The 64,817-nt window shown below is 45.0% G+C and overlaps 1 protein-coding gene across 3 annotated transcripts; it reads right to left on the minus strand.

Moving 5' to 3' along the window:
* Positions 1–226: 226 nt before the first annotated feature.
* Positions 227–41,143, minus strand: cgasa (cyclic GMP-AMP synthase a). 3 transcript variants are annotated; one of them, XM_063071536.1, is made up of 5 exons: positions 40,139–41,143; positions 33,664–33,886; positions 25,060–25,329; positions 22,990–23,089; positions 227–1,033 (listed from the first exon to the last, which is right to left on the minus strand). In XM_063071536.1, exons 1-5 carry the CDS (start codon positions 41,027–41,029, stop codon positions 676–678), a joined length of 1,842 nt encoding a protein of 613 aa, XP_062927606.1. In that variant the 5' UTR covers positions 41,030–41,143; the 3' UTR covers positions 227–675. The 3 variants fall into 3 exon arrangements, with proteins under 3 accessions (XP_062927606.1, XP_062927615.1, XP_062927596.1); XM_063071545.1 differs by having other exon boundaries at positions 25,186–25,338; XM_063071526.1 differs by having other exon boundaries at positions 25,060–25,338.
* Positions 41,144–64,817: the final 23,674 nt, after the last annotated feature.

A 64,817-nucleotide genomic window follows, 5' to 3' on the forward strand; every position in this document is an offset into this window, starting at 1 on the left:
AAATCAGCACGTACACGCATGCGCATGTCATGTATATGTAGCTACGCATGCACAGACACCTGCCCGCACAAGGCTTCATGGTCATGGTAGTCTTTCTCAGGGTAAACACAAGTTTAAAGTGGGTGTCTTTTTTTGTAAAATCGAAATATTGTAAAGCGAACGTTCGGAAAGCAGGAGACACCTGTACCTCAAAAGAAGTCATTTGGTTACAAGTCCATCTTAAAGATCAGCTTTATTTTCCATATATACATCAAAGCATCATAAAGTGAAATGCACCTTTTGTGTCATTGTCCAATACAATCCGAAGACAGCTCTGGGGCCAGCCTGTAAGTGTCACCACAAATTCCAACGCTAACAAACCTAAATATACTGTACATCTTTAAAATGTGGGAGGAACCCCACATGGTTATGGAGAGAACGTACAAGCTCCTTACAGACAGTGGCGAGAATTGAACCCTGACTGGTGATTACTACCACTATGCTATTGTGCTGCCCTGGTGGTAAGTTTCCTTCTCCCCTGTCATTCAGGTAAACCTCAGCAGTCTCAGACAGGAGAGGCTTTTCTAAAGATTCATGTCACTTTTGTGCAATCCTAGTAAGGCTAATGACATTAGACACTGGTTTTTAAACAGCCTTCCCAACTTGTACTGCTGCTTATTAAAATCACAAGCCAAATCACTGTGACTGCAGATTTACCCCGAAGATAGGAAAGTTTTTTGCTCTCTCTTTCTCAATGAAATCTAGAAGGCGCTTTCTACTTCTGGAATCAAATTTCTGAGGGCCATAGAGATTGCAGGTGGGGATGAAGAAGTGAGGAAGGTTTGCACTTTTCAGATGTTCAGTGAAGTCGTCTAACAGCTGCAGGAAGCAGTCAGCAAGGTCTTCAAGACGCCACATGTCATCACTGGGTCTTTTGACGCATGCGTGGAGCAGAGTTGTCTTTGCGTGGTATGAGCAGACGTGTGCCAATATACGAGGATGCTGCTGCTTCAGTTTCTCAATGAGGTTTTTCAAAAGCTTCAAACAAGATTTCCTATAAAAATGAAAGCAGTTTCAGTATAATGTGCCAATTTTTGTCCATCTCTCATAAATCTCAAGCCTGATGAAACCACAAGCTCTCACACATTTTTAATATAATGGGGGTCAACAAAAGCAATGAATATCAGCACACAAAATTGTGGATGAACTTGGCAGGTCAGGCAGCATCTACGGAACTATATAAACAGTCAACATTTCACACTTTGACTCTTCATTAGATATGGAAAGAAAGTGAGAAGAAGCCAGAATAAGAAGGTAGGGCAGAAGAGAATGAGTATAAGCTGGCATATGATAGGTGACATCAGATGGGTGTGGGAGAGAAATAGGAGCAGGAGTAGGCCATCCAGTCCATCGAGCATACACCGCCATTTAATAAGATCATGGCTGATCTGACCCTAGACTCATCTCCATCTACTTGCCTTTTCCCCATAACCCTTAATTCCCCAACTATGCAAAAATCTATCCAACTTTGTCTTAAATATATTTACTGAGGTAGCCTCCACTGCTTCATTGGGCAGGGAATTCCACAGATTCATCAGTCTTTGGGAAAAGCGGTTCCTGTTCATCTCAGTCCTAAATTTACTTCCCTGATTCTTGAGGCTATGTCCCCTAGTTCTAGTCTCACCTATAAGTACAAATACCTTTCATAATTTTATATGTTTGTATAAAATTTCTTTCTTCTGAATTCCAGTGACTACAGTCCCAGGTGACTCGATCCCTGCTCATAGTCTAACCCCCTCAGTCTGGAATCAACCTGGTGAATCTCCTTTGCACCACCTCCAAAGCCAAGTATATCCTTCCTCTAGTAAGGAGACCAGAACTACACGTAGTACTCCAGATGCAGCCTCACCAGTACCCTATGCAGTTGCAGCGTAGCCTCCCTGCTCTTAAATTCAGTCCATCTAACAATGAAAGCCAACAGGCATACTGTGATTAGGAATAGTCAGCATAGCTTTGTGAAAGGCAGGTCATGCCTTATGAGCCTGATAGAATTTTTTGAGGATGTGACTAAACACATCGATGAAGGTAGAGCAGTAGATGTAGTGTATATGGATTTCAGCAAGGCATTTGACAAGGTACCCCATGCTAGGCTTATTGAGAAAGTAAGGAGGCATAGGATCCAAGGGGAAATTGCTTTGTAGATCCAGAACTGGCTTGCCCACACAAGGCAAAGATTGTAGACGGGTCATATTCTGCATGGAGGTCAGTCACCTGTGGTGTGTCTCAAGGATCTGTTCTGGCACCCTACTCTTCATGATTTTTATAAATGACCTGGATGAAGAAGTGGAGGGATGGGTTAGTAAATTTGCTGATGACACAAAGGTTGGGGGTGTTGTGGATAGTGTGGAGGGCTGTCAGAGGTTACAACGGGACATTGATAGGATGCAAAATGTGCTGAAAAGTGGCAGATGAAGTTCAACCCAGGTAAGTATGAGGTGGTTCATTCAGGTAGGTCAAATATGATGACAGAATATAGTATTAATTGTAAGACTCTTGGCAGCGTGGAGGATCAGAGGGATCCTGGGGTCGGAGTCCATAGGACACTCAAAGCAGGTTGACTCTGTGGTTAAGAAAGCGTATGGTGATATGGCCTTCATCAATTGTGGGATTGAGTTTAGGAGCTGAGAGGTAATATTACAGCTATATAGGACCCCGGTCAGACCCCACTTGGAGTATGTTTTTTACGCAGAGTGCTGAGTGCATGGAATGGGCTGCCAGCAATAGTGGTGGAAGGAGATACAATAAAGTCTTTTCAGAGACTCCTGGTACATGGAGCTTAGAAAAATAGAGGGCTATGGGTAACCCGAGGTAACTTCTAAAGTACGTACACATTTGGCACAGCATTGTGGGCCAAAGGGCCTGTATTCTGTGTTCTATGTTCTATCTATAAAAGGATCAAGGAAAGATCAGTTAAGAGTGCAGAAAATGACAAACTGTGCAAATGCAAATATAAATAAATAGCAATAAAAAAATGAGAACATGAATTAGCAAAATAAAGAGTCCTTAATGTGAGATCATTGGTTGTGGGACCATCTCAGTAGATGGACAAGTGAGTGTAGTTATTTCCTTTTGTTCAAGAACCTGATGGTTAAGGGTAGTAACTGTTCTTGAATCTGGTGGTGGGAGTCTTGAGGCTCCTGTATCTTCTATCTGATGGCAATAGAGCGAAAAGAGCATGGTTTGGGTGGTGGGGATCTCTGATGATGGATGCTGCTTTCCTCTGACAGCATTTCATGTAGATGTGCTCAATAGTTGGGAGGGCTTTACCTGTGATGTACCAGCTGAATCCACTACCTTTTTTTGGATTTTCCATTCAAAGGCATTGGTGTTCCCCATACCGGGCTGTGATGCAGCCAGTCAGTACGCTCCCCAACATGCATCTATAGAAGTTTGTCAGAATTTTGATGTCATGCCAAGTCTCTGCAGGCTGCTAAGGAAGTAGAGGTGCTGCCGTGCTTACTTCGCAACTGCATTTACTTGCCAGGTCCAGGACAGGGCCTCTGAAATAGTAACACCCAGGAATTTAAAGCTGTTAACCCTCTCCACCTGACCCTCCAATGAGGACTGGCTCATGGACCTCTGCTTTCTCTTTCCTGAAGTCTACAATCAGTTCCTTGGTCTTGCTGATATTGAGTGAGAGGTTGTTGTTATGACACCATTTTGCCAAATTTTCAATCTCCCTCTTGTATGCTGATTAATCACCACCTTTGATACGGCATGTCAAAAGGCAATCTTACGTTAGTCATGGGGGATTTCAGTATGCAGTTAGATTGGGAAGATCAGGTTGGGGCTGGATTCCAAGAGGAGGAGTTTGTAGAATGCCTTTGAGATAGCATTTTAAAACAGCTCATGGTTAAGCCTTCAGGGGATCAGCTATTCTGGATTGGGTGTTGTGAATGAAGTGTAATTGATTAGAGAGTATAAATTAAAGGAACCCTTAGGGGAAAGTGATTGTAATGTGATAGAATTCACCATGCAATTTGAGAAGGAGGCTAAAGTCAGATATTACATCAGTATTACATTGGAGTAAAGGGAATTACAGAGGCGTGAGAGAGGAGCTGGCCAAAATTGATTGGAAAGTAACACTCGCAGGGATGATGACAGAGCAGCAATAGCTGGAACTTCTGGGTGCAATTCAGAAGGATATATACATCCCAAAGAGGAAGATGACACATGTCTGACATGAAGTTAAGCCAACATAAAAGCCAAAGAGAGGACATATAATAGAGCAAAAATTGGTGGGTGGGGGGAGTGTTAGAAGATTGGGAAGCTTTTAAAAACCAACAGAAGACAACTAAAACAGCCATAAAGAAGGAAAACTTAGTACAAAGGTAAGCTAGCCAACAATATTGAAAAGGATACCAAATGTTTCTTCAGATATAACCATATAACAATTACAGCACAGAAACAGGCCATCTCGGCCCTTCTAGTCCGTGCCGAACTCTTACTCTCACCTAGTCCCACCAACCCGCACTCAGCCCATAACCCTCCATTCCTTTCCTGTCTATATAGCTGTCCAATTTAATTTTAAACGACAACATCTAACCTGCCTCAACCACTTCTGCTGGAAGTTCGTTCCACACAGCTACCACTCTCTGAGTAAAGAAGTTCCCCCTCATGTTATCCCTAAACTTTTGCCCTTTAACTCTCTTATGAAGTGTGAAAGAGAAGCAAGAATAGATATCGGACCGCTGGAAAATGATGTTGGAGAGGTTGTAATGGGGGACAAGGAAATAGAAGATGAACTGAATAAATATTTTACATCAGTCTTCACTGTGGAAGAGACTAACAGTATGTTGGAAATTTGAGAGTGTCAGGCGGCAGAAGTATGTAAAACTACCATTTCTAGGGAGAAGGTGCTTGGGAAACTGAAAGGTCTGAAGGTAGATAAGTCCCCTGGTCCCGATGGAATGCATCCCAGGGTACTGAAAGAAATGGCAGAGGTTATAGTTGAGGCTTTGGTGATAATTTACCAAAATTCACTCGACTCTGGGCAGGTCCTGGCTGATTGGAAGGCGGCGATTATGAAACCACTGTTCAAAAAAGGATGTAGGCAAAAGGCAGGTAATTATAGGCCAACTAGTTTAACATCTGTAGTTGGGAAATTGCTTGAAGCTATCATTAAAGAATAGTGAGGCATCTGGAAAGAAATGGATCCATCAGGCAGATGCAGCATGGATTCAGTAAAGGCAGGAATTGCTTGACAAATTTACTGGATATCCTTGAGGATTTTACAAATGTGTGGGACAGAGGGGAACAGACGGATGAAATTTAGTTGGATTTCCAGGTGTTCGATAAGGTGCTACAGAAAAGATGGTAATGCAAGGTCATCCACTTTGGAAGAAAAAAATAGAAGATCAGATTATTGTTTAAATGGTAAAAGATTGCAGCATGTTGCTGTGCAGGACTTGGGAATGCTTGTGCTTGAATCACAAAAGGTTGGTTTGCAGGTGCAGCAGGCTATCAAGAATGCAAATGGAGTATAGCAACATAGAAAACCTACAGCACAATACAGGTCCTTCGGTCCACAAAGCTGTGTCGAACATGTCCTTACCTGAGAAATTACCTAGAGTTACTCATAGCCCTCTATTTTTCTGAGTACAATATACCTGTCCAGGAGTCTCTTAAAAGACCCTACCGTAACCGACTCCATCACCGTCGCCGGTAAAAAAAACTTATCCCTGATATTTCTTCTGTTCCTACTTCCAAGCACCTTAAAACTGTGCCCTCTCGTGCTAGCCATTTCAGCCCTGGGAGAAAACCTCTGACTATCCACATGATCAATGCCTCTCATCATCTTACACACCTCTATCAGGTCACCACTCATCCTCCAATGCTTCAAGGAAAAATGGCCGAGTTCACTCAACCTATTCTCATAAGGCATGCTCCCCGATACAGGCAACATCTTTGTAAATCTCCTCTGCACCCTTTCTATACTTTCCACATCCTTCCTGTAGTGAGGTGACCAGAATTGAGCACAGTACCCCAATGTGTCTGACCAAGGTCCTATATAGCTGTAACATAACCTCTCAGCTCTTAAACTCAATCCCACAGCTGATGAAGGCCAATACACCATATCCCTTCTTAACCACACGGTCAACCTGTGCAGCAGCTTTGAGTGTCCTATGGACTCGGACCCCAAGATTCCTCTGATCCTCCACACTGCCAAGAGTCTTACCATTAATACTAATATCCTGCTATCATATTTGACTTACCAAAATGAACCACCTCACACTTAACTGGGTTGAAATTCATCTGCCACTTCTCAGCCCAGTTTTGCATCCTATCAATGCCGCACTGTAACCTCTGACAGCTCTCCACACTATCCACAACACCTCCAACCTTTGTGACATTAGCAAATTTACTAACCCATCACCCATCATCACTTCCTCATCCAGGTCATTTATAAAAATCATGAAGAGAAGCGGTCCCAGAACAGATCCCTGAGGCACACCACTGGTCACCAACCTCCATGCAGGATATGACCCGTCTACAACCACTCTTTGCCTTCTGTGTGCAAGCCATTTCTGGATCCACAAAGCAATATCCCCTTGGATGCCATGCCTCCTTACTTTCTCAATAAGCCTGGCATGGGGTACCTTATCAAATGCCTTGCTGAAATCCATATACACTACATGTGTGTGTGTGTATTTATATATAATCTGATAATAAAAATTACTTTGAACTTTGAATACTTTTGACCTCCAATTGTAATTTGTAAACAACATCTTTGCTACTGTTCGGAGGTCTGTATACAACTCCCATTAGAGTCTTTTTATCCTTGCAGTTTCTTACCTCTATCCACAACAATTCTACACCTTCTGATCCTATGTTACCTCTTTCTCATCATTTGATTTCAATTTTAATCAACAGACCTCTGCCTACGTACCTGTCTTTCAATACAATGTGAATCCTTGGATGTTAAGATTCTGGCTGTTTCAGCCACAGTTCAGTGATGCCCACATCATAAATGCCAATCTGTAACTGTGCTACAAGTTCATCTACCTTGATTCCATATATTGTATGCATTCAAAAACACCTTCAATCCTGCATTCATCACCCTTTTGATTTTGTCCCAATTTTACATTGCAACTCATCTTGTTGACTACAGCTTTTCCCTATCATTAGCCTCTCCTTGTTAGCAGTTTCACTACACAACAACCCCATCACTCCAGTTCCCATCCCCCTCCCAAACAGAAAGGGTAAGAGGGGAGCCAGAATAAGAAATTGAAAAACAGAGATGGGGAGGGGAGAAAAGAAATTACAAGAAGATAGAGAAATTTCTATTCATGCCATCAGGTTGAAGACTACCCAGTCCCAATGAAGGATCTCAGCCCAAAACGTTGACTATTTACACCTCTCCATTGATGCTAAACGGCATACTATGTTCCTCTAGCATTTTGTGTATGTTGCTCTGGATTTCCAGCATCTGCAGATTCTCTTGTGTTTATAACAGCACTTAACTGTAGAAAATGCCAAAGGCACACCCTGCGATGTCCACATAATGACATGACAACAGGAATGTGTAATTATAACCCAAGATGGCATTCCTAGCTCCTGGGCCATCTGGAAGACCATGTAAGGAATCTGGAGCAGCAGCTGGATGACCTTTGACTCATAAGGGAGAATGAGGCAGTCATAGATGAGAGCTACAGGGAGGTAGTCACACCTAGGCTGTCGAAAGCAGGTCGTTGGGTGACAGTCAGAGGGGGGAAAGCGAAGGTGAGCAGACAGGTAGTGCAGAGCATCCCTGTAGCCATTCCCCTGAATAATAAGTTTACCATCCTGGATACTGCTGGCGGGGATGACCGATCAGGTGTGAACCATGGTGGCAGGGCCTCCGGCACTGAGTCTGACCCGGTGGTGCAGAAGCGTGGGACGGAGAAGAGGAGAGCTGTTGTCATTGGAGACTCTATAGTCAGGGGAGCAGACAGGAGATTTTGTGGACATGAGAAGGACACCCACATGATTTGTTGCCTCCCGGGTGCCAGGGTTCGGGATGTCTCTGGCCGGGTGCACGACATCCTGGTACGAGAGGGAAAGCATCAGAAGTCGTGATATATGTTGATACCAACATGTATGTTGATACCAACCATAGGCAGGAAGAGGGATGAGGTCCTGAAGTGTGAGTTTCAGGAACTAGGCAGAAGGCTGAAGAACAGGACCTCAGGGGTGACGTTCTCAGGATTGCTGCCAGTGCTACGTGACAGTGATGGTAAGAATTGGAGGAGATGGCAGTTGAATGCATGGTTGAGGAGTTGGTGCAGGGAGCAAGGTTTTAGATTTTTGGATCATTGGGATCTCTTCTGGGGAAGGTGGGACCTGTACAGATTGGAGGGGTTGCACCTGAACTCGAGGGGGAGCAATATCCTTGCAGGTAGGTTTGCTAGCATGGTTCGGGAGGGTTTAAACTAATTTGCAAGGGGGATGGGACCCAGAGCGATAGAGCAGTGAAAGAAGTGCATGGAGTAAAGCCAGATCTAACATGCAGAGAGGCTTTGAGGAAAGAGAAGCAGAATAAATGGTGTAAAGACAGTAAGGTAGAAGGGCTGAAATGTGTGTACCTCAATGCAAGAAGCATCAGGAACAAAGGTGATGAACTGAGAGCTTGGATACATACATGGAATTATGATGTAGTGGCCATTACAGAGACTTGGCTGGCACCAGGGCAGGAATGGATTCTCAATATTCCTGGATTTCAGTGCTTTAAAAGGGATAGAGAGGGCAGAAAAAGGGGAGGAGGGGTGGCATTACTGGTCAGGGATACTATTACAGCTACAGAAAGGGTGGGTAATGTAGCAGGATCCTCTTTTGAGTCAGTATGGGTGGAAGTCAGGAACAGGAAGGGAGCAGTTACTATATTGGGGGTATTCTATAGGCCCCCTGGTAGCAACAGAGATACAGAGGAACAGATTGGGAGGCAGATTTTGGAAAGGTGCAAAAATAACAGGGTTGTTATCATGGGTGACTTTAACTTCCCTAATATTGATTGGCACCTGATTAGTTCCAAGGGTTTAGATGGGGCAGAGGTTTGTTAAGTGTGTCCAGGACAGATTCCTGTCACAGTATGTGGACAGGCCGACCAGGGGGAATGCACTAGATCTAGTACTAGATAATGAACCGGGTCAGGTCACAGATCTCTCAGTGGGTGAGCATCTGGGGGACAGTGACCACCGCTCTCTGGCCTTTAGCATAATCATGGAAAAGGCTAGAATCAGACAGGACAGGAAAATTTTTAATTGGGGAAGGGCAAATTATGAGGCTCTAAGCCTAGAACTTGCGGGTGTAAATTGGGATGATGTTTTTGCAGGGAAATGTACTATGGACATGTGGTTGATGTTTAGAGATCTCTTGCAGGATGTTAGGGAGTGAGGAAGATAAAGAATGGTAGGGTGAAGGAACCATGGGTGACAAGTGAGGTGGAAAATCTAGTCAGGTGGAAGAAGGCAGCATACATGAGGTTTAGGAAGCAAGGATCAGATGGGTCTATTGAGGAATATAGGGAAGCAAGAAAGGAGCTTAAGAAGGGGCTGAGAAGAGCAAGAAGGGGGCATGAGAAGGCCTTAGCGAGTAGGGTAAAGGAAAACCCCAAGGCATTCTTCAATTATGTGAAGGAAAAAAGGATGACAGGAGTGAAGGTAGGACCAATTAGAGATAAAGGTGGGAAGATGTGCCTGGAGGCTGTGGAAGTGAGCGAGGTCCTCAATGAATACTTCTCTTCGGTATTTACCAATGAGAGGGAACTTGATGATGGTGAAGACAATATGAGTGAGGTTGGTGTTCTGGAGCATGTTGATATTAAGGGAGAGGAGGTGTTGGAGTTGTTAAAATACATTAGGACAGATAAGTCCCCAGGGCCTGACGGAATATTCCCTAGGCTGCTCCATGAGGCGAGGGAAGAGATCGCTGAACCTCTGGCTAGGATCTTTATGTCCTCGTTGTCCACGGGAATGGTACCAGAGGATTGGAGGGAGGCGAATGTTGTCCCCTTGTTCAAAAAAGGCAGTAGGGATAGTCCGGGTAATTATAGACCAGTAAGCCTTACGTCTGTGGTGGGAAAGCTGTTGGAAAAGTTTCTTAGAGATAGGATCTGTGGGCATTTAAAGAATCATGGTCTGATCAGGGACAGTCAGCATGGCTTTGTGAAGGGCAGATCGTGTCTAACAAGCCTGATAGAGTTCTTTGAGGAGGTGACCAGGCATGTAGATGAGGGTAGTGCAATGGATGTGATCTATATGGATTTTAGTAAGGCATTTGACAAGGTTCCACACAGTAGGCTTATTCAGAAAGTCAGAAGGCATAGGATCCAGGGAAGTTTGGCCAGGTGGATTCAGAATTAGCTTGCCTGCAGAAGGCAGAGGGTCATGAGTACATTCAGATTGGAGGATTGTGACTAGTGGTGTCCCACAAGGATCTGTTCTGGGACCTCTACTTTTCGTGATTTTTATTAACGACCTGGATGTGGGGGTAGAAGGGTGTGTTGGCAAGTTTGCAGATGACACAAAGGTTGGTGGTGTTGTAGATAGTGTAGAGGATTGTCAAAGATTGCAGAGAGACATTGAAAGGATGCAGAAGTGGGCTGAGAAGTGGCAGATGGAGTTCAACCCAGAGAAGTGTGAGGTGGTACACTTTGGAAGGACAAACTCCAAGGCAGAGTGCAAAGTAAATGGCAGGATACTTGGTAGTGTGGAGGAGCAGAGGGATCTGGGGGTGCATGTCCACAGATCCCTGAAAGTTGCCTCACAGGTGGATAGGCTAGTAATAAAGCTTATGGAGTGTTAGCTTTCATAAGCTGAGGGGTAGAGTTTAAGAGTTGCGATGTAATGATGCAGCTCTATAAAATTCTGGTTAGGCCACACTTGGAGTACTGTGTTCAGTTCTGGTCACCTCACTATAGGAAGGATGTGGAAGCATTGGAAAGGGTACAGAGCAGATTTACCAGGATGCTGCCTGGTTTAGAGAGTATGCATTATGATCATTGACTAAGGGAGCTAGGGCTTTACTCTTTGGAGAGAAGGAGGATGAGAGGAGACATGATAGAGGTGTACAAGATAATAAGAGGAATAGATAGAGTGGATAACCAGCACCTCTTCCCCAGGGCACCACTGCTCAATACAAGAGGACATGGCTTTAAGGTAAGGGGTGGGAAGTTCAAGGGGGATATTAGAGGAAGGATTTTTACTCAGAGAGTGGTTGTGCGTGGAATGCACTGCCTGAGTCAGTGCTGGAGGCAGATACACTAGTGAAGTTTAAGAGACTACTAGACAGGTATATGGATAAATTTAAGGTGGGGGTTTATATGGGAGGCAGGGTTTGAGGGTCGGCACAACATTGTAGGCCGAAGGGCCTGTACTGTGCTGTACTATTCTATGTTCTATGTTCTGTGTTTACTCTACAACAACACAAGGTACAGGGCCTGCTTTGAGTAGCCTGGCAACCATCAACTAATTCTGACAAAGCAAAAATCCACAGTGCCACCTGTAATTCGTGCAACTTGTTATTTTAAGATTCAAGATTCAGGATTGTTTAATGTTACTTCCAGTACACAAGTTTAAAGGAGAACAAAGTAATTGTTACTCCAGATCTGATGCAGCTCCAAAAAAAACCACCAAAAATAACACAATAAGATAAAGAACACAATAAATATAAATGTGATAGATAGGTAGACTGACAACAGAGGACTGATAGATATATATAGTGCTGTGCAAAAGTTTTAGGCACATATATATAGCTAGGATACCTAAGAGGTGGTTGGGAAACAGAAATAAAGAGCACTTACAAACACGATACAAAACATCTGGTGGAACTAATCCTCACCCTCCATAATTTCTCCTTAAGCTCTTCCCATTTCTTTTAAACCAAAGGTGTAGCCATGGGCACTCACTTCGGTCCCAGCTATGCCTACCTTTTTGTCAGCAACATGGAACAATTCATGTTCCCAGCTTACACCGGCAATGCTCCCCAACTCTTCTTACACTATATTAACAACTACATTGATGGTGTTTCTTGCATCTATGCCAAGCTCTTTGACTTCTTCAACTTTGCCTCCAACTTACACCCTACCCTTAAATTTACTTGGTCTATTTCCAACACTCCTCCCTCCCCTTTCTTGATCTCTCTGTTTCCACCTCTGAAGACCGATTTCTTGTATAAACCTACTGACTCTCACAGCTTCCTGAACTATACCTCTTCCCTCCTTGTCTCTTGTAAAAATGCCATCCCCTTCTCTCAGTTCCTCTGTCTCAGCCACATCTGCTCTCAGGATGAGAGTTTTCATTCCAGAACCAATGAAATGTCCTCCTCCTTCAAAGAAAGGGGCTTCCCTTCCTCCACCATCAATGCCATCCTCACTCCATCCTCCTGTTGCCACCCCAAGGATAGGGTTCCTCTTGTCCTCACCTACACCCCACTAGCCTCTCTGTTCAGCACATAACTCTCCGTAACTTCCACAATTTCCATTGAGATCTCACCACCAAGCACATATTTCCCTCCTTCCCACTTTGCACTTTCCACAAGGATCGTTCCCTAGTCCACTCATCACTCCCCACTGATCTCCTTCCAGGTATTTATCCTTGCAAGCAGAACAAGTGCCACATCTGCTCCTATACCTCCTCACTCACTACTATTCAGGTTCCCAAACAGTACTTCCATATAACCATATAACAATAACAGCACGGAAACAGGCCATCTCGGCCCTTCTAGTCCATGCTGAACTCTTACCCTATCCTAGTCCCATCGACCTGCACTCAGCCCATAACCCTCCATTCCTTTCCTGTCCATATAGCTATCCAATTTAACTTTAAAGGACAACATCAAACCTGCCTCAACCACTTCTGCTGGAAGCTCATTCCACACAGCTACCACTCTCTGAGTAAAGAAGTTCCCCCTCATCTTACCCCTAAACTTTTGTCCTCTAGTTCTCAAGCCATGTCCTCTTGTTTGAATCTTCCCCACTCTCAATGGAAAAAGTCTAACCACGTCAACTCTATCTATCCCCCTCATAATTTTAAACACCTCTATCAAGTCCCCCCTCAACCTTCTACGCTCCAAAGAATAAAGACCTACCTTGTTCAACCTTTCACTGTAACTTGGGAAATGAAACCCAGGCAACATTCTAGTAACACAACATCAAAGTTGCTGGTGAACGCAGCAGGCCAGGCAGCATCTCTAGGAAGAGGTACAGTTGACGTTTCAGGACTTGGCCTGAAACGTCAACTGTACCTCTTCCTAGAGATGCTGCCTGGCCTGCTGCGTTCACCAGCAACTTTGATGTGTGTTGCTCGAATTTCCAGCGTCTGCAGAATTCCTGTTGTCAACATTCTAGTAAACCTCCTCTGTACTCTCTCAATTTTATTGACATCTTTCCTATAATTCGATGACCAGAACTGTACACAATACTCCAGATTTGGCCTTACCAATGCCTTATACAAATTCAACTTTACATCCCAACTCCTATACTCAATGCTCTGATTAAAAAGGCCAGCAAACCACGTTTTCTTCACCACCTATTGGATTTATTATTAATAATTATTATTAATATTATTAATAAATTGTATTTTTTTAAATTGTAAAAATTGTAAAATTAAAATTAATAAAATATTGTTAATATTGTCATATTACAAAGTAATACTTCCAGGTGAGGCAACATTTCACCCGCGAGTCTGTTGGGATCATCTACTATTTCCAGTACTCCTGGTGTGGCCTTCTGTATATCGGGGAGACTGTTAGGGCATGTTTAGGGTTCGGACATGAAGTGAATATTTGCTTCAGTGAGCAACATTCAGATCTGAATATGCATTGAAGATTAAATCTAAAATGCACCTCGGAACAATAGGTAGACAACGCTGATTTAAATTTGTTATCTGTGTGTATTTGGGTGTTGTAGTATGGGTGCAAAGGAGGGAGGTAAGAAAGGGGCATGTAGTTCAAAGGAAGGATTGTAAATCTGGATTTGTTTGAATTGTCCTGAATTTTTCTTTGATCGTTAGCACATAAGATGTTGTGTAGGGCTGGGCCAAGCAGACCTTCTTCCAACGAAAAGGGTTTCAATATGGTGCCTGCTGTACCTTACTTTGTCCAATAAATAGGCTGCTTCATATCTACCACTACTTCTCTCCAGTAACTTCATTCACGCAACTCCGGTTGTCAGAAGTGGGATACCGTCTTGCGACCCATCGTGTGACGAGTGATCTTAGCAGGCTAAGTGGGTGAGTTGTTTTTAAAATTAGCATTCACACTTGGAACAGTTTGGGTTAGTGGTACAAAGGAATGTGAGGTATCAGGAACGTGGAGCGCTGAATTGGTAGATATAAAAGGTGTATGTGCATGTGCGTTTATGTAAGAGACAAAACTTTGTGGTGTTAATTTGATGAGATGGAGTCACCTGTTGTCATGGGTGGTTATTGAAGGTTTGGGACGCCAGTGGGGGCATATACATTCATTCCAGGAGCTGCATTTTAGCATATGCATTTTGCGTGTATGTGCATGCACATGCACCTTGGTGTAACAATTAGATGTAAAGGAATACAGCAGGCATCATGAGTTTAGACTCACTTAAGAGGTAGATTACAGAGTACATACTCTGCCGGTTTAAGTGTGTACTGTTTAACCTGTACCCATCATTTATGTTTACGTTGTATGGGAATTGTTGTGGAGATATTTCAGGGAGAGGTCTTACCCAGATGTGCCTACCAGGATGGCACCTATTGAGGTCAAGCAACATCAGGTTAAGAGCCCTGATGATCCAAGCCAGCCCTTGATCCTGATAATGACCATTCATAAGCCCTTTGCCCCCGGGAAGAAACAAAGCATTTTGTCGGGGTTGCTTTCACTTAAAATTCCATGTAGGAATTTGGAAAACTGGTGCAAGCTGAAGGAAATGGTTAAAATTCACAAGATGCACCCTAAAGATATACATGTGTTTGGTAAAAGAGAATAATGTGGGGCAGTATGGCCACGGGGTGCAGGATGGTCTAGAAGCAACTACCGGGAACACCAGCAATGAAGAAAGATATTGCAGTTTTAAAGGGGAAATGAGGCAGTGTCGGGGGCAGGGGGGTGAGGTGAGAGTAACTGAGGAACATAATATCAGTGGTTCAGAGAGCCGATGAGCCGGCCGTGGATTATGCAGAACATAAACATGAAGCATATGAGGGAGTTTTCAGGGCTGCATAATCCAGGGAGGGATGACCGAGTCCTCCTGAAAATGATGAAGGAAGGCCTGAGCTCAGCCCAGCAAGAAGTTTTAGATTTAGAGATAGCAGTGGGGTCAACCTATTCTGCGTTAGTTTCATGGACCAGTAAGAAAGACCAAAGATAGTGCAAGAGCAATTGTAAAGTGGCTATAGTGGATGCAGCTGTTGTGACATCACAGAGAGTTTGCTTTGTGTGCCAGCAACTAGGACGCCTAAAGGACTGCCGGATCTCATAAAACAGTAAAGGAGTTAATAAGCTACAGCTGTGGTCCATCAGGACATAATTGGTGGCAGTGTCTAAAAATGAGGAAGGAAAAGCAGAGTTAACCAAGTATGCAGAATGAAGATCAGAGTGTAGAGACAGAGGGTGGAAGGTCTCATGCTATCCATTCGAAGTAGGCTGCCGTGGGTTTATTGCATTCACTCTCCAGAAGTGGCTGCATGACCTTGGCTTCACTAGAAGAGAGATCAAGTCAACCAGCAGGGCTGTAGCTGAGGCAGCAGAGAAAGGATCAGCATGGGTATGGACCAAGTATGTCCAGGGGGGCAGATAGTCAGACAGTGTATACATATCTTGCAAACCCCTTCAGTAGTTGCATAGACACCTGAAGAGCAGACTATCTGTTGGATGGAAGTGACCAACAACTCTGATAGAGGCAGATGCCAAGTTTTTAAGCTCACCAGTGGGAGGTGGTGCTTTAGGACTGCTGACCCACCACCTCGAGGGAGTCTTGATCATAAGCGGGCTGAAACTCCTGAAGACAGGTGGCAGATCAACTGATGATCCCACTGGTGATAGCACAGGACAGTTAACATCTTAGTCCGCGTGTATTTTGTAACTCTGGCAGACATGCAATCTCTCACCCAATCAGTGCCCAGTCTGACCAAACTAACTGCCAATCAGATCATAGAGCGAGTGAAGATGGTTTCTAGGTCAGAAAAAGAGGTGGCGGAGGCCCTCCCAGACAGCACTCTTGTGGCCTGCAGATGCACACAACAGCATTGTTAGGGGATCAACAATGCGATATATTAGATGACACAGGGGCATCAATTTGGATAACTGACCTACTCTCGCCAACAACCAGACAGGCTATTTATATTACAGGTGTAGGAGGCGAAACAGTGAAAGCTAAAAGAAGCAAGTTGCAGATACTCAAAATCAGCAGGGTGCAGCTTCCAGTGGATTTCTGAGTCTGTCCAAATAATCCTTGGAATAGACATCCTAAGGAAAGCAGGGCCTGTTATAAATTCAGGAAAGGGAGAAATAACATGGACAAGCGAGGGGCAGCGAACACATACAACCTACAGAATACACAACGTAGCCTGCATAGCCACAGCTGCTTCGATCATCAGAGACTGGAGCCAGGATGGTGTCCATGGGTTACTTTCAGTCTGCAGCAGTCTGGGGTAGACCCAAGCAAGATTATGGTCGAGTAAAGAAACGTATAAGATCCTAAAGGGATTGGACAGGCTAGATGCAGGAAGATTGTTCCCGATGTTGGGCAAGTCCAGAATGAGGGGCCACAGTTTGAGGATAGAGGGGAAGCCTTTTAGGACCGAGATTAGGAAAAACTTCTTCACACAGAGAGTGGTGAATCTGTGGAATTCTCTGCCACAGGAAACTGTTGAGGCCAGTTCATTGGCTATATTTAAGAGGGAGTTAGATATGGCCCTTGTGGCTACGGGGGTCAGGGGGTATGGAGGGAAGGCTGGGGCGGGGTTCTGAGTTGGATGATCAGCCATGATCATAATAAATGGCGGTGCAGGCTCGAAGGGCCGAATGGCCTACTCCTGCACCTATTTTCTATGTTTCTATGTTTCTAAAGATAAACCCAGTTAAAACAGAGGGGAGGCACACAAGTGTCAAATGGAAATTGCAAGTAGTGGAGATACTTTATGAAAACTGCTTCAATATTCACCATGGAAAAGGACCTTGGTGATTATAGAGATGACTTACAGTGGACTGAAAAGCTTGAGCATATAGACATTAAGAAGGAGGATGTGCTGGAGCTTTTGGAAAGTATCAAGTTGGATAACTCACTAGGACCAGACGAGATATACACCAGGCTATTGTGCGAGGCAAGGAAGGAGATTGCTGAGCATCTGGCAATGATTTTTCTGTCATCAATGCGGATGGGGGAGGTTCCGGAGGATTGGAGGGTTGCAGATATTGTTCCCTTATTCAAGAAAGGGAGTAGGGATAGCCCAGGAAATTATAGACCAGTGAGTCTCACTTCAGTGGTTGGTAAGTTGATGGGGAAGATCCTGAGAGGCAGGATTTACGAACATTTGGAGAGGCATAATATGATTAGGAATAGTCAGCATGACTTTGTTAAAGGCAGGTTGTGCCTTACAAGCCTGAATGAATTTTCTGAGGATGTGTCTAAACACATTGATGAAGGTAGAGTGTAGATGTAGTATATATGGATTTCAGCAAGGCATTTGATAAGGTACCCTGTGCAAGGCTTATTGAGAAAGTAAAGACGCATGGGATCCAAGAGGACCTTGCTTTGTGGATCCAGAACTGGCTTGCCCACAGAAGGCAAAGAGTGGTTGTAGACGGGTCATATTCTGCATGGAGGTTGGTGACCAGTGATATGCCTCAGGGATCTGTTCTGGGACCCCTTCTCTTCGTGATTTTTATAAATGACCTGGATGAGGACGTGGAGGGATGGGTTAGTAAATTTGCTGATGACACAAAGGTTGGAGGTGTTGTGGATAGTGTGGAGGGCTGTCAGAGGTTACAGTGGGACATCGATAGGATGCAAGACTGGGCTGAGAAGTGGCAGATGGACTTCAACCCAGATAAGTGAGAGGTGGGTAATTTTGGTAGGTCAAATATGATGGCAGATTATAGTATTAATGGTAAGAATCTTGGAAATGTGGAGGATCAGATGGATCTTGGGGTCCGAGTTCAAAGGACACTCAAAGCTGCTGCACAGGTTGAGTCCTGACGAAGGGTCTCGGCCTGAAACGTCGACTGTACCTCTTCCTAGAGATGCTGCCTGGCCTGCTGTGTTCACCAGCAACTTTTATGTGTGTTGCACAGGTTGACTGTGTGGTTAAGAAGGCATATGGTGTATTGGCCTTCATCAACCGGGGGATTGAGTTCAAGAGCCAACAGGTAATGTTACAGCTATATAGGACCCTGGTCAGAACCCACTTGGAGTACTGTGCTCAGTTCCGGTCCCCTCACTACAGGAAGGATGTGGAAACTATAGAAAGGGTGCAGAGGGGATTTACCAGGATGTTGCCTGGCTTGGGGAGCATGCCTTATGAGAATGGGTTGACTGAAATTGGCCTTTTCTCCTTGGAGCAACGGAGGATGAGAGGTGACCTGATAGAGGTGTATAAGATGATGAGAGGCATTGATCGTGTGGATAGTCATAGTCAGAGGTTTTTTCCCAGGGCTGAAATGGCTAACGTAAGAGGGCACAGTTTTAAGGTGCTTGGAAGTAGGTACAGAGGAAATGTCAGGGGTAAGTTTTATTTTTACGTAGAGAGTGGTGAGTGCGTGGAATAGGCTGCTGGCAATGGTAGTGGAGGAGGATAAGATAGGGTCTTTTAAGAGACTCTTGGATAGGTACATGGAGCTTAGAAAATAGAGGGCGATGGGTAACCCTAGGTAATTTCTAAAGTAAGTACATGTTTGGCACAGCATTATGGGCCGAAGGGCCTGTAATGTGCTGTACATTTTCTATGTTTCTATGGAAACAGAGCAGGAAGAAGATATCGGTGTGAAGGAAACACCCCTGGAAGAGGAAGCAGAGGAAATTTTTGTAACTGGGTCTCGGAGCTATGTAGATGAGTAGCCATGGACTGGGTGGGCTGTGGTGAAGGAACCAAGTGAAGAATTAGTTTCACGATCAATGCCAAGGGTTTGCTCAGATCAGGTGGCGGAACTGGTGGCCCTGATAGAAGAACTGTGCTACGGTAAAGGTCGACAAGCAAGTATATATACTGACAGCCAGTATGCCTTCAGGTTGTACATGATTATCTGATAGCATGGGCATGACGAGGATTTGTAACAACAAGTGCAGGTATTCATCTCAGGCACCTAATACAACTGCTGGAAGCAGTGAGTCTGCCAGTAGAGGTGGCAGTAAGTAAAGTAAAATCCCACCAGAAAGCAATGAGTAAGGAGCAGAAAGGAAGTGAGTGGACAGACATCAATGCAAAGAAGGGAGCAGAGGAACGAGGCAATTGAAATTGCAAGTGTGCAGGAAGAAACAACTGAAGCCAGTTTAATAAAGTTATATGAAGAGGTGGTGGCAGGAAAGGATAAAGGAGGGACCAGCTGGGAGCTGGACCCATGGTGAAGAAGGAGTTGTAGTGGCCCCACCATGCATTAGGCAGATGCTACTGAAGTTATATCATGTGGTGATGTACCAGAGAAGGCAAAGCATGATTTTGACTCTCCTGCAGGACTGGTGGTGGCCAGGGATGGGTGGGGATGTTGAGAAATTCTGCCGCCATTTCACCATTTCTGTTCAGCAGAACCCTGGTAAAGGCATAAAGCTACAGCTGGCGAACCAGCCATGGCCAAGGGGACCCTGGGAAAACATCCAGAGGGTCTTCTAAAAGGCAGGAAGAAAAACTAATGTCTAATAATTATGGATCACTTCACCCAGTGGGTAGAGGCTTTCCAAACAAGGGACTGTACTGCCAGCACTGTGCATGGGTTCTCCTCCCAAGGTGGGGAACCCCAGTCCAGGTGGACTCACATCAAGGAGCACATTTTACAGGGAAATGAGATGTCCTACCACCCTCAGAGTTCAGGAATGGTAGAAAGGATAAACCAAAGAATCAAGAATGCCTTAGCCAAAGTTATAACCGAGATGGGAAAGACATGGGTTGATGTATTACCAGGAATCCTGACGAGATTGCGAGCAACCCCGAACCGCATGTTAGGTCTCAGCCCCTACGAATTATCGATGGGGCAAACAATGTGATTCCCTTATGGGGTAATTACGGGTTGCAGTGAGCCTGGGACTTGCAGGGATAGAATAACACAGTATGTGAAGGACCTTTCTACCCAACTTAAAGTGTTGAAGGACTAAGCAAAACATCAGTAGCATACTGTTAATTAAAGAGAGCCGGAAGGAAAGGAGATAGTTCTCCCACAGCCAGGTGACCAAGTCAAGGTGATGACGCGGCCTGAAAGGGCAGGGATTGCTCCCAGATGGATAGGTCTACAGATGGTGCTTTTAACAAGAGACACTTGTGTCTGTGTGCAGACTCGGCGAGGCAGCCAATGGAAACTCTGACCCCAGGTTAAACCGTACAATTCACCTTCTTGTGGCCTCAACAGACAGAGAGAGGGACCATGTAATTACAGAGAATCTAAGAGATGAACACCAGCTGGCCACACCAGACCTAACCACAGTTGATAGAAACACACCCACAGCAAACTCGAAGACAGAAGACGCCGAGCATGTGACAGAAACCCGTGAATAGCATGCTAAAATTTAATGGTAACGGCACTCAGTAATGAAGGCTGGTTGTTGAAGGTAGACCATTAGTTGAATAACATAGAATAGAAAATATACTGGGGAAAATAGCTGGGGAGGAATTTAAGTTAAAGCAGAGACATCAGGTTCCACAACGTTGATGGCATGGCAGACTGAGAACAATTGCACACTGCATTTGAAGGCAGTCACCCCCAGACCCAATTGGGAGTGAATACAGATGAGCTGGGGCCTTTCAGCAGTCGGTTCAGTTTGGAAGTGGGTGCCACTAGGGAGAGATGCTTGCAGTCATTCAAATAACAGACCACCCCAACTTCTTCTTGTACATCGATGAGAGGGTCTGTGAGCCTGGTACATTTACCTTGCTGGTGCCCTTGGAAAGAGATAATGAAGGGGTGAAGACAAGGAATGTAATTAAGCTGCAGTTGGCCAACAGGGAAAGAGCCAACAAGTATATGAATGAAGCTGCATTTCTGAAGACTGTTGTTCATATTTCTAGAATAATCTCTCTGCTTGGCATTTTATAGGTAGCCATTAGTAGATGTAGATACACATAGAGTAATTGGAATGGTTCCAAAGTAGGGAATTTCTGCTCTCCTATTCGAGTAGATCCTCCTCAAGGTTGGCCTTTCCTGGTACAAATTTATTTTATCCAGGAAGCTTAAAAGCAGGGACTGTTAGGTCATTTTTGGGGTTAGGACATAAATTGAATGTTGACTTCAGAGACCAACCTTCAGATCTGAATATGCATTGAAGATTAAATCTAAAATGCAACAATGAACAATGGGTAGGCAACGCTGATTTAAATTTGTTATTTGTGTGTACTTGGGTGTCTGTAGTGTGGGTATGAAGGACAGAAAGGGGTGTATAATTCAAAGGAAGTATTGTAAATCTGGATTTGTTTGAATTGTCCTGAATTTTTCTTTGATCTTTAGCACATAAAATGTTGTGTAGGGCTGGGCCAAGCAGACCTTCTTCCAACGAAAAGGGCCTCAATATGGTGCCTGCTGTGTCTGTTTTGTTGAATAAAGAGGCTGCTTCATATCCACCACTACTTCTCTGTGGTGACTTCATTCACACAACAACAGAGGCATGACGTAGATTGGGAGTCAGCTTCACCGAGCACCTACACCCTGTCTGTCAGAAAAAGCAGGATCTCCCAATAGCCACCTACTTCAATTCTACATCCCATTCCCATTCCAACTTGTCAGTCCATGGCTTTCTCTTCTGCTATGATGTGGCCGCACTCAGATTGGAGGAGCAACATATTCTGTCTGGGTAGCCTCCAATCTGATGGAATGAACGTCAATCGATCGAACTTCCAGTAAATCCTCCTCCCCTTCACCTTTCGCCAATCCTCTCCCCCTCTATCATCTTATCTCCTTACCTGCCCATCACCTCCCTCTGGTGCTACTGCCCCTCTCCTATCAGATCCCCACTCTTCCAGCCCTTTATCTGTCACCAGTCAACTTCCCGGATCTTTACTTCAGCCCCTCACCAGGTTTCACCTATTACCAATTACTTCTTCCTCCCCTCCCCCACATTCTTACTCTAGCTTTTCGTACTACTTTCCAGTTTTGATGAAGGGTTTCAGCCCAAAACGGCAACTGTTTACTCTTTTCCTGAGACCTCCACACCCAGCACTAAAGAACTAGAATGTCTCTGGTGCTTCCTGCTCCCTCCTCTCTCTCTCTTCAACCATGATTCCCCTCTCCCTGCCCCCTTACTACTCTCAGTCCACAATAGAGACCCATATCAGAGGCAGGTTATGAAATTTTTTTTTGCTGCAGTGGCAGCACAGTGCAATACATAAAGTTGTCCTGTTGGGTTTGGTCTTCCACTGATTTTATTGCATTTCCTGTATTTACTGAGATTGCCTGCAAGAAAATGAATTTCATGTTGTATATGGTGACGTATATGCACATTAACAATACATTTACTTTCAACATTGATTGCCTGTCCATAAAGTGACATTAGTCACAGGAGTTTCTATGCACAAGGTGATTGACTGGAAATGATAAAGCAGTGTTGGTGGAGTGAGTTAGTGGGTGCAGGTGTTCATAAGCCTTATTCCTTGGGGAAAGTAACTGTTCTTGAGCGGTCCTGGCACAGATGCTACACAGTCTCCTTGCCCAGAGTGGGGCAAACAGTCCATGAACAGGATGGCTGGGACTGGGACCTTTCATGATGCTTCTGGCCCTTTGCTAGCACTGTTCTGGATATACGTCTTTGATAGTGAGTAGAGAGAAAAAAATATAGGAAATGGGAACAAACACAACAAAACAAACCTGCAACACTTGGGCGATTTATTCTCACAGCAAATCTTTGCGCTGCCATGGTTCATGATCATCTTCTTCTCAATGTGCGAGAACGAGATTCGCCACATTTCTGCAACAATTAAAACAGAGTTGAAATCGCGACAAATGCTGTTAACCATGCTATTTGGCAGCTGTCCCTGTGACACCACCCCTTTGACTGTGGACTCTGGTAAAAGGCTTTGTGTTGTGACTGGGTTAGACTGACCCATATGCATTCCTATTCCTGTAAAAGCCATTAATAAAACAAATAGATCTCAAATTTCAAGGGAACATTCCACAGGGCTTTCTCTTCATGCTGCCATAAGGTTTGCAAACAGAAACTACACTTACAGGTACGCCGGCTATTCTGCTGATATTATAGAGCAAACATAAGAACTGAAGACATTCCAACAGTAATTTCACCATCCCACAATACTCAAGCAAATTCTTTTGTACAAGTGAACATGGAAAACATTATCTCATTCTGTAGGTGGGGGCAGGTGGCTTGCTCATTATGTATAACAATAAATTATATTTAAAGTGCTTTGAATACAGCAAAATGGATAGAAGTTTGGCTGACAGACAGGAGGCAAAGAAGGATTCCTTTTCTGGTTGGCTGTCAGTGTGTGTTTCACAGGGGTTAGTGTTGGGACCGCTTCTTTTCACATTATATATCAATGATTTGGATGATAGGATTGATGGATTTGTCTCAAAGTTTGGGGATGATATGAAGATAGGTGGAGGGCTCATGGTGCTGAGGAAGCAGGGAGTCTGCAGACAGATTTAGATTAGAAGAATGGGTAAAGAAGTAGCAGATGGAATGTAGTGTCGGGAAGTGTACCGTCATGTACTTTGATAGGTTGAACAAAGGAGTAGACTATATTCTAAATCGTGGGAAAATTCAGAAATCAGAGGTGCAAAGGTTTTGGGAATCCTCATGCAGCATTCCCTAAAGGTTAACTTGCCAGTTGATTCGGGAGCCATTGCAATGTTAGCATTCATTTCAGGGACTAGAAAAGCAAGGATGTCATGCTGAGACTTTATAAGATATAGATCAGATGACACGTGGAGTATTGTGAGCAGTTTTGGGTTCCTTATCTAAGAAAAGATGTGCTGGCAATGGAGAGGGTGCACAGGAGCCTAGTTACTTGTGCCATTCTCCACTGACGAGGCATTTTCGCCCAAGAACTGCTGCCTACTAGATTTTATTTTGTTTTTCACGCCATTCTCTGTAAACTCTGGACACTGTTGTGCATGAAAATCCCAGGAGATCAGCAGTCTCTGAGATACTCAAACCACCCCTTAGCTTAAAGAGGGTGCCTTATGAGAATAGGTTGAGTGAACTTGGCCTTTTCTTCTTGGAGTGACGGAGGATGAGAGGTGACCTGATAGAGGGGTAATAGATGGTGAGAGGCATTGAGCGAGTGGAAAGCCGGAGGCTTTTCCCCAGGGTTGAAATAGCCAACATGAGGGGGCACAGTTTTAAGGTGCTTGGAAGTAGGTACAGAGGGGATGTCAGGGATCAAATTTTCACAAAGGGAGGAGTGGGTGCATGGAATGCACTGCCAGCGGTAGAGGTGGAGGCAGATACAATAGAATTTTTTAAGAGACTCTTAGATAGGTATACAGAGCTTAGAAAAATATAAGGCTGTGCGATAGGGAAATTCTAGGCAGTTTCTAGAGTAGATTTCATGGTTGGCACAACACTGTGGGCCAAAGGGCCTGTTATGTGCTGTAGATTTCTATGTTCCATGTTCACCCCGCCTGGCACCAACATTCATTCCACAGTCAAAGTCACTTAGATCACATTTCTTCCCCATTCGGATGTTTGGTCTGAACAACAACTGAACCTCTTGACCACGTCTGCATTCTTTTATGCATTGAGTTGCTGTCACATGACAGGCTGATTAGATATTTGTATTAACAAGCAAGTGTACAGTGTACTTAACAAAGTACCCACTGAATGTATATTTACTAAGATAATTGAAACACTATGGTCATGACCTATTTGCCTTCATTTTCTGCTAATGCAATTTTTTAGAAACGTCTGTGGTAGCACACCTTTCTGTGATTCAATTTGGACTCCTTCTGTATTCTCAAGTGGCTGTTGTTTTGGCACCAGATAAAATGGCTTTCGTCTGAATTCACTCCTGACCTTGTTTCCCAACCAGTTTTCAATTTTCAGACCTTCAGTCGTGCTTTGTGGCCAGCTCTGTGACGTCACTTCCAGAGCTAACACCATGTCCAGCGAGATCCATCCGCTGTCTCCCTCAATCGCGAGTGTCACAGCTGGGCTTCCCGATTTCTTCCTTTCCATCTTTATATTGTATCCTGTAAACACTGACACAGAAATGAGTAAACCTCTCTTGAGCTTTGATTACAGAAGAACTCTGGCATGGATGGCCCCAAGCCTGGCTGCAAAATGAACATTGGGCTAGCGACCTCATCCCATAGAAACCCAGAACTACAGAATAGCTCCAAAGGCCTCCTCCCTGGGTCAGAATGGGCCTTTGCCTGGAAGACATATGATGGGCTACACCTGGAGACATCTTGAAAGACTGGCCAAGGACAGAGGACTCTGTTGTTGTGAGCTGTTGTTGGCCTATACCCCAGTAGAGGTGATGGGCTAACTAGCTTTGATTACAATAGGTAACTACAACATGATCCATGAATAAAATATCCAGATATGGCAGATGGAACTCAATGTAAACAAGTATGAAGTGTTGCACTTTGGGAGGACGATCTAGGATAGAACTTACACAATGAAAGCTGGGGTATGAGGAGCGCAGTACAACAGGGGGATCTGGCGATACAGATCCATAATTCCTTGAAAGTGGTGTCAACATGTAGATAGGGTCATAAAGAGAGTTTTTGACACATTGGCCTTCATAAACCAAAGTACTGTGTACAGGAGATGGGATGTTATAAGACCTAATTTGGAACATTGTGTGCAGCTCTGGTCACTTACCGACAGCAAAAGTATCAATAAGATTGAAAGAGTACAAAGAAAATGTACAGAATGTTGCCAGGACTTGAGTTACAGGGAAAGATTAAATGTTAGAAGAATAAAGGGAGATTTGATAGAGGTATACAAGATTTTGAGGTGTATAGATAGGGTAATTGCAAGCAGGCTTTTTCCACTGAACTTGGGCAAGACTAGAACTAGAACTGTTTGGTTAAGGGTGAAAGGTGAAATATTTCAGGGGAACCTGAGGGTGTAGAGAAGTTTGGATAAGTACATGGCTGGGGAGTGCATGGAGGACTATGGGTCAATAGGACTAGGCAGAATAATAGTTCAGCAAGTACTGGATGGACCAAAGGGCCTGTTTCTGTGCTGTGGTGCTCTATGACATTAAATAACTTAGTAGATTCCTCTACTGTAGTCACTGAGAAGAAACAAAGCCATACTGAAGTGACCAGTGGTCTGATCCTTATCCTGTTTGGAAGAACCTGGAGATTGGGCAGCACCAAAGACCTCAGGCTACGTCCACACTACGCCAGATAATTTTGAAAACGAAGCCTTTTCTCTTCGTTTTGACCTTCCGTCCACACTGAAACGGCGTTTTCAGCCCCCGAAAATGGAGATTTTCAGAAACGGTCTCCAGAGTGAATAAATCTGAAAACGCCTAATATACGTTGCAGTGTGTACGGGGTAACCAGAGCTTTTTAAAACCGCTGTCATGACATGCTGGAACAGATGGCGACAGCCCGGCATTTCATTGTTTTCTTCTTCTTATTATTATTATTATTACTACTTTATTATCGCCAAACAATTGATACTAGAGTGTACAATCATCACAGCGATATTTGATTCTGCCCTTCGCAGAACCTAACAATTTCAGAACAGACGGCAACGAGACTGAAGCCAGAAGGGTTAGAAATGTACTCACCAAATACTTTAACCCATAGCTTACTGAATAAATAGGTATACTCACTTTACCCTGTTTTCTGTCCTTGCTTGTATGAAGGTGGTTTACCTATTTATGCAAGTTCTTCTCTGACAATAGATGTGTAACAGCCTAATGTAACATTGTATGGAAATACAGGATAACACTGATGCAGACGTTTTATACATTTGACAAGGTGCTTTACTAATGCAACAGAGTTTTAGTCAGTTTTTCAATGTTCGTCGTCAGCCGGGTCATACTGTCCGTGAACTCCCTGTCGGTTGCCTCCATACGCTCCAGTATTTGTTTTTTTTTTAGTTTTAAGTCCTCCTGCACGAGAGCCAATTCCTTTTAAGTTTTTCTACTCTGTAACTGGACAAACACGCACCAAGTATATCATTTCCTCTTTGCTTGTTTTCTGTGTGTCCTGCGCATGCCCAGTAGGAGGAGATTCGCCCAAATATCCGTCTAATGTGGACAGAGATATTTTGAAAAAAACTTAGTGTGGACGCCTACTGTTTTTACTCGAAACCGGCGTTTTCAAAATTATCCAGCGTAGTGTTGACGTAGCCTCAGTCACTGAATGTGTGGGATTTGCAGTTTCTCCCTGTAACTATTGTTTCTTACCACATTCCAAACATGGGCAGGTTGTCAGCCTAATCAGCCATTGCAAATTACTGTAAAGCCTGATTTATACTTCTGCGTAACTGGACGCCGTAACATACGCACGTTGGGAGCATTTATACCTGTGCGTTGGTGTGTCTGCATCACACGGCAATTCGCGCAATTCACGCATGCGCACTCACCTGCCCGCACGAGGCTTCATGGTCATGGTAGTCTCGGGTAACAAGACGCGAGCGTCTTTTCTTGTGCGAAATGTGTCCTCCATAATTTCGGAGGTCTGTAAGGCTTTATGGAGAGCATTGCAGCCAAAGTTCCTTCTCTGCCCTTCAGTCGCCCAGTGGGAAGCTACTGCAGCGTAGGACGACATGCGATGCTACCAAGCGGATCAATCACAGTTGTTGCGTTTTGCGTTGCCGCGATGCACAGTTACATTTTGAGAGAGGTGCGCGTTGCAGCAACGCAAGCTCTCGCGTAGGGCTCCGCGTCGGTTTTGCGGCAATGCAGACTTTACGGCGACTCGTTGACGCAGAAGTATAAATCAGCCTTGAGTGCAATGTGATAAGTAGAAGCTTGTGGGGAGGGGGGAGGGTTAGTGGGAACATAAGGATTAGCAGACATCCCACCTCTCCCAGAAGTTCCAGGAGTCTCCCGCATATTAATAGTGGCTCCCTGATGCCCGCAAGTTATATAAAATGTCCCGGAAATCAATTTTTTTGAAAGAGAAAGTGAGCGAGAGAGTGCATGAGAGAGAGAGAGAGCGCGAGTGCGAGAGAGAGAGAGACCGCGCGTGAGAGAGAGAGAGCGAGTGCGAGAGAGAGCGAGAGAGAGAGCGCGCATGAGAGAGAGAGAGCGCGCGAGAGAGAGAGAGCGTGCGTGAGAGAGAGCGAGTGCGAGAGAGAGAGAGCGAGTGCGAGAGAGAGCGAGTGCGAGAGAGAGAGCGAGTGCGAGAGAGAGCGTGCGTGAGAGAGAGAGCGAGTGCGAGAGAGAGAGAGAGTGCGAGAGAGCGAGAGAGCGCGTGAGAGAGAGAGCGCGCGTGAGAGAGAGCGAGTGCGAGAGAGAGAGTGCGTGAGAGAGAGTGAGTGAGAGAGAGAGAGCGCGAGAGAGAGCGAGTGCGAGAGAGAGCGAGTGCGAGAGAGAGCGAGTGCGAGAGAGAGAGCGAGTGCGAGAGAGAGCGAGTGCGAGAGAGAGAGCGAGTGCGAGAGAGAGCGAGTGCGAGAGAGAGAGCGAGTGCGAGAGAGAGAGAGCGAGTGCGAGAGAGAGAGCGAGTGCGTGAGAGAGAGAGCGCGCGCGTGAGAGAGAGAAAGAGCGAGTGCGAGAGAGAGACCGCGCGTGAGAGAGAGAGAGCGAGTGCGAGAGAGAGAGAGAGTGCGAGAGAGAGAGAGAGCGAGAGAGAGAGCGCGGGTGAGAGAGAGAGAGCGCGCGAGAGAGAGAGCGTGCGTGAGAGAGAGCGAGTGCGAGAGAGAGAGCGAGTGCGAGAGAGAGAGCGAGTGCGAGAGAGAGAGAGCGAGTGCGAGAGAGAGAGCGCGCGTGAGAGAGAGAGAGCGAGAGAGAGCGCGCGCGTAAGAGAGCGAGTGCGTGAGAGAGTGCGAGAGAGAGCGCGCGTGAGAGAGAGGAGAGTGAGAGAGAGAGAGAGCGAGTGCGAGAGAGCGCGTGAGAGAGAGCGCGTGCGAGAGAGCGTGCGTGAGAGAGAGAGCGAGAGAGAGAGCGTGCATGAGAGAGAGCGAGTGCGAGAGAGAGCAAGTGCGAGAGAGAGAGAGCGAGTGCGAGAGAGAGCATGCGTGAGAGAGAGAGAGCGAGTGAGTGCGAGAGAGAGCGAGCGAGTGCGAGAGAGAGCGAGTGCGAGAGAGAGAGCGCGCGTGAGAGAGAGAGAGCGAGTGCGAGAGAGAGAGAGCGAGTGCGAGAGAGAGCGTGCGTGACAGAGAGAGAGCGAGTGAGAGAGAGAGAGCGAGTGCGAGAGAGAGAGCGAGTGCGAGAGAGCGAGAGAGCGCGTGAGAGAGAGAGCGCGCGTGAGAGAGCGAGTGCGAGAGAGAGAGTGCGTGAGAGAGAGAGAGCGAGTGCGAGAGAGAGAGAGAGAGAGCGAGAGAGAGAGAGAGCGAGTGCGAGAGAGAGAGAGCGAGTGCGAGAGAGAGAGAGAGCGAGTGCGAGAGAGAGAGAGCGAATGCGAGAGAGAGCGAGTGCGAGAGAGAGAGCGAGTGCGAGAGAGAGAAAGCGAGTGCGAGAGAGAAAGCGAGTGCATGAGAGAGAAAGCGCGCGCGTGAGAGAGAGAGCGAGTGCGAGAGAGAGAGCGCGTGTGAGAGAGAGAGTGAGAGAGAGAGAGAGAGAGAGCGAGTGCGAGAGAGAGAGCGCGCGTGAGAGAGAGAGAGAGTGAGTGAGAGAGAGAGCGAGTGCGAGAGAGAGAGAGCGAGTGCGAGAGAGAGCGCGTGAGAGAGTGCGAGAGAGAGAGAGCGCGTGAGAGAGAGAGCGAGAGAGAGAGCGTGCGTGAGAGAGAGAGAGCGAGAGAGAGCGTGCGTGAGAGAGAGAGCGAGTGCGAGAGAGAGAGAGCGAATGTGAGAGAGAGAGCGCGCGTGAGAGAGAGAGCGAGTGCGAGGGAGAGAGCGAGTGCGAGAGAGAGAGAGCGAGAGAGAGAGCGCGCGAGAGAGAGAGAGCAAGAGAGAGAGAGCGAGTGCGAGAGAGAGAGCGCACGTGAGAGAGAGAGAGAGCGAGAGAGAGCGAGTGTGAGAGAGAGAGAGAGCGCGTGAGAGAGAGAGCGCGCGTGAGAGAGAGAGCAAGTGCGAGAGAGAGAGAGCAAGAGAGAGAGAGCAAGTGAGAGAGAGCGAGAGAGCGAGTGCGAGAGAGAGCGCGTGAGAGAGAGCGCGCGAGAGAGAGAGCGAGTGCGAGAGAGAGAGAGCGCGTGAGAGAGAGCGAGAGAGAGAGCGCGAGAGAGAGAGCAAGAGAGAGAGCGAGTGCGAGAGAGCAAGAGAGAGAGCGAGTGAGAGAGAGAGCGAGTGCGAGAGAGAGCGCGTGAGAGAGTGCGCGTGAGAGAGAGAGAGCGAGTGCGAGAGAGAGAGAGCGCGTGAGAGAGAGAGAGAGAGAGAGAGAGAGAGAGAGAGAGAGAGAGAGCGCGAGAGAGAGAGAGAGAGCGAGTGCGAGAGAGAGCGAGCGCGGGAGAGAGAGCGAGTGCGAGAGAGAGAGAGCGCGCGCGTGAGAGAGTGAGCGAGTGCGAGAGAGAGAGCGAGAGCGCGTGTGAGAGAGAGAGAGAGCGAGTGCGAGAGAGAGAGAGAGAGAGCGAGCGCGCGTGAGAGAGAGAGAGAGCACGTGTGAGAGAGAGAGCGAGTGCGAGAGGGAGAGAGCGAGTGCGAGAGAGCGAGTGCGAGAGAGCGAGTGCGAGAGAGAGAGAGCGCGAGAGAGAGAGAGCGCACGTGAGAGAGAGAGAGAGCGAGTGCGAGAGAGAGAGAGAGAGCGCGCGTGAGAGAGAGAGAGAGAGCACGTGTGAGAGAGAGAGAGAGCGAGTGCGAGAGGGAGAGAGCGAGTGAGAGAGAGAGCGCGAGAGTACGCCATGGCAGTGATCCAAAAAAAGAAAATATAAAACATACGTCACCCCAGACTACACTAAAGTGTACCCCTGCCTAATAGGAGTCAAAAATAATGACAGTGTTGCTCGCTGCGCTGTTTGCAACAGTGACTTTTCTATTGCCCCTGGTGGGTTAAAATGTAAAAGACATGCTGAGGTGAGTTTAACAGTTGTCATTCATTCATTAACCAATTTCCCCCAGGATCAATAAAGTATAGAAACATAGAAACATAGAAACATAGAAAATAGGTGCAGGAGTAGGCCATTCGGCCCTTCGAGCCTGCACCGCCATTTATTATGATCATGGCTGATCATCCAACTCAGAACCCAGCCTTCCCTCCATACCCCCTGACCCCTGTAGCCACAAGGGCCATATCTAACTTCCTTTTAAACATAGCTAATGAACTGGCCTCAACAGTTTGCTGTGGCAGAGAATTCCACAGATTCACCACTCTCTGTGTGAAGAAGTTTTTCCTAACCTCGGTCCTAAAAGGCTTCCCCTCTATCCTCAAACTGTGACCCCTCGTTCTAGACCTCCCCAACATCGGGAACAATCTTCCTGCATCTAGCCTGTCCAATCCCTTTAGGATCTTATACGTTTCAATCAGATCCCCCCTCAATCTTCTAAATTCCAACGAGTACAAGCCCAGTTCATCCAGTCTTTCTTCATATGAAAGACCTGCCATCCCAGGAATCAATCTGGTGAACCTTCTTTGTACTCCCTCTATGGCAAAGATGTCTTTCCTCAGATTAGGGGACCAAAACTGCACACAATACTCCAGGTGTGGTCTCACCAAGGCCTTGTACAACTGCAGTAGTACCTCCCTGCTCCTGTACTCGAATCCTCTCGCTATAAATGCCAGCATACCGTTCGCCTTTTTCACCGCCTGCTGTACCTGCATGCCCACTTTCAATGACTGGTGTATAATGACACCCAGGTCTCGTTGCACCTCCCCTTTTCCTAATCGGCCACCATTCAGATAATAATCTGTTTTCCTATTTTTGCCACCAAAGTGGATAACTTCACATTTATCCACATTAAATTGCATCTGCCATGAGTTTGCCCACTCACCCAACCTATCCAAGTCACCCTGCATCCTCTTAGCATCCTCCTCACTGCTAACACTGCCACCCAGCTTCGTGTCATCCGCAAACTTGGAGATGCTGCATTTAATTCCCTCATCCAAGTCATTAATATATATTGTAAACAACTGGGGTCCCAGCACTGAGCCTTGCGGTACCCCACTAGTCACCGCCTGCCATTCTGAAAAGGTCCCGTTTATTCCCACTCTTTGCTTCCTGTCTGCTAACCAATTCTCCACCCACACCAATACCTTACCCCCAATACCGTGTGCTTTAAGTTTGCACACTAATCTCCTATGTGGGACCTTGTCAAAAGCCTTTTGAAAATCCAAATATACCACATCCACTGGTTCTCCCCTATCCACTCTACTAGTTACATCCTCAAAAAATTCTATGAGATTCGTCAGACATGATTTTCCTTTCACAAATCCATGCTGACTTTGTCCGATCATTTCACCGCTTTCCAAATGTGCTGTTATCACATCCTTGATAACTGACTCCAGCAGTTTCCCCACCACCGACGTTAGGCTAACCGGCCTATAATTCCCCGGTTTCTCTCTCCCTCCTTTTTTAAAAAGTGGGGTTACATTAGCCACCCTCCAATCCTCAGGAACTAGTCCAGAATCTAACGAGTTTTGAAAAATTATCACTAATGCATCCACTATTTCTTGGGCCACTTCCTTAAGCACTCTGGGATGCAGACCATCTGGCCCTGGGGATTTATCTGCCTTTGACTATGACTATGACTATTAGCATAGCTAACGTTATATAAACTAGCTGGCTAGCTGCTAAGGAGCGGCAGACATCCCACCTCTCCCGGAAGTTCCGGAGTCTCCCGCAAATTGATGGTGCTACTTCCCTGAAATGAGTTTTTGTAGGGTGGGATGTCTGGATTCGTGTTAATGGGCAGTGATGTTCAGGGCAAACAAGATGGGCCAAATGGCCTGCTCCTGTGCTATATCTTTCTATGGGTCTCTATTAGACCAGGAAGAAGTAATTCATCTCTAGTGTCCCTTCACTACCTACATGGCCACAGCTGATTTACTTCTCAACTATGTTAACCTGCTCTTCCTCCACAATCTCGGATATGACCATCTGAATTGACCGTCAAACATAAATCAATACCACAGCTCACCGAATCCCTTCCAGTTGTGGATCGCATTGGCACAATTGCCACCAACCCTTCAACATGCAACTGTTAAACCCCAAGAGATTCTGCAGATGCTGGAAATCCAGAGTAACACACACAAACTGCTGCAGAATTCAGCAAATCAGGCAGCATCTCTGGAGTACGAATAAAGAATTGACATTTAATCTACCCTATAGGTGCTGCCTGACCTGCTGAGTTCCTCAGAAATTTTGTGTGTGTTTCTCTACAACTTCTAAGCTCTTGGATGAAGTCCTGAGGAGGACAGTCATCACCAGATGTCCTTGCAGCAAAGCACAATCCAGAATCCACTGTACCATAAGCAAGTTGTCTGACAGTGTAGTAAGGTGTAAATTATGCATCTGCCAACCAACCTGTCAACGACTTTATTGCGTCCATTATGAGTTTCCTGAGGCAAGAAAGCATCTTTTCAGCTGAAAGCATTCCGTCATCAGAAACAAATGAAGCGAGAGGGTTCCTATGAGCACATCTCTTAAATGCAACTTGGTAGAAAGCACCTTCAGAATCTATCTCTTCATACTCGATTCTTTCAACGGGGACTGTGATCATTACATCAAATTCGTTTGGTTCTGAAATCTGTAGAGGTCAGAGATTTAGAATTAAAATTAAGCTCATCTTTCAAGTCAACTTTCATCCCAAAAACCTTCCTCAGTACTTTATGAAGGGCAATTTCCATCTGCAAAACTCCAATCCATTGTTCATTTGCCTCTAATGCCCACTTTCCCCAATACCTTAGTGTGAGATAAACTGTGCAGTTAATCATACTTTATCAAGCATCAAATGGCCCCCAGCCTTTGACTGACATGAAGTGTGACTTCTCCCACCTGGACTTTTTCTCTCCCAGCATTACACAGTACAATGATGTAGCATGCAGCAAAATACTGCATGAATCTACTGTACAAGAATGCTGTACAGTGTGGCCTCCTCAATATCGGTGAGACACGACATAGACTGAGGGACCATTTCGCATTGAGCACTGTTGCATCATCCACCACAAAAGGCAGCGTTTCCCAGTGGCCATCTATTTCAGTCTGGTTTCCCCATTCCCATTCTGACATGTCAGTCTATGGCCACGATGAGGCCATACTTGAGTTCAAAGAACAACACTTCATATTCTGTCTGGATAGCTCCAACCTGATAGCATGAACATTCTGACTTCCGGGAACTTCTCCCCTCTCCCTCCTGCTGCCTTCACAGACAGCAAACACAATACCATCACACTGTCTGGACGGGATCATTGCATGGAAGTCAATGCAAAGCCCAAACTTTACAATTTCAAAAGTCTGGAAGGCGAACGATCCTTCAGCTGACGAGAGGCTGAATAGTCAATGTTAACACAGGAGATTCTGCAGGTGCTGGAAATCCAGAGCAACACACGCTAAATGCTGGAGGAACTCAGCAGGTCAGGCAGCATCTATGAAGGGAAGTAAATGTTTCCAGCCGAGACCCTTCATTAGGATGGTTAATGTAAACTGCTGGAAAATAAACCCATAAAGGCACCAGTGGAAGGAAAACACAAACTCACTTTTAAAAAGCTGATCTCTGTCACTCACACCAGTGGTTCTCAATCTTTTTCTGCTCATGGCTCACTTATCACTTTTATTTACCTCTGTGGCCCCACCCTCCAGTAGTTGTTAAAGTTTTATTCAGTCAATTGTACTAGTTATTCTAATATATTCAATATTTATGTTTCAGCTTACAAGTACTATTAAATGTTAAATATATTCTTACAGGTGTATATGAAAAATAAAACTACTTCAAAGCTCTGAATACGATACACTATTGATAATATATCTAATATTTTTCAACCAGCAACAACAAAAAGCACTTCATATCATTACTTTGGGTATTTAATGACATCCTTGTGACTGATGCAAACCAGCAAGTTTTTGAATAACACACATAAAAGTTGTTGGTGAACACAGCAGGCCAGGCAGCATCCCTAGGAAGAGGTACGGTCAACGTTTTGGGCCGAGACCCTTCGTCAGGACTAACTGAAAGAAGAGCTAGTAAGAGATTTGAAAGTGGGAGGGGGAGGGGGAGATCCGAAATGATAGGAGAAGACAGGAGGGGGAGGGATGAAGCCAAGAGCTGGACAGGTGATTGGCAAAAGGGTTATGAGAGGATCATGGGACAGGAGGCCCAGGAAGAAAGAAAAGGGGGAGGGGAGAAACCCAGAGGATGGGCAAGGGGTATAGTGAGAGGGACAGAGGGAGAAAGAGGAGAGAGAGAAAAAGAGCTTCCTGCACGCATGCTGAACTCGTTGACTTCATTAACTTTGCCTCCAACTTTCACCTTGCCCTCAAGTTTACCTGGTCCATTTCTGACACCTCCCTCCCCTTTCTAGATCATTCTGTCTCTATCTCTGGAGGCAGCTTATCTACTGATGTCTACTATAAGCCTACTGACTCTCACAGCTATCTGGACTATTCCTCTTCTCACCCTGTCTCTTGCAAAAACGCCATCCCCTTCTCGCACTTCCTCTATCTCCACCACATCTGCTCTCAGGATGAGGCTTTTCATTCCAGGACGAAGGAAATGTCCCCCTTTTTTAAAGAAAGGGGCTTTCCTTCCTCCACCATCAACTCTGCTCTCAAACGCATCTCCCCCATTTCACGCACATCTGCTCTCACTCCATCCTCCCGCCACCCCACTAGGAATATGGTTCCCTTTGTCCTCACCTACCACCCCACCAGCCTCCGGGTCCAACATATAATTCTCCGTAACTTCCACCGCCTCCAATGGGATCCCACCACTAAGCACATCTTTCCCTCCCCCCCCCCCCGCTTTCCGCAGGGAACGCTCCCTACGCAACTCCCTTGTCCATTCGTCCCCCCGACTGATCTCCCTCCTGGCACTTATCCTTGTAAGCGGAACAAGTGCTACACATGCCCTTACACTTCCTCCCTCACTACCATTCAGGGCCCCGGACAGTCCTTCCAAGTGAGGCGACACTTCACCTGTGAGTCGGCTGGGGTGATATACTGCGTCCGGTGCTCCCGATGTGGCTTTCTATATATTGGCGAGACCTGACGCAGACTGGGAGATCATTTCGCTGAACACCTACACTCTGCCCGCCAGAGAAAGCAGGATCTCCCAGTGGCCACACATTTTAATTCCACGTCCCATTCCCATTCTGATATGTCTATCCACAGCCTCCTCTACTGTAAAGATGAAGCCACACTCAGGTTGGAGGAACAACACCTTGTATTCTGTCTGGGTAGCCTCCAACCTGATTGCATGAACGTTGACTTCTCAAACTTCCGCTAATGCCCCACCTTCCCCCTCGTGCCCCATCCGTTATTTATTGATATACACACATTCTTTTTCTCTCTCTCCTTCTTCTCCCTCTGTCCCCCTCACTATACCCCTTGCCCATCCTCTAGTTCCCCCCCCACTTTTCTTTCTTCCTAGGTCTCCTGTCCCATGACCCTCTCATATCCCTTTTGCCAATCAACTGTCCAGCTCTTGGCTCCATCCCTCCCCCTCCTGTCTTCTCCTATCATTTCGGATCTCCCCCTCCCCCTCCCACATTCAAATCTCTTACTAGCTCTTCCTTCAGTTAGTCCTGACGAAGGGTCTCGGCCCGAAACATTGACTGTACCTCTTCCTAGAGGTGCTGCCTGGCCTGCTGCATTCACCAGCAACTTTTACGTGTGTTGCTTGAAATTCCAGCATCTGCAGATTTCCTCGTGTTTAAGTTTTTGAATATCCAGTTTCAACTTGGTTAAAGATAATTGAAGATCACCTTTTTTTCACAATATCAGGACTGTTTAGAGCTTTTGAAAGCAGGTGAAAAGCTCAACTAAAACCACATTTAACTAGATAAGTGGTGGTAAATCCAATTACAAACAACTTTGCTTTCTCCCGGAGCTGAGTAAACTTATTTTTGAATATCACTAGTTATCCAGAAATTGTATTTCAGTTTTCGTTTATTGTCATTTAGAAATGCATGCATTAAAAAAAATGATACAACGTTCCTCCAGAATGATTACACAAGAAAACAGAGGACAAACCAAGACTAAAACTGACAAAACCACATAATTATAACATATAGTTACAACAGTGCAAAGCAATACCATAATTTGATAAAGAGCAGACCATGGGCACGGTAAAAAAAAGTTTCAAAGTCCCGATAGACTGATCATCCCATGCAGGCGGCAGAAGGGAGGAACTCTCCCTGCCATGAACCTCCAAGTGTCGCCTACTCACCGATGCAGCATCACTGGAAGCAACCGACTGCAGCGGACTCTGAGTCCGTCCGAAAACTTCAAGCCTCCAACCAGCCCCTCCGACACAGCCTCTCCGAGCACCATCCTCTGCTGAGTGCTTTGACCCCGCCCCAGCCGCCAAGCAACAAGCAAAGCCGAGGACTCGGGGCCTTCCCCTCCGGAGATTCTGGATCACACAGTAGCAGCAGCAGCGAAGCAGGCATTTCAGAAGTTTCTCCAGATGTTCCTCCGTGCTCTCACGTCCGTCTCCATCAAATCAGGATTGTGCACGGCACCCTACTTGATAAATAACAGACATCACCACCGGAGTGGCCGCTGTGAGCTGCGTCACGCCGCCATCTTCCCGCCGACAGCTGCCTTTGAATTTTGTTTGAGCTATTCTGCAGGTCAGAAAGACATTCTTGCAATGTGGTGTCAACATCATTCACATTCACCCCAAATGGATCCACCACCCAATCTGGAATATGCATCTCCAGGCAGACTCTGAACCAAAATTCCTTATCAATGTGCAGTTGTACACCTGTGTCGGGATGTCGTTCATCGACTATAGCTCAGCATTTAATACCATTATTCCCACAATCCTGATTGAAAAGTTGCTGAACCTGGGTCTCTGTGCCTCCCTCTGCAATTGGATCCTCAACTTCCTAGCCAGGAGACCACAATCTGTGCAGATTGGTGATAACATGTCCACCTTGCTGACGAACAACACTGGCGCACCTCAGGGGTGTGTGCTTAGCCCACTGCTTTACTCTCTAGATACACATGACTGTGTGGCTAGGCATAGCTCAAATACCATCTATAAATTTGCTGATGATACAGCCATTGCTGGTAGAATCTCACGTGGTGATGAGAGGGCGTACAGGAGTGACATATGCCATCTCGTGGAATGGTGCTGCAGCATCAACCTGGCACTCAATGTAAGTAAGATGAAAGAGCTAATTGTGAACTTCAAGAAGGGTAAGACGAAGGAACACATACCAATCCTCATAGAGCGATCACGTGGAGAGAGTGAGCAGTTTCAAGTTCCTGGGTGTCAAGATCTCTGAGGATCTAATCTGGTTCCAACATATCGATGTAGTTATAAAGAAGGCAAGACAGCAGCTACACTTCATTAGGAGTTTGAGGAGATTTGGCATGTCAACAAATACACTCAAAAACCTCTATAGTTGTACCATGGAGAGCATTCTGACAGGCTGCATCACTGTCTGGTATGGAGGGGATACTGCACAGGACCGAAAGAAGCTGAAGAAGGTTGTAAATTTAGTCAGCTCCATCTTGGGTACTAGCCTACAAAATACCCAGGACATCTTCAGGGAGCGGTGTCTCAGAAAGGCAGCGTCCATTATTAAGGACCTCCAGCACCCAGGGCGTGCCCTTTTCTCACTGCTACCATCAGGTAGGAGGTACAGAAGCCTGAAGGCACACACTTAGCGATTCAGGAACAGCTTCTTCCCCTCTGTCAACCGATTCCTAAATGGACATTGAACCCTTGGACACTACTTCACCCTTTTTTTCAATATACAGTATTTCTGTTTGTTTTTCACTTTTTTAATTCTATTCAATATACGTATACTGTAATTGATTTACTTATTATTATTTTTTTTTCTCTTCTTTATTATGCATTGCATTGAACTGCGGCTGCCAAGTTAACAAATTTCATATCACAAGCCGGTGATAATAAACCTGATTCTTATTCTATATAATCAGATCATCATCTTGCAATTCTATATTAAGAGTGGAAAGTGAAGGAAATTGCATAAACTCATCGTCCAATATTGTTGCTGAAAAGTTTGAGTCTTCCAAGTAAAGAGGTAATAGCCTCTTTGCATGATAAGAGATTGCGTTTTTTTTTCCCTAGTAACGATTTGTTTAATAAATTCAGTTTTTCATATATTTGGCAGGTAAAATATGTGGCATAGAAGTGACAATCTGGTGCCAAGGTCCTCATCACCTAGAAATGTTATAATACTTTCAAGAAAAGCAAATTAAGCTTCCTTTCAGAATATGATAAGTATCATGGATTTAATGGAAGTTGAAGTGCTAGATAGTGATGCAGTTATAGATTTCGCATGTTCTCTCTTCCGCAGTTTAGCCGTTTCCAGCAAACACTACAGCTGTAACTGCTGCCTTTGCGTCATTAGAGAAGTCAGTGCAAGGCAAACAGAATCGCTGATTGGCTTGTTGCAGGCAGTCCCGCCAAATCTGCATTTGGTGATTTGAGCGTGGATGTGGAGCGGGGCTCCGCGGGCCGCCCTGCAGGATTTGAAATGATTCCTGCATGGCCGAGCAGGAAACAAGACAACGGTTGACATGCCGCCACCCCCGCACTGACACACACAGGCTATATTGCCTCATTTGCATCAGGCACATTTTCCCATTGGTTTCATTGAGGATTCCAATCAAATCACATATGTTCGTTTACTTTTCTTTCTTTATATATTTTAGTAATATTTCATTAAAACGGTAAACATATGGCTCATTCAGAAATTCCCCAGTTTCTTGTGTTTATTTTTACTTGTGGCCCGTACGGAAATCGGGATGGCCCCTTGGGAAGACAAATGGTTCACCACTGGCTCAGAAGGCCAGCCACACTTACCTTCACTTTTTCATAGTAACTACCACTTGGCAATTTAGCGATGGACGCAAATCCAGGATATTTTTTAATGGAACGCAACAAATGGTCCACCACCTCGTTCACCATTCTCGCTGCTTTGGATCGCTCATCCGATCTAATCCGCAGATATTCGAGCACAGTCTTCAGCAGTTTGCTCAGGTCCCCAGATCCGTCGCTGCCGACAGTGCGCGGAGTCCTGATGACTTCGGCTCTCCCAGCCCTGTCAGCAATGTTTCCCTTGTCAACAGCAGTCCTGCCGGAAGCGGCAACAGCCCTGTCGGGAATTATTTGCTTGTCATCTGCAACTTTGATGGGAATGATTTTCTTGTGTCCAGCAGTCCTGCCAGAAATATTTCTCTTGTCACCAGCAAACATGCCAGGGATTATTCCCTTGTCACCAGCAACCGTACTCGGATTTTTTTCCTTCTGAACAGTAGCCCTGCCGGGAATTATTCCCTTGTCACCAGCATCCCTACTGGGATGTTTTTCCTTCTGAACAGCGGCCCTGCCGGGAATTATTCCCTTGTCACCAGCATCCCTACTAGGATTTTTTTCCTTCTGAACAGCAGCCCTGCCGGGAATATTTCTATCGCCTCCAGAAGCCTTGCTGGGAATGGGGGTGACACCATTGTCAGCAATAGATCTGCCGTTGCCGGCATACTTTTCACTTCCGACTCTCTTCTTGCCGCCGAGATCTGCGGGGCTGTTGTTTTCAGCGCCAGCAACTTTGCTGTGGCCCGGCCGCCTCTCTGGGTTTTCTCCTCGGTGGCCCTTGGGCTTGGTGCCGGTAGCCTTGCCACATCTGGCGGGCTTATCCGGAGCGGTGCTGATCTCTAAGTGACCGGCTCCTCTCGGTGCCTTATTCTGGCTCATCTCCAGCTCCTTCAATAAGGCGGCTCCAGTGTAACGGGTTCCTAATGCGGAGCCTCGACAATTCACGCCCCTCACAGACGCTGCTCGACCGCTGCTTTCTTCTCGCAGACTAGGCGTTCTGAACCACCCCCCCCCCCACCCCGACTCTCACGGTCTCGGGCCCCGCCCCACGTCAGTTTCCGGTCCCAAGCCCCGCCCCTGCCAGTACGTCCTGTCAACCTCTGCAGGTAAGCAAGCATCTTTGGAGAGTAATGAAGAGTTGACGTTTCGGGCCGAGGATCTTCATCAGGTTTCCTATCCCAAGCTACGACCCCGTCAATCCTCACCCAATCCCCATCTCAACACAAATCCTGCCGTCAGTCTCCATTCCAGGCACCCCCAATCGACAAACCCCGCCTCCATCAATCTACCGTCCCAAGCCAAATCCCCGTCAACCTCCTCACGCAAGCCACACCTCTCTTCGAAAGCCGCATCTATGAGAGACACCAAATTTGACGGTGTTGTACTTTATGTTGATCTGCCCATCGCTATTTAACTTTATAAGAAAAAAAGAGGACAGGGTAGGTGACAGACTTGTATAGGGGAACACTTTGCATCTAGCGATCAGAAATGCCATCAGTTTCAAAGTAAGTATGCAAAAAGACAGGTCTGGTCTGTGGGTTGAGATTCTAAATTGGAAAAAGACCACTTTTGATGGTGTGGGAAAAGGATTTGGCAAGTGTGGATTGGGATGAGCTGGTTCTGGCAAATGTATACTTAGTCAGTGGAAGGCCTTCAAAAGTGAAATTTTCAGAGTACAAAACTTGTATGTGCCTGGCAGAATAAAAGGTAAAGATAACAGATTTAGGAAACCTTGGGTTTCAAGAGATACTGAGACCCTGGTTAAGAAAAAAAAGAGCATAGCAGATATAAGCAGGTAGGGACAAATGAGGTGCTTGTGGAGAGTATAAAAAAGCAAGAGAACACTTAGGTAAGAAATCAGGAAGGCTAATTGAAGGAAAGAGGTTGCCCTAGCAGACAAGGTGAAGGGGAATCCTGAGGGATTCTACAGATACGTCAAGAGCAAAAATTGGTGCTCTGGAAGATCATTCTAGCATGTTGCCAAAAGAAATGGGGGGAGATCTTAAGTAGATATTTTGCACCTGTATTTACTCAGGAGATGGTCACAGAGTCTATAGAAGTGAGGCAAAGTAGCAACAAGTTGATGGACCCTATACAGATTACGGAGGAGATGGTGTTCGCTGTCTTGAGGCAAATTAGGGTGGATTAATTCCCAGGGCCTGACAAGGTGTTCTCTTGGACCATGTGGGAGGCAAGTGCAGGAGCCCCAGCAGCGATATATTTACATCATCCTTACCTGCAGGTGAGGGAAGGTATTCTAAGGTACTGGATACATGATTATTTGGATAGATGGTTACTGATCAAGGACAGTCAGCATGACTCATGTCTAACCAATTTATAACATTTTTTGAGGATATTACCAGGTAAGTTGATGAAGGCAAGGCAGTGGATGTTGTCTACATTGACTTTAGCAAGGCATTTGACAAGGTCTCGCATGGGAGGTTGGTCAGGAAGGCACAGTCACTTGACATTCAAGATGAGGTGGTAAATTGGATTAGACATTGGCCTTGAGGGAGAAGCCAGAGGGTGATCGTAGATAGTTGCCTCTCTGACCGGAGGCCTGTGACTAGTGGAGTGCCACAAGGATCAGTGCTGGGCCCTTTGTTGTTTGCCATCTATACCAACGTTCTGGATCTGGATGATAATGTGTTTAACTGGATAAGCAAATTTTCAGATGAAACCAAGATTGGGGGTGTAGTGGATGGCGAGGAAGATTAACAGAGCTTGCAGTGGGATCTAGACCAGCTGGAAAAAATGGGCTGAAAAAATGGCAGATGGAATGTAATGCAATGCAGACAAGTGCAAATGTTTGCACTTTGATCGGACCAACCAGGATAGGTCTTACACAGTGAATGGTAGGGCACTGAGAAGTGTGGTAAAACAAAGGTAACTGGGAATACAGGCCCATAATTCATTGAAAGAGGCATCACAGGTAGACAGAGTGGTACCATTTGCCTTCATAAATCAAAGTATGAGTACAGGAGATGGAATGCTATGTTGAAATTGCATAAGACGTTGGCAATGCCTAATTTGGAGTGATGTTTGCAGTTTTGCTCACTTACAACAGGAAAGACGTAAATAAGGTTGAAAAGGTACAAGGATGTTGCTGGGACTGAAGAACCAGACTTGTAAGGAAAGAATGAATAGGTTAGGACTAAACTCCTTGGATCGTAGAAAAATGAGGATCGATTTGCGAGAGGTATGCAAAATTATGAGGATTTTAGATAGGGAACAGTTCCCACCTTCCCTGGAAAACTGTCCAATTATCTATAAATCTGAAGCCCTCCCTCCTGCACCATGTCTTCAGCCACGTGTTGATCTGCTCTATCTTACTATTTCTAAACCCGCCTGCACGTGGCACTGGTAGCAAACCTGAGATTGCTATCCTGGAGGTCCTATCCTTTAACTTGGCGCCTAACTCCCTAAACTCACCTTTCAGGACCTCCTCACTCTTACTACCCACGTCATTGGTCCCTACATGGATCACAACATCCGACGGCTCACCCTCCCTCTTGAGAATACTGAGAACTTGATCGAGATATCACGGACCTTGGCATCAGGGAAGCAACAGACCATCCAGGATTCTCGATCTCTTCCACAGAACCTCTTATCTGTCCCCCTAACTATCGAATCCCCTATCACTACTGCTCTTCTCTTTTCCCTCCTTCCCCTCTGAGCTGAGGGTTCAGTCTCGGTGCCAGAGACACAACCACTGCAACTTGTCCCTGACAGGTCGTCCCCATCAACAGTATCCAAAACGATGTACTTATTATTGGTGGGAATGGCCACAGGGGTGCTCTGCTCATTCAGAGGCTTTTTCCCAGGGCTGAAATGGTTGCCACAAGTGGACACAGATTTAAGGGAATAAATGGGAATAAATCAAAGTGAGCACGTAAACAATATACCGTGAGTTTGGAAATGCAGAACAGTAATCAGACGTGCACAACAGATCAGGGCTAAGCAGGTTGTCCCATTCCAGCAAAAACAGCAAAAATTGCTGAGCCAATATCATAGATGGATGGCAGACATAGACAGGAATTGAGTTAACTGAATTTGTAGAGTTCAATATTTAGTCCAGAATGCTGGTACATGCCCAGACAGAGTATTCCCCAAGCTCCTGAAGAACTTCATTGTAACACTGCTGAGGGCCAAGGATGAGATGGTCAGAGCGGGAGTCAGATGATGAATTGAAATCACAAGGGCTTCTGCAGATGCTGGAAATTTTAAGTAACACACACAAAATGCTGAAGGAACTCAACAGGTCATGCAGCATCTGTGGAGAGAAATGAACAGTCGACATTTCAAGCTAAGACCCTTCATCAGGACTGAAGGATCCATTTTCTCCAGGCCATCTCCAAGACCCTTCATCATCTCAGTCCAAAATGTCAACTGTACCTTTCCCTCCACTGATGCTGCCTGACCTGCTGAGTTCCTTCAGCATTTTGTAAACACTGCTAAAGTATTAATGTGCCAGGCAATGGGAAACACAAAACATGCTGGAGAAACTTGGCAGACCAGGCAGCATCTATGAAGGGAAATAAACAGTTGATGTTTCAGGTCAAGAATCTTCATCAAGACTGGAAAGGAAGGGGGCAGATGCTAGAAAAGGTTGGGGAGGGGGCAGGAGGAAGCGTATGAGCTGGCAGGTGACAGGTGAGACCAGGTCGAGGGGGAGGTTTTGAGTTACTGCTGTGTCCTGAATGTAGGTGTTGCAGAGTGATTACCCAATCTAAATTTTGCACATCTTTGGCACGGGGGAAGCCAGAGCAACCAGAGAAACCCACAGGGAGAATTGCAAACATCGTTTAGGCGGCACCGAGGTCAGGATTGTAATATTTTCTTTCTTACTTTCAGGATTTAAGTCACATTCCTCCATATCTCCATACCCCTCAATAGCCACTGGACTTTGGTTACATACTCTTTGCCATCTCTAACAAGAGTAAAGGATGAAGATTGGGGTAGTGAAGATAATTCAAATTATCAGTGTCAGTACTATCACTTTTTAAAGTTAACAAGAAATTTGTACTGATTGTTATTCTAACCATGTTACATGGTGATACACTTGTTATTCTGTAATCTATTTCATTGTTGCAGTGAGGAATGTACCCTGGTGTTACATGATTAAAGACCATTGCTCACCAACGCCACACCTTGGGCTACCTGTCAGCTCATGACCATCAGGGCAGTTGTTGGATACGGGATCTAGAAGTTTCAAATATCTGGTTTCTCCCTGACATGATCCCAATTTTTACATCAAAGGAATCCTATGCAGAGGCATCACACCTGGGTATGACAACTGCTCTGTGCAAGACTGCAAGAAATTATAAATGCAGCATAGTGCATCGCTCAAATCAGTCTCCCCACCACTGACTCCATGTACACTCCCTGCTGCCTCGGGAAAGCAGACAACATAATCAAGGACCCCTCCCCACCCTTGTCATTCTCTCTTGACCCTTCCTCTCAGTTATGAAAGTACATAATACCAGATTCAAAAACAGCTTCTATCCTGCTGTAATTCGACTTTTGAATGAACCTTTCACATGTTAAAAGATGAACTCTAGAACTCTGATCTGTCAGTCCTACTCATTTTGGCCCCTGCACTCTCTCTCTGACTGCAGTACTATACACTGCATTGTTTTATCGTGAACAACTCTATGCCACAGTTGTATTGACAAACAAACAAAAGCATCTCACTGTATCTCAATACATTTGACAAAAATGAACAAAATCCGATATATTCTTTGAACAGTCAGAATCAGTTCCTGACCTTTTTTGTAAAATTTCTGTTTACTTTATGGCAAGACATTGAAGTTACAATAAATCAATGTGGAATAAGGAAGTAATGTTGATGGATTCATGGACCGTTCAGAAATCTGTTGGCAGAAGGGTGGAAGCTGTTCCTGAAATTTGAGTGTGGGTCTTCGGGCTGCTGTAATTCCTCCCCAAGTATCAATGAGAAGAAGGCTGGACCAGATGGCAAGGGTCCAGATGGCTTGAGACACTGCCTTTTGACACTGTCCTAGATGGTGGGGAAGGTTGTACCCAAGGTGGTGCTGTGTGAGTTTTCAACTCTCTGCAGCCTCTTTTGATCCTGCACATTGGAGATTCCATACCACACTGTGATGCAACGAGTCAGAATACTCTCCTCTGCATATCTGTAGAAACTTGATAAGTCTTGGATAGTATACCAAATCTCCTCAAACTCCTGATAAAGTATAAATGCTGGCATACTTTCATCATAATTACATCAATATGTTGGGCCCAGGATACATTCTCTGAGATGTTAATGCCCAGGAACTTGAAGTTGTTCACCCCTTCCTTCAATAAGATTTGGTGTGTGTTCCCTTGATTTCCTCTTCCTACTGTCCACAATCAATTCCTTGGTCTTGCTGATGTTGAATTTGAGGTCACTATTGCAACACTATTCAACCAGCTGATCTATCCAGCACTGTTCACCTCGTCACCATCTGACATTCTACCAACAAGGTTGTGTCAAACTTATCGGTGGCATTTGAACAGTGCCTAGCCATACTGTCATGAACGTAGAGAGGGTAGAGTAGTGAACTAAGCACTCTTCCCTGATGTGTGCCCGTGTAGATAGTTGTTCTTGGTAATCTGCTTTGATTGTTGTCTCCTGATAAGGTAGTCAAGGATACAGTTGCAGAAGGAGGTACAGAGGACCAGGTTTTGAAGCTTGTTGATAAGTACTTAAGGGATGATGGTATTGAAAACTGATAAGTAATCGATAAGTAGAAACCTGTTATATGTATTGGATGTCGGAGTGGTGTTTGGGGGGAGGGGGTTGGTGAGGGAGTTGCTACATGATAGGCCCTTTGCACTGGGTCTTATATGCGGTCTCTGGCTACCACATTGCTTTTTTACAACATAAAACAACAAACACATACTGGTGAACCAGTGTATTCATTGGTAGATCAATGTAGTATTTCAGTTACTAACTGGAGAGCTGCACTTTGCTTCGTTTCCAACCATAAACCAGAGGAACAATGTGGAGAGTATCCTGACTGGCTACATCATGGCCTGATATCGAGACACCAATGCCCCTACTCAAGGACTCTACAACTCATATTCTTAATGTATTATTTTTTGATCTGTTTTTGTACTTTACCAATTTATTTTATTTTGCACATTATCTGTTTGTCAGTCTTTGTGTACAGGTATAGTTTTTCATTGATTCTATTGTATTTCTTTGGTCTAATCTGAATACTTGCAAGAAAATTACTCTGAAGGTGGTGTCTGGTGACATACATGTAGTTTGGTAATGAATTTACTTTGTACTTTGTACCTCACCAGAAGTTTATCCAGATTCCCATCATTGTTGGGTGCTATTCTAATAATACTCATGAGATATGAGATTTGATACTGATATTTAAGCAACTTATGTTGCCACTTATTAAAATCTCAGTCCGAATCACCCTGACTTACCCTGAAGATAGGAAAGTTATTTGTTCTTTCTCAATGAATTCTAGCGGGCGAATTCTACTTTTTGAATTAAATTTCCGAGGGCCGTAGAGATTGCATGTGGGGATGAAGAAGTGAGGAAGGTTTGCACTTTTCAGATGTTCAGTGAGGTCATCAAACAGCTGCAGGAAGCAAACAGCGAGGTCTTCAAGACGCCACATGTCATCGCTGGGTCTTTTGACACATGCGTGGAGCAGAGTTGTCTTTGCGTGGTATGAGCAGACGCGTGCCAATATACGAGGATGCTTCTCCTTCAGTTTCTCAATGAGGTTTTTCAAAAGCTTCAAACAAGATCTCCTATAAAAGGGGAAGCAGTTTCAGTGCAACATGCCAATTTTTGTCCATCTTCCCCGAATCGTAAGCCAATGAAATCACAACCTCAGAAGTCACACTGCACATTTTTAAATATCAAGAATCAATGTGAACAGTATCAACAAGCTATCCTACAGTGGGAAGGGACAAAAACATACCCACAATGCACACATCATGATAACACAGAGGCAGGAGTATGGGATTATAACCCAAGGAGGCATTCCTAGCTCCTTTACTCTACAACAGCACCAGGCACAGAGTCTGCTTGTGTAGCCCGGTAACCATCAATTCTGAGAAATCAAAAACCCAGAGTAGCACCTGTCAGTCCATGCAACTTGGTACTTTCACTGGCATTGTGACGATTTTCAGTGTGCACTGTGTCTCACAGGCAAACCTGCTCCCAGTTAGTGCCTCTCAGCAGGCGTGGAACCCTTGAGAAATAAAATCACCCTGACTTACCACTTCTCGTCACTATCTCTGTGCACAGAGTTTGCGGTTAAACGGAGGATCAGACCTGACCATTTAAAGACTCCCTCACTGATTCTTCTTCCACGTGTCCTTACAGGATATACTGAAATGGTACCACACTACAAGTCTCCCGCCCTGGATAGTCTCTTTTCTCCCCCTTCCATCACAGATTAAAAAAAGATTGAAAACAACATACCAGCAAGCTCAAGAACAGCTTCTATCCCACTGTTATATTACTCTAGAACAGAGCTCTTCTACAACAAGAACAAACAATTGAACCTCCACTCCATCTTGTCATGGCCCTTGCACCTCATCTAAATTGGTAAAAAAAATATTATTGTCACATTTACAGTGAAAAACTTGTCTTGTGTACCATTAATACTAAGCAATTCATTACAGAGTAAATTTATTATCAAAGTATGTACACCATACTGTGGTCAGTGGCTGCAAGATGAAGTTGATGGCTCCAGAATCTCTAAGGCCTTGCACAAAAGAGTATTTAATGAAGAGTGGGTAGAAAAAAAGCCTCGGCTAAAAAAGAAGAGCATATGCCCTCAAGACTTTGCAAAGCATCAGTTAGAAATATTGTAAAGATGTGGAAGAAGGTCTTGAGGTTGGATGAGACTAAAGTCAAACTTTTTGGCCTCAACAATAGGTGTTATGTGTGGCCTAAATCTGATACTGCGCATCAGCCAGGTAACATCATCCCCAATGTAAAATATGGTGAAGGTGACTGGGACAAGGGACATAGGCAAGGATGGTTAGGGCACAAGTGTTGGACTATCTGAGACTAGAAATGAGACGCAATATGAGTCGAAAAGAGGAGAGAGTTCTAAGGGAAAGGCTAGGCGAGAATCCGAAGGAGAGCTAACAATTAAGCACTGAACCTCAGTTCAGATGTTCTTCAAATATTAAATTGCTGGCACCAAGACATGGCTGCCAATTAGCAAGACAGGCCTGAATCCTTAAAGGGCCTCACCTGCTCTCCATGTTCCAGAGAGTCAGAGCACCTCAACTCCAGAAGCTGACGGATGCATATCGTACTGGGACCCCTTCCCCCATGGCCGACTCCTGATGGCCCTGGTTGCTCAGAGAGTCGATGATGGTAGCCAGATCCAAGATGTCTCTTTCAGGAACCCAGCACCATTTCTTGGGTCCGAATCCTTCACAGAACACCCCAAACAGTTCATGAAACCAGAATTCTTTTTATGGTGAAGGCATGTTCCCGTCAACAAATCTATGTGGTGGTGGGTCTAAAGAACTGGTGCTTCCAGGTTTTAATTTGGAAATGTGGAAAGTGGGATTGATCTTGAGGGTCCTGGGGAGCTGCGGCGGTGGCGGGGGCGGGGAGGAGGGTTGGGCCACTGGATTTACTTGCTTGAGATCCTTGAAGAGTCCAGTGAACTTGGGCACCAATTTCCTAGACTCCACCCAGAGAGGCAAATCCTGATTAGCCAGCTAGACCTGTTACCCAGGCTGCAAAGCTGGTCCCTGTCTTCTCTTTCATTTCAGCCTTCCGGGTAGAGGCCAACAAAATCTCCCTTGTCCTAGTCCAAAGGTAGTAATCTTGTGATTGTTTTCTGTGCCATGTGACAGTGAGGATAGGAATAGAATGACTGATAAACGTGTGGCTGAAAAATTGGATCGGGGGGCAGGGATTAAGACTTCTGGATAACTGGGATCTCTTCTGGGGAAGGTGGGACCTGTACAAGGGGTAAGTTGCACTTGAATCTGAAGGGGAACAATGTTTTTGTGAACAGGTTTACTGGAGCTGTTGGGAGCGGTCAAAGCTAATATGGCAGGGGGATGGGAACCACTATGACAGAGCTAAGGATGAGCCAGCTGGATGTAACATGAATGTAAGGAAGGACAAGCCAATGATTGGGTACAAAGGCAGACAGAGCAGACAGAGTTAAATTATACCTTCAAAAGGGTGAAGAATGCAGGACTGAAGGTACTGTATTTAAATGCACGTAGCATTTGGAACAAGGTGGACAAACTCATCGTGCGACGTTGTGGGCATCACTGAGTCATGGCAGAAAGAAGGCCATAGTTGGGAGCTTAACAAAGGATATACTTTGTATCAAAAAGACATAGATGGTGGTATGGGTCTGTTGGTAAGAGATGGAATTACATCTTTAGAAAGAGGTGACATAGGGTCAGAGAATGTTGAATCTTTGTGGGTGGAGTTAAGAAACTGCAAGGGTAGAAAAACTATTATGGGAGTCATATATAGGCCTCCAAATAGTAGCCAAGATATGGGGTTGAGATTGTAAAGGGAGCTGTAAAAGGCATGCGATAAGAGTAATGACACAATTGTGAAGGGGAACTTCAATATGAAAGAGGATTGGGAAAATCAGGTTGGTGTCGGATTGCAAGAGAGGGAGTTTGTTGAATGCCTACAAGATGGATTTTGAGAGCAGCTTGTGCTTGCGCCTTCTCAGGGAAAGGCTATCTTAGATTGGGTGATGTGTAATAACCCAGATATTTTTAGGGAGCTTAATGTAAGGGAACCCTTAGTAGACAGTCATAAACAAGAGAAATTCTGCAGATGTTGGAAATCCGAGCTACACACACAAAATGCTGGAGCAACTCAGCAGGCCAGGCAGCACCTATGGAAAAAAGTACAGTCAACGTTTCAGGCCATGGGGTACATGTAGACTAATGACAAAATAAGTCAAAGTCAGCAAGGTTTCTATAAAGGGAAATCTTGCCTGACAAATCTGTTAAGAGTTCTTCGAGCAAGTAACAAGCAGGGTGGACAAAGGAGAGGCAGTGGATATCATTTACTTGGATTTTTGGAAAGCATTTGAAAGCAGCCATACATGAGACTGCTTAGAAGATAAAATCCTATGGTGTTACAGGAAAGATACAGGCATGGATAGACAAATAGCTAGCAGGCAGGAAGCAGTGGGTGGGAATAAAGAGGGCCTTTTGTGGTTGGCTGCCAGTGACTAGTGATGTTCCTCAGGGGCCAGTATTGGGACCGCTGCTTTTCACATTGTTTCTCAATGATTTGGATCATGGAATTGATGTCTTTGAAGCAAAGTCTGCAGGTGATACAAAGATAGGTAGAGGGGTAGGTAGTGCTGAGGAAGCAATGCAATTGCTGCAGGACTCAGACAAATTGGAAGAATGGGCAAAATATGGCAGATGGAATACTGTTGGGAAATGTATGATAATGGATTTTAGGTAAAAGCAACAATAGTGCAGACTGTTATCTTAATGGGGAGCAGGTTCAAACATCAGAGGTGAAAAGGGACTTGGGAGTCCCCATGCAAGATTCTCAGAAGGTAAACCTATAGGTTGAGTCTGTGGTAAAGAAGGCAAATGCAATGTTTCCATTTATTTCAAGGGGAATAGAATATAAGCACAAGGAGATAATGCTGAGCCTTTACAAGACACTAGTCAGGCTGCGCTTGGAGTATTGTCAACAGGTTTGGATCCCATACCTCAGAAAGGATGTGTTGTCATTGGGGAGAGTTCAGGGAGCTCACGAGGATGATTCCGGGAATGAAGGGGTTAATATATGAGGAATGTTTGGCAGCTTTGGGCAATGAGTTTGTCCAAATGGTACACACATTTAAATACAGCACCTTTAGTCCTGCATTCTTCACCCTTTTGAATTTTGCTTCTGTGGTACATCTTAATTCTTTGCTCTGTCAGCATTTGGACCCAATCATTGGATGTTACATCATCTACTTGTAAGCCGCTAGCTCATCCTCAGCTCCGTCATAGTGGTTTCCATCCCCCTACCATATTAGTTTAAACCACTCCCAACAGCTCTGGTAAACCTGCCCATGAGAATATTGTTCCCCCTTGGATTCAGGTGCAACTCGTCCCTATTGTACAGGTCCCACCCACCCCAGTAGAGGTCCTAATTATCAAAAAATCTGAATCCCTGTCCCCCCACTTCCAATTCTTCAGCTATGCATTTATCTGCCACCTCATTCTATCAACCTGATCCAACAAGTCTGGCAAGATCTCAAGAGTACTGTCAACTGCCACTCTCCAACTAACCTGGGACAGCTTGAGCAATTTTGTAAGGAGGAATGGGCAAATGTTGCTCCATCACATTTTACTAATCTAATAAGAGACATTGAGGAAAAACTACCACTGTAATAGATAGAGGAGGTGGTTCAATTAACTACTGAGCATTCATCAACAGAAAAAGACTCTTTCGTGTCAATGTGAAAACAGATCTCTACAAAGTGATCTAAAGTAATTACAAATATAAAACACAAAATAATTGATTGTCCCTTTAATATGACACACAAAATCATCACTGTGCAGCCAGTTGGTTTTAGAAGTCAACATATTTAGTTAAATGGAGGTCTGTTTTTGGAGACCTGTCAAGGTGTTTCAATGGACTGCAGCAAAAGTACACCTATATCTGAAGGTTCAACTGCTGGTGAGTCAGTATCCTGGCAAAAACTACACCAAGCAACTCTGCAAAAAGGTTATTGAAAGCACAAGTCAGGAGGTAAATACAAGAAAATTTTCAAGTCACTGAATATCCCTTGGAGTACAGTTAAGTCAATCAGTAAGAAATGTAAAGCATATGGCACAGCTGTAAATCTGCCTAGAGCAGGCCGTCCTCAAAAACCGAGTGACCATGCAAGAGGGGACTAGTGAGGGAGGTACCAAGAGACCTATGACAACTCTGGAGGAATTACAAGCTTCAGTGGCTGAGATATGAGCGACTACGCATACCACAACTGTTGCCTGGGTGCTTCACCAGTCACAGCTTTATGGGAGAATGGCAAAGAGAACAGCACTATTGGAAAAAAACTCACATGAATTCTCAGCTAGAATTTGCCTGAAGCGTTTGAGAGACTCTGAGTCAGCTGGAAGATGATTCTATGGTTTGATGAAACCAAAATTGAGCTTTTTGGCCATCAGACTAAATGCTATGCACATCATGAAAAATGGACTATCCCTACTGTGAAGCATGGTGGTGGTTGCATCATGCTAGAGGGATGCTTCTCTGCTTCACGCCCTGGAAGACTTTGTGAAGATCGATGGTAAAATGAATGCAGTATATACGGGGAAATCCTAGAGGGAGACCTGATGCAGTCTGCAAGAGAACTCTGTCTTGGGAGAAGATGTGTTTTGCAGCAGGACAATGACCCCAAGCATAAAGCCAAAGCAACACAGAAATGGCTTAAAAACAACAATGTTAATGTCCTGGAGTGGCCAAGTCAGAGTCCAGACCTCAATCCAATTGAGAATTTGTGGCTGGACTTGAAAAGGGCTGTTTACTCATAATCCCCATGCAATCTGACAGAGCTTGAGCAGTTTTGTAAGGAATGGGGAAAAATTGCAGTGTCCAGATGTGCAAAGCTGATAGAGATCTACCCACACAGACTCAAGGCTGTAATTGCTGCCAAAGGTGTATCTGCTAAATACTGACTTGAAGTGGGTAAATACTTGTGCAATTAGTTATTTTGTGTTTTATATTTGTAGTTAATTTAGATCACTTTGTAGAGATCTGTTTTCACTTTGACATGAAAAACTCTTTTTCTGTTGATCAGTGTCAAAAAAGCCAAATTAAACCTACTGTGATTCAATGTTGTAAAACAATAAAACATGAAAACTTCCAAGGGGGTGAATACTTTTTTATAGGCATTATGTGCTGGATTGAAACTATATATGCTGTGTGTGACTATATCTTCTATGTATTGCCCCTTGGTCCCGGAGGCATGATGTGTTGCTTAATTGTATACATGTGCATGGTTGAATGACAATAAACTTGAACTTGATCTGAGTGTATGCTCACAACAATATTTATTTATTGTGGACATGGCATATTTATGGGTAATGATTTTTTTAAACATGAATGCTGTAACATACCTTTCTGTGATTCGGTTTGGGCTCCTTGTGCATTCGCAAGTGACTTTTGTTTCAGCACCAGGTAAAAATGGCTCCCGTCTGAATGGACTCCTCACCTTCCATCCCAACCAATTTTCAATCTTCAATCCGTTGGTGGTGCTTTGTGGCTTCACTTCCGAAGCTAACACAATGTCCAGCGAGATCAGCCCATATTCTCCCTCAGTCATGTGCCACAGCTGAGCTTACTGGCTTCTTCCTTTTTATTTTCATATGGGGTCCTGTCAAAAAAAATGACACTGAAAATAGTAGATTTTTCTAACCTTTGAATACGGCATTAACTGCAACAATAATGTGATCTAAGAAGAAAGGATCTAGACATGAAGTAGCCTTACTCAGTTCCAAGATTTCTCTACGGTGGTCACTGGGAAGAAGCAAAGTCATGGTGAATCAACCATTAACCGCCCTGGTCAGATCTTTTGGGAGATCTGGGAATAGGGCAGCACAGTGGTGCAGTGAGTAGGGCCGCTTCCTAACAGCACCAAAGATCCTGGTTCATTCCTGACCTCAGGTGCTGTCCGTGGGAGTTTGCATGTTCTCTCTGTGATGTGGGCTTCTCACATTCTAAAGACAGCAGGCTTAAAGTCTAATTGGCCACTGTAAGTTGCACTAGGATGGCCTTATTTCAGAGCATTGTGTAAGAAGACCATGAAACGTTTCTTCACGAAGGAGAAGGTAAGTGGAGCTGAAGGGCGGAAGAGACAAAAGTTGGAGGCTGAGGAAGCCAAGAAGTCAAGCAAGTTCTTCATGCTCTTCTTTGAAAAGCCCGGAACAAGTGGTTCAACACATTCCATCGAGTCGCCTGCACCTGCTACAAGTTTGTTAGAATCCGAAGGTGGATCAAGTACAAATGCATCACAAGCCAAGGAGGAAGTCAAGTCAGATAAATCCAAGTATGATGAGATTAAGAGTGAGGCTGCCACTGAGAACATGGACATGACAGGAGGGGAAGACGATGGTGGTGGTGGTGATGTTGAGTTTATTGACGAGATGTTACCTGACGAGGTTGAACCTGATGACACTGAACCGAGTGAAGTGGATGGTGTCAAAGAGCCTCGAAATGTCATACGAGAAGTGATTGAACAGCATGACACTGGACTTCTGAAGTTCGACAAGGATAAAGGAAAAGCAATTCTGCCTGACCTGATTCATTGAGAACAGAAATAATAAAGCTGGGTTCAAAGTATTTCCAGAACAGTGAGGGGCCTTTCCTACCAACAAATAACCGCTCAGTGAACAAAACTTAGTTCAAAAGGAAATTGGGAAATGGTCGTGGTGAGGAAGTGACTCGCTCATGACTGGTCTATTCCCCTTCTAAAAAGTCTGCATTTTGTATCTGTTGTCTTCTCTATTCCCGGTCAGAGCATCAATCCTCATTGGAGCAGCACCTGAAAGGATTAGTATTCATGAAAATGCCAAGAATCATCGGGATTGCTTCACACAGTGGAAAGAAATGGAAAGGAGTTTAGCTGGAAACAGAGGGGTTACTCTCGCGGTATTTCAGTCACAGATTGAGAAGGAAAAGCAGAAGTGGTGTGATATCTTGATGAGAATCCTTCACTGCATAAAATTCCTTGCGACTCAGAACCTGACTTTGCGAGGACACAGGGAGTCACTTCAGCTAGACGATGACTCCAATGTGAGAAATTTCCTTGGCTTACTGAAACTACTGGCCATCTTTGACCCTGTCATACAAGAAGGCCTCACTCATTTGGAAAGTCATCCTGGATCCACGTCTTACCTTTCACCAGGTGTCCAGAATGAATTCATCCACATGATGGCATCCACTGTTCACCAGAGTTTACTGAGAAGAATTCGTAAAGCTAAGTACTATGGTCTCCTGTTCATCTCGACTCCTGATCAGGCACACCGTGAGCAGTTATCAGAAGTAGTGAGGTATGTGGAAGTTGATTTTGAGAGGAAAACAGTCCATGTTAGAGAGTCCTTCCTTGGTTTTATCCAGATAAGCCAGAAGGATGCTGAGAGCTTGGTTGAAGACATCTTGAAACAGCTAGAGAAGGACAAAATAGAGCTACAAGATTGTCGGTCACAGTGCTATGATAACACTGCTGTGATGGTTGGACACAGAAGTGGTGTTCATCAAAGAATAAGTGAGAAAAACAACCTGGCAGTGTTTGTGAATTGTGACAATCACTCATTCAACTTGGTGGGTGTACATGCAGCCAAGCATGATACAATGATGGTCACATTTTTTGGAACCTCTACGTGTTTTTCTCTTGTTCAAAACACCACTGGGAAAAACTCAAAAACACTGTGCCTGTGGTTTTTAAGTCGGAGTCCAAAACCAGGTGGAGTGCAGGACAGAAGCAGTGAAGCCTGTCAACAAGTACCTTGAGGAGATACTTCAAGTTCTCCAGGATGTGACAGACAATGAAAACGAGACCAGTGAAACAAGAAGTGACGCAAGGCAGCTGTACAACCGCATGTTGAGTTACGATTTTCTGATTTTGCTAGGATTTTGGAACAAAGTACTCATTCGCATTGACCGCATTCATAAGAGGCTGCAGAATCCTAGCATCAACTTCCACGATGCTGCCCTGGATTTGAAAGCCCTCCGAGATCATTTTTATGATGAAAGAGAAGTGTTGGTCAGTGAGTCACTCGAAGAAGGAGTCGGTCTCTGTCAAGAATGGAATATTGAAGTTGAAAGACATCAGAGACTAAAGAAATGAATGGCTGATGAGAACTCGAGAGACGCTGGGTTAACAGCTAAGGAGGAAGTGGAAAGAGTCATGAAGGGAACACTCAACCATCTTCACAGAGAAATGGATGAAAGGTTCGCTCGTTTGCACAACACTGACGCCAAGTTTGGGTTCCTCCTCGATGGCGAGGGACTGTGTTACGGCGCCTAAAGGAGTGTGAAAATTTGGGCGAATTGTACAGCTCTGATGTTGATGGACAGCAGCGATATGAAGAAATTTTGGATTGCAGAATGTTGCTATCAAGGTGGGTCAACATGAAAATATCAAGGCCTGAAGAGCTTCTTGAATTTATTGTTCACTATGGAGATGACAGTGTCTTCCCCATCTTCGCATTGCTATTCAGATAATGCTAACCATTGCAGTTTCCATCGCCAGCTGTGAGAGATCATTCAGCAAGTTTTGAGAGCCTCTCAAATACTTTCATATTTAAGAGCCTCCATGGATCAAGGCAGACTCCGTGATCTTGTTCTGCTGAGTGTAGAAAGAGAAGAAACTGGAAAAAACTGACTTTGATCACATCATAGACCAATTTGCATCAGTGAAAGCCAGGAAGGTGCAGTTATAATGTTCATGTAGTGCCATAATTTGTTAATTAAAAGACTAACAAGCTTGACTTGTATTTTTGAGCTGATATTATGGTAAAGTTATCTAAAAGATAATTAAAAGTTCAAGTTTATGGTTATTCAACCGTACACATGTATACAACTAAACAAATCAATGTTCTTTTGGATTAAGGTGCAAAACATACAAAACATATATCACATACATCATATAAAATAATATTAACATAATAATATTAAAATATTCTGTAGTTATATAAGGTGACATAAATTGCATATACAGCGTATACAGTACTTAAACATACAATGTATACTGCTACTGGCGCCGTCATTGTGTATACTAGGTGGTAACAGGTGTTCGGAAGCAAGCAGAGGGGATTGGTATAAAATAGTTGGTAAATACCCCTCAACCGTTTGGATGGGGGTCAACCAAAACCCAAAGGTTTCACTTAGAGGAAATATGTGACAAAATATTCCCTTATCTGACAGAAAGCCTAAATATTAAACTAAATGGGCGCCACGGTAGCGTAGATGTTAGCGCGACTTCAGTACAGCTCGGGCGCTTCCGGAGTTCAATTCAGGTGCCATCTGCAAGGAATTCGTAGGTTCTCCCCCGTGAACCGCATGGGTTTCCTCTGAGTACTCCGGTTTCCTCCTACAGTCCAAAGACGTACCGGTTAGTAGATTAATTGGTTACTGCAAACTGTCATGTTATTACGCTAGGTTTAAATCGGTGGGTTTCCTGTTCCACGCTGGATAGATAGGTGGATGTGGATCTGCCCTTACGCCAGGGAATTCACATAAAAAACACTCAGCGGAAGGACAGGATAAAAGCGCTGAAAAGTTATTTCTTTCGCTCAGATGAAAGCTCACCTTTATGTTTAATAACTCCCAATTGTCAATGTCTTAATGGATGCAAATTTGGGATCGTTCCCGATGGTCCACCACCTCGCTCATCCGATCTAATCCGCAGATCCCAGAGCACCATCTTCGGCAGTTTGCTCAGGTCTCCGGCTCCTTCCGCTGGCGACAGTGCGCTGAGCCCTCCTGACTATCGGATCCCGTCCTCGGCATCTCTCCGGTCACTCGCGGCTCTACTGCCGCCCTTCCCCTTTATGGCAGCAGATTTGCAGGTGTCGGTGATTCTTCCACTTCTGCCACCGTTCTTGGCGCCGGGATCTGCAGGATTGTTGTTGGCTTCACCACTGGCGACGCCGCTAGGTCCCGGCACCGCTCCGGATCTCCCCCTCGGTAGCCTTTGGGCTTGGCCGGAGCCGTGCCAGCCCCCGAGACCCCGGCCTCTCTCGGTGTCTGCTTCCGACTGACTCATCTCCAGCACCTTCACAGAGACGGCTTCAGCGCAACGAGTTTACTGCAGCGCAAAAAAAAAGACGCCGAAAGAGTCTCCCTCCAGATTATCCGGTCCCCAGTAAGTACTGTTTTACCTTCCGTCAAATTCCCGCCCAAAATCGAACCATTCTGACACTCGCTTTCGTCAAACGTCCGCCCAAAATCTGAAGCAGGGTGAATTAAAATAACAGGGAGATGTTAGGTAGAAGAACCTGTTTGGAGAGGAGAGTCGACTGTGGGAGAACGGGAAGGAGGGGGAGGAGAATGCTAGAGCACCAGAAAAATCCATGGGGAGAATGTGCAAACTCCATGCAGATGACACTGTCGGGAATGTGAAATGTTTTCTCTTCATCTCAGGATTTAAGTCGCGCTTGTCAATATCCATCTCTCAGTAGCCACCAGACTTGGGTTACATACATTTTGCCGAATCTAACAAGAGTACAATTGAAAATGAAGGGCAGGGCAGCAAAAGTACTTCAAAGAATGGTTTCTGTACCAGCTCTTTCAGAGAATCGTTTGCAATTAATTAATAAGAACATAGAATGTTGAATGGTACAACCCAGTAAAGCCCCTTCAGCCCATAATGTTCTGCTGCCCTTTTTAAGATCAATCTTGTGTAACAGAAACTGCAAGGTATTGGACTACAAGACACTATGGAGGATAATAAAAACCGCTGAAAGGATCACTGGGGTCTCCTTCCCCCTTATTTGTGACATTTTTGCTGGGGATGTTGCATACAAAAGCCCCGAAGCATTGTTGAGGATCCCTACCACCCATCCCACAATCTCTTTGACCCACTATTTTCAGGAAGGAGGTACAGAAGCCTCAGGAATAGGACTTCCAGACTGAGTAACAGCTTCTTCCCTCAAGCTGTGAGACTAATTAATACCCTGCCATCACTGAGGTTGCGTCACTAGGACAGTAGAGCTGCTTGCGGTACTGTTTACTGTTTATCTGTGCTGTGCATTACATGCACTTTGAATTATATTTTACAAGGATGTTACAAAGAGGTTTTTTTAATGTGCTATATAAGCACAAGTGTGTGGGCATGTGGCCAAGTGGTTAAGGCATTGGACTAGCGACCTGAAGGTCGTGAGTTCGAGCCCCAGCCGAGGCAACGTGTTGTGTCCTTGAGCAAGGCACTTAATCACACATTGCCCTGTGACAACACTGGTGCCAAGCTGTATGGGTCCTAATGCCCTTCCCTTGGACAACATTGCTGTTGTGGAGAGGGGAGACTTGCAGCATGGGTAACTGCTGGTCTTCCATACAACCTTGCCCAGGCCTGCGCCCTGGAGAGTGAAGACTTTCCAGGCGCAGATCCATGGTCTCGCAAGACTAACGGATGCCTTTAATAAGCACAAGTTGCTGTTCAATCTTTGCTCACATTTTGATCCCAGAAGTCTGTTCCCGCTATCCTTTTGGACAGTATATTTCAACTCCTATCGCGTGTACACAGAACTATGCCTCACCAGAGCATTGCACACAAAATGCTGGAGGAATTCCACAGGCTAGGCAGCATCTATGGAAATGAATAAACAGTCGAGAGTGGCAATAAGAGATTTCACAGAGACGAGATTCTTTGGGCATGATAGAGACACCCAGGTGGTATGTTGCCCTCCCCCCAGGTTACAGGGTCAGCGATGTCTCGGATTGGGTTCACAGCATTTTAAGGGAGGGAGGGGAGCAGCCAGAAGTCTTGGTACACATTGGAACCAAAGGCATAGGTAAGAAAAGTGATGAAGGACATTCTGAAGAGAGATTTTAGGGAGCTTGGTAGAAAGCTGAAGAACAGGACTTCCAGGACAAACATCTCTGGAGGTCTGCCTGTGCCATACACCAGTGAAGAGAATGATAGGATCATTGACAGATACACAGTATTCATGGCTGAGGAACTGGTGCAGGAGGCAGGGGTTCAGATTTATGGATCATTGGGATCTCTTCAGGGGAAGGTGTGACCTGTACAAAAGGGATGGGTTACACCTGAAAACAAAGGGGACCAATATCCTAGCAGGGAAGTTTGCTAGAGCTGTTTGGGAGGGTTTAAAGTAATTTCGCAGGGGGATGGATACTCAAGTGATCATGATGAGGATAACATAGTTGGTTTACAAACAGAGGCAGAATGTAGTGAGAGTGCTAGCAAAGAGAGGATGATGATAGGGCAAAATTCCAATAAAAAGATGAATTGCAATGTAACAGGCAGACAAAATCAAAAAGTGTGAATAAAGGACTGAAGGTGTTAATGTTTAAATGTGCACAGTATATGGAATAAGGTAGATAAACTTGTAGCAAAGTTACAGTTTGGCTTGTATGACATTGTGAACTTCACAGAATCGTGGCTGAAAGATTATAGCTGGAGCTTAACCTCCAAGGATACATTTTGTATTGAAAGGACAGGCAAGTAGACAGAGCAGGATGGGTGGTTTTGTTGGTAAAAAAAAATGAAATCAAATCATTAGAAAGAACTTCTTCAGATTTATAAAGTGTAAAAGGGAGGCAAGAGTAGATTATCAGACCGCTTGAAACAATGCTGGAGAGGTAGTAATGGTGGACAAGGAAATGACGGATGAACTGAATATGTACTTTGATTCAGTCTTCATTGTGGAAGACATTAGCAATATGCCAGAAGTTTGAGTGTGTCAAGGGCAGAGGTCCGTAAAGTTACCATTACTAGGGAGAAGGTGCTTGGGAAGCTGAAAGGTCCAAAGGTAAGTAAGTCACCTGGACCAGTGGTTTACACCTCATGGTTCTGAAAGAGGTGGCTGAAGGGATTGTGGAGGCATTATTATTAATCTTTCAAGAGTTAACAGATTCTGGTATTGTTCCAGAGGACTGTAAAATTGCGAATGTCGCTCTGCTCTTCAAGGGAAAAAAAAAGGCAAAAGAAATTATAGGTCATTTAGCCTAACCTCAGTGGTTGGAAAGATGTTGGAGTCAATTGCTGAGGATGAGGTTTTGGGGTACTTGGAGGCAGCATTGTTTCCTTAAGGAAAAAGCTTACCTTACAAATCTGTTGGAATTCTTTGAAGAAATAACAAGCAGGATAGACTTCTCCAATCCTGCCAAAGGGTTTTGGCCCGTAATGTCCACATACTCTTTTCCCAGATGCTGCCTGGCCTGCTAAGTTCCTCCAGCATTTTGTGTGTGTTGCTCAGATTTCCAGCATCTGCAGATTTTCTCTTGTTTGTGATTGGATTACTTCTCTGCGAAGTCTCTTCCAGGGATGCCTACCCTGAAGAAGTTCAAATCTTCCCTTTGATGGGAGATCAGTGAAACCCTCTCTCGCTGCTCCCTCGCTGTGATCCCTGCTGCTCTCTGCGTGCTTACCCAGACCCACTACTATAGCCATGTATCCTTTCTGGAAATATGTCTTCGCCGCCAGCTTGTCATCTGTGTTTCTCTACCCCCGCCCACCTTTTAAATCTATTCCTCAGCTTTTTTCTCCAGTCCTGCCAAAGGGTTTTGGCCCGAAATGTCGACTGTACTCTTTTCCTAGATCCTACTTGGCTTGCTGAGTTCCTCCAGCATATTGTGCGTCTTAGACAAAGAAGAAATGGATTTTCAGAAAGCCTTTGACAAGATGCCACACATGAGGCTGCTTAACAAGAACCCATTGTATCACAAGAAAGATACTAGGGTGGATAGAGAATTAGCTGATTGGCAGGAGGCAAAGAGTGAGAATAAAGGGAGCCTTTTCTTATTGGCTGCCGGTGACTAGTGGTGTTCTACATGGATCTGTGTTGGAATTGCTTCTTTTTATGTTGTGTGTCAATGATTCAGGCAATGGAATTGATGACTTTGTTGCAGAATTTGCTGACAACACAAAGGTAGGTGGAGGGGCAGGTAGTTCTGAGGGAGCAGAGAGCGCAGGACTCAGACAAATTAGGAAAATGGGTAAAGAAATGGCAGATAGTGTCAGGAGTGTATGATCATGCACTTTGGTAGAAGAAATAAAAGCATAGTCTATTCTATTAAATGGAGAGAAAATTCAAAAATCCAAGGTGCAAAGGGACTTGAGAGTTTTCATGCAGAAAAATTGATTCCGGTATTGAACAGCTTGTCATATGAGGAGCATTTGATGGTTCTGGGCCTCTACTCACTGGATCCAGGAGAATGAGGGGCAACCTAATTGAAACCTATCAAAGGTTGAAAGACCTCAATAGAGTGGATGTGGAGAGAATGGTGGTGGAGTCTAAGACCAGAGGACACAAGCTCAGAATAGATGGATGTCCTTTTAGAATGGAGATGAAGGAGAATTTCTTTAGCCGGAGAGGGGTGAATCTGTGGAATTCGTCGCTACAGGTGGCTGTGGAGGCCAAGACATTGGGTATATTTAAGGCAGAAGTTGATAGGTTCTTGATTAGTCAGGGCATGAAGGGCTATGGGGCGAAGAGCAGGAGACTGGGGCTGAGAGAGACACGGAGCAGCCATGAAGGAATAGCGGAGCAGACTCATTGGGCCAAATGGTCTAATTCTGCTCCTATATCTTATGGCTGATGTTTCGGGCCATGAGCCTTTATCATGACTATCAAGGTATGCTTCACCGGGGTACTTTTGCCAGTTAACTCAAATCCGAATCACCTAGTTACTACTGTTAAGGGAGAACAATTACTAAGACAACCAAAGAGAGTGTAATGCCCTGGTTCACATCTGTACTGTTATGCTGTGGAAAGTATTTCACTTAGCAGTCTGTTCTGCTTTCACCCTGTTTGGGTTATTGTTGAAGATAAGGGATAATGTGGAGTATGTGCTTTCCAAATAGGAGGAGGTTTACTTGGTGAGGGACAATAAGGTTGGTCTTGGGCTTTTGTTCGTCGGGACATGAAGAGAGAAGATGTTGGGAAGAACCGGTGGGAAACCCATTTGTTCGAGGTGGATTGTGAGTGACATTCGGAAGGTGGTGTAGGTGTTCATACTGACCGAGGGCCCAGCACGTGAGTGACAGAGAAGTTCAAGATGAGCTCCAATTTGTCCACATTTGACTGTTTAATTAGAATGGGACCTTTTCTTTTTGTTATTCTTTACTAACCCTTTAAGTTACGATTCATAAATATAATTCCTTTAATTGTATGCAGTGTACTATCTGTCATTTCGTGGCACTAATTTGTAACAGGGTAGCAAATTACAAGGCATCTACACAAACCGGGGTTTCGGGTGGGACAAGTCGTCTCAATCTCACAAGTTTGGTGGGACTCGAGAATGTCTTCCCTAGACTTACGCAGCCAAGGAAACCAAGGTGTTTCAAGAGTATATAGAACTTTATTAGCGCTTATATAATTGGCACTGGGAAGAATCACTAATGGTCTGTTCCCTTAATGCATCTTTTATACACAGTGAGGAATCACATTCCAAAACCCAGATAAGAAAGTAATTTAAACTATGATGTTCTTGAAGCATTATTGCATTTCATCGCATCTTATTCTAAGTTTCTCAATTATCTTTGTACATATTTATATATTATTTAGAGATACGGCATGGAACAGATCCTTCTGGCTCAATGAGCTGCACCACCCAGCAACACAGCTACTCAACCCTACCCTAATCACAGGAAAATCTTACTATGACCAATTAACCTACCAACCTGTATGTCTTTGGACTGTGGGAGGAAACCAGAGCACCCAGAGGAAACCCACACATTCTCAGGGAGCAATGTACAAATTTCTTATTGAGGCCATTAGAATTGAACTCTGTACTCCCAACACCCCAAGCTGTAATAGTGCTGTGCTAACCACTACACTACCATTATAAAATACTAACAGCAATTAATGTTTAAGGAATATTGGTTTAACTTTAATGTTCCCTTGGTACACACTTGTGCAAATCATTCATTTCAGAAGAAGCAGTATTCAGAAACAACATAAAATTGAATTGAGAGTTAAAGAGACC

The sequence above is a fragment of the Mobula hypostoma genome, chromosome 2 (genome assembly GCF_963921235.1).
Source record: "Mobula hypostoma chromosome 2, sMobHyp1.1, whole genome shotgun sequence".
NCBI classification, from domain to species: Eukaryota; Metazoa; Chordata; class Chondrichthyes; order Myliobatiformes; family Myliobatidae; genus Mobula; species Mobula hypostoma.

Coding starts and splice junctions, on each gene's coding strand:
- cgasa (XM_063071526.1), bottom strand. CDS start 41,029: ATGAGCCAGAATAAGGCACCGAGAGGAGCCGGTCACTTAGAGATCAGC. Junction 25,339..33,663: donor CGCAATAAAGTCGTTGACAG/GTTGGTTGGCAG, acceptor TTTCTGTGTCAG/TGTTTACAGGATACAATATA. Junction 1,034..22,989: donor AAATCGCCCAAGTGTTGCAG/GTTTGTTTTGTT, acceptor TCATTTTTATAG/GAAATCTTGTTTGAAGCTTT.